A 71,607-nucleotide genomic window follows, 5' to 3' on the forward strand; every position below is an offset into this window, starting at 1 on the left:
ATAGTCCCTTCATTTCAAAATTGACTGATTTCTGCTTTCATGGCCAGTTGTTACCAGTTCCCTCATTATTTCATGACAAATGAAGCAGATATAAGGTCTGGAGTTGCTGCTGATAGCTGGGAACTCAATATGTGGTCCAAAGGGGTGTTGATGAAAGTGAAGGAGGCCGTCATTAGGCTAAATAAAAATAACAAAACAAATCTGGTGATCTCCAGATGTATACATTTGTGGAGACCCCTTCACACACACAGCTTGTCTAGTCCCTGTAGAGAAGTACTGTCAATAGAACAGGACTCTCTGGAGCAGATAAAAATGAACCTATTAGCACTATGTCTAATGCCAGGTAGAGGGGTAGAGGGGTATAAAGCCCCCCAACCAGCAGTGAGCTGAGGAGCAGTGGAACTGTGTCCAAAATGTATGCTCCAAAAGCTTCCATAGACAGTATCTCTACTACAGTTACCCCAAAAACAGCAGCATAGAGCCGTTTTTAAGTCTCTTGATGTTGGAAGAAACAATGAATGAGCAGGTGTACCAATAATTTGTGTGCTCTATAAAAACCACCTGGTATTTTACTTCCTCCATCAAATACTGGAATTACTGACATTACAGTCACAGCCAGTCTACTAGGTTACACACCCACATTTTATGAGTAGCGTTGAGAAAAGTACAAAAGTACAAAGCTTTCAGTTTGAAATAACAGCGGTAAGATAATTACGTATGAAACAGGTGAATTCGGTATAACTGAGCCTAAATCTATTACCTTGCCTAACCTGGTTGTTTCACAAAGGTTACCATCCATTTTGCTTTTGTTTTGCTTGAAAGAAAAACTAAAAAAACTAATCCAGAGAACATACAGAAATATTCCTATCTTTCCTTCATGTATTCTCTTATCTGTGACATTCATACTTCCTTATACACCAATTCTACATGTGCAAAACCTGATAACGTTCTGATTCTCAGTATTACAAACATGTTTTAATTGCTTGTAGACCTGATACTATTGTCACTGTAATCAAATCATTATTTGTATTTGTATTGTTGACTGAGTGCAAGTCATTGTAACAGTGTAAATATAGATTAGACAGAACCACTGGGGGCTTAGAGAGGGTTCATAACTACAGGCCATGGAGAGAGAGGATGGGAGGAATATACATAGACATCCATTATCAGTCTTCTATTATAGTATTACTCTTCAACAGGCACAACATGCTACATTTTGTGTCTGTTGTAAATGGCACAACCTAAAGCTATAGGTCCAAAGTCCATAGGTTCTAGAAATGGTATGAGGGCTTGTTTTCTTTCCACATTAAAAAAAGTTATTCAGTTGTTTCAGGTGTGTCCTATAATTCCTAACTTTGACAGTCAACAATAAATTAACTTTGACAGTCAAACAAAACACATACAAATGCAGTATATACTTATAAACCAATAACTAAGTATTAGTTGTAATGAATAAAAATGCATTTTAACATTTTTATGACATAGTCTGATCTGATCTGGTCTACCTGATTACCTGATGTAATTTTTTGTCGTTTTACCCTCTGATGAACAGCTAACTATTTTCATTTTTCAGATTTTTTCTGATTTTCATTTTTCTGATTTTATGTCATATTTTATCAAGAATCAAATTTGTATTTCTTTTTCATTCTTTCTCAGTAAATCTCATATGATCAATACGCTGAATTTAATGTGATAAAGTTTTTTTTTGTAAAATGACTTTCAGAAACTGCAGAAGACCAAATCCAGACACATGATAAAGACATTAAATGGGTCGAAAGATAAGCTACTTCATCCTTTCCACCTTTCAGTGTCGGTGTTTACCGTCTGTGCAGAGTTACTGACTGACTAGGCGTTGTCTAATGACATCAGATCAGCATCTGATAGTGTTCACTTCCCTGTCAGGGAGAATGGCTCTGTTCAGTTTCTGTTCCGACCAGCAGCCCCGGCGAGTTTCTGTTTGGACAGACAGGTTTCTCAGATGTCACCTCTGCGCATGCGTACTCGTGCGATACTGGCTGTGTTACTGTGTGCGTGCGTTGCCGTGCAAACAGGCAATACGCGGATTTTTACACGGAACCCTGCAGCACACTACTTCACTAAGGGTGTGTGTGTGTGTGTGTGTGTCTAAGCAGGCGACAGTATGGCAGTATGTTGGGCTAGGTGTGCTCAGTGTGGAGTAACAATGATCATTATTCTCCCCTCAGTGTAAGAGCTCTGTTTTCACCTCAGCCGAGTTGATCGCTGTGGCAGAGAGGCGCACTGGGCTGTCAGTGGTCATCTGTGAACACACGTTGGCGCTCCAGTGCAGAAAATGTGAAGATTTCTCCTTCCTCTCCTTGTTTACAGACTCCTCATTATTAATATTTCTTACAACAACTCGGATATACAATATATATATATATTTATATATATATATATATATATATATATATATATATATATATATATGTGTGTGTGTGTGTGTGTGTGTGTGTGTGTTTTGTTTTATTAAGATACAATATAGGACAATATTGAAAACAACTGGCAACATCTAACTATATACAGACATTTACATATTATGATATTTATGGATATCAGAAAGAGTAATGTACTTTTATAAAATGTTTTTATTCATAAAATTGGAAAACTATTAAATATACAGTATACAGAGTTTTAGAGTGAAGTAACAGTGCTCAGATGTCTTAGGTATCTAAAAATGAAAATGATATGTGAACAATTTTATCTGTTAAAAAATATGACATATAAGTATAATAAATTTTATTAAATACAAATAATACCATATATTTTGATTGTATATGTATGAGTGTGTCACCAGTTCCTCTCTGAGCTCTCCTCGATAAAGACCTTTATTTATTGTTGCTTTCCAATATCTAGTTTAATCAGTCCTTCATTACAGTAAATCCCATTTATTTTTATGGGGAATTAAATGACAGCAAACTTGATTTAAGATACTGTAATATCACACTATTAGAGCACAGCAATATTCTCCAATAGCTTCTGAAAACAATAGCTTCTAAAACATAAGTTTGGGTGGTTAAATCACATGTATTGTTGATGTTCTAAGTGGAAATAAGTTGACATAAGTTGATATCCTTTACAGAGACGCATGGTTGTGCATTTGATTAAACAATTTACTGAATAATTAATGTGTTACATTTAAAGATTAAATAGAAAGTGTGAAAAATGGCTTATTTGAGCACTTCCTGTAAAATGGTTTAGAGTTGGGCGTCACACAGCACCACCCTCCCTTCTCCCAATAATCACTGGAACTGCAAAGGACCACTGAATTGTCTTGTATGTGTTTGCACTAATACTCACTACAGCGGTGTTACTCACTTTATCACTCCTTGTTCACTGTTTTCTCTCTTCTAACACACCTGATTCAATGTGTTAATAATTAATATATTTGGATTGGAAATCCTATCAGATTTAGTCCTGAATTTAGAGCATAATGATAAAGTTTATTAATGCTTGTCCTGGTAATTATATGAGTACAGTGTACACTTTAATAATACCTGTCTATTGGTCACCTGTCATTTTTCTGCTTTGTAAGAAATTAGAAGGGTGTGCAAACAAAAAAGTTAATAGACTAAAAAGCAATTACTGAGCACTATAAATGCTATCGAACAATGGAAAAATGGGAGGTAGTGAGTGATTTGTCACAGTCTAATATGTTTCTGTGCAGTAACAAAAAATGGCTCCACTTGAAGATAGGTTTGCATACAAGTGCCAGTTAAGACATGTAAACTAAACTGTTGCTGCTGGCTTGCGCACAAAATATGACAGCACACCATTATATTACCTGCACAAGGATACGCCTAGCTGATGACTCGATGTTGCCAGTTTGATACACCAGCTCCTACATCCTCTTCTAAAATGCGGATTTTGGCACCATGACCTTCATGTTAAATGCAGTTCTCTTAAAGTGCCTAAGGGAACTCAAAGTCCCCCCCAATACAATTGACAAATGAGAGAGCTGTTCTGGTTATTCATCAATGTTCCCAAACAAACAGCGGCTCTAATTGAGGAAAGGAAACTAAGGAAATAATAGAGGAAAATCCCCAATAATCCCCAAATAAATGAATAGCATAGATTATTTTTTTATGTTGGTGCCTGTCAAAGGGGTGGCATATACACTACTGGTCAAAAGTTTTAGGACACTCACAATTTTCCATAGTTTTATTTCACATTTAAGTCCATTGAATAACTTGCAATGGTACAACGTCCTGCAGCCTCAAATAGTACAAAGTTAGGCAGCAAACTGCCAGGGGATTTTAAGTAGAATTAACTAAAAACTGAAAAGTTGTTTTTAAGAAACCATTTTAGGGAAATCATTAGTTAATAACTTACAGCCAGTTTGTTGCAATATTTGTAAATTATTCATTGCGCATTCAGATTCCTATTATAATGACTCGAAGAAGACACTTAGGAAGACATTTTGACCTCCTAAAAGTGTTGCTCTGTCCTTTGAGAAACTACAAATGAAGATGAAATGTTGTGAGGACAGTTTCCAGAAAACTAAAGGTCTGGAATAGGAAGAGGTCTGACAGACTCACATCCACATCAGAGGACAAGTTTCTGAGAGTCAACACTTTGTGTGATGGGCAGCTCACATGACAACACCTGGTAGCACATCTTAACACTGGACCAAGTCTCAGACTTGCAGATTTGACAGGTGGAGTGGCAGTAAGAAAGTCAATGCTAAGATTGCAAAACAAGCAAAGCAGCTTGTGTGGGTCATGCAACACTGACAGCCGACTACTGAAAGAATGGAGAGAGTTCTAAAACTTTTTGGCAGTGTATAAATCAGTGGTCAGTACCTCCCACAATTTGGCCTCTCAATCCAATTAAGGCCCAACCTCACGACTTACACGATCTGCTGCATTTGGTTCAAAACTTTTAGAAGTCTTGTGAAGTCCATGCCTCGATGGGTCAGAGTTGTTAGGTGTGAATGTTATGGCTGATTAGTGTGTGTTTACTTAATTTACAATATTATGGACATTTCTGTCATTAGAAGTTTGGACCATTTAGCTCAGGAGTCTGTATGAAGTCGAGCTCTGTTCATATCTGGGTACTGAAGAGCAACGTAGATATGGAGGCACTTTGAAACTTTAGCTGCTGGTTCAGAAAGGCTGTCTTTTGTAAGTCTCAAGCAACACAGGCAAATAGGTCATTCACTGACATATTAACCTCTGAAAAGTGTTTCGTTCCAGCATCACATTAGGAAGCAGGTCTTGACCTGTGGTCAGGACAAAATGTAGTAAAAAAAAAAAAAAAAATTGTGAGCATTGTCAATAAAATAAACTGTAATTTACAAATCACGTGTTTTGGTGTAAACGACTTTTGAACAACAACAAAAATCAGCAGCAACACTAAATAACCACACCCACTACAGCACGATCATTTGCTGGTTGGCAATCAACTCAGAAACCTTGTTTAAAGGTTAGATGCTTAGTTATGATCACAGTGTGAGTCAACATTCACCTGTTGCACATTCACAAACTGGTTGAACCAGCTTAGGCGTGTACCATTTTTCGTCACCTGTCCATCCTCCCCACTAAAGTCCCCCACATGCTTGAACTAACACTAAGGAAATTGTTGCTGTTAATGTGAATGCTGGCTCTAGCTTTGGATTTATTTCCTGAGTGGGTTAAAATACTCCTCAAATTCCTCGCTGCTCTGTGAATCATTACACTATGACATCAGTGGGCTGTGTGGAGCGACAGAAACAGAACATTAGTCACAGGCTGAGAGTCTGATTGCCTAAATCTGTCACTTATTGGTTACTGAATAATTAAAATTAAATAAATTAAATCATTAATATTATCATTGTTGAATTATGGTAAATTATGAAAAACATTGTTTAAGATGCTGAGTCTCGTTTTTATTGACTTCTCAGATTCTCTAAAACCTCTCTGTTCTTTCGAGCTACTTTGGAAACATTTATTAACTTTATTAACTATATGAGAAGATCAGGAGAGCTCAACCTTCTGAAAAGATCTATGAATTTTGGTGTAACAGGGTGGTATCTTCGTACTGAAAGAGGAATGCTTGGATGTTGTTTTCAATAATGAATACTGATACCAACTCTTGTGTGTTGTGTATTTGACTCTTGATGCCAGTCTCACACTGTTTTGTCATATTCATTTCCTTCAACCACTTCCTGTTATGAACAGCACCTTGTGTGGCTTTTTTGCTGCTCATTAAGCCAAACAAAAGCAACACATTAAAAACACTTGCTAAAACCAGTGTGTGACGTATGTGCATATGAGCAATACTTCTGGACCTCTCATAGTCTCATACACTCAATGCAAAACCATCACTTATTAAGGAGGATGTGACTATACAGTGGGAAAAAAAAGTATTTAGTCAGTCACCAATTGTGCAAGTTCTCCCACTTAAAAAAATGAGAGAGGCCTGTAATTGACATCATAGGTAGACCTCAACTATGAGAGACAAAATGAGAAACAAATTCTGAAAATCACATTGTCTGACTTTTAAAGAATTTATTTGCAAATAATGGTGGAAAATAAGTGACTGACTAAATACTTTTTTCCCCACTGTATATGGCCAAGTTCTGTTGTTGTTTGGGAGGTAGGTAAGGTGTAGTCACACATGGTGAGTCACAAATTCACAGGGGACAGTTCCAAACCTTTTGGGAGGAACAAGGGCGAAACCAGCAGAGCCGGTTATGAGGTAGAGCCTGTGTCACAAACCCCACCCCCATCAGGTTCTCTTATAGTATCTGCTTTCAGCCTGGTGTGCCATATTTGCTCAAAGAGACCACAGGCTTCCATTTCAACGACAAGAGACCAAGCAAAGATCGTCAGAGAAACAAGATGGTGTCTGCTGGGATACAGATGCTGGGCGCCTTCCTGGGCATCATCGGGTGGATTGGCGTTATCATCACCTGCGCTCTTCCGATGTGGAGGGTCACTGCCTTCATCGGCAGCAACATTGTAACTTCGCAGATATCATGGGAAGGCATCTGGATGAGCTGTGTGGTGCAGAGCACTGGGCAGATGCAGTGTAAGGTCTATGACTCCATGCTGGCCCTCAGCTCGGACCTCCAGGCCGCAAGAGCTCTCACCATCATCTCCATCGTGGTTGGCATCTTGGGTATCTTCCTGGCCATGGCAGGAGGAAAGTGCACCAACTGTGTGGAGGACGAAACGTCCAAGGCGAAGGTTGCTGTGACTGCAGGTGTGATTTTCATCATTTCTGGAGTGCTGTGCTTGATCCCTGTGTGCTGGACTGCCCAAACCATCATCCAGGATTTCTACAACCCGATGCTGAACCAGGCACAGAAGAGAGAGCTGGGGGCCTCGCTGTTCATCGGCTGGGGCGCTGCTGCTCTGCTGATCATCGGAGGAGGTCTGCTGTGCTCCAGCTGCCCACACAAAGAGAAGGCACCATACACAGCCAAGTACAATGCTGCTCGCTCCAATGCCTCTGCCCCATCCAACAAGGACTACGTCTGAAAAGTTCTGAAGCTTCAAGGACTGATTCTATCCCCATGTTTACTTTCTTATGTCCAGCAGGTAGTGTCTCAATAATACTTTGAGCAGGATCCATAAGGACTTGATGGACAATTTCAAGAACCAATGTTACTGGTTTCTGATTTCTATATACATAATATACGGAGAATGACAAGGAACCACAGTGAAGCCTTTCTTCTTTTGCCTTAACTGGATTTTTTTTTCTGGTGTAAAAGTATGGTTACATATTATTGTTAAGTTTAGCAATTTAACATGCATTTTCTAATGGTTTTGTAAATAAATATTTTTTGTACGGTTTACCTCATTCTTATTTTTTGTGAAGTGTCAAAACACAAAGAAGAAAAAATAATAAATCAACAGCTGTTACATCTGACATGGCCTTTTGTTTTTACTGTTTTTTTTTTATAAGTGATGCCAATTTAATAGGTTCAGGAATTTGTTTGACTGGCGGTGTTGAAATGTTTTCAGTCTTGCATAATTCAACCTGGTGGCTGTAACAAAAACCTTTGCAAAAGATGTCGTTTCTTGACAATCCAGTTCAGGCGTGGCTCAAAAAGAAAAAAAAACTGCCACAGGTCACATAACATATCATTACATATGCATGAGAAAACCAACTTACATAAAAGCCTGTAAATTAACAGTTTAAAAGTATGTATTTAAACTATTACAACTAGGTGTTGTTTCTTTTTTAACCAACAACATTACCAGAAAATATGTAACTACCTCTTTTTTTCTCTCATTCCATAAACAGTAAAATAAGCTGTGACTTCAAGAATACAAGTTGGAAACCATACTTCACTTACTTCACTTGACTCTATTCAAAATAGTCATTACAGGTCCCACTGATACTACATTCATTAATAGGTATAACTTAAGGTGAGTTTACTTATATTGCACATTTCCTTCCCAAAGACAATTCACAAAGTGCTTTATGTGATTAAAACAAGAATAAAAACACATACAAAACAGAAACTTAAGGAATATAGGTATAGATATATATTTATATATTTAAAATGATTAATACTGATTAGGTTGAATGAAAGGTTAAAGATAAAACAAAAAGTACTATTCAATGAAAAAAGGTAGTTTAGAATGAATAAATAAAATCTACAGCCAGAAAACAGCATTTTGGCTTGTCCTCATTTTAAGTTGAAATATAATAATTAAAAACACTTCAAATTCTTTCAATTAGTGTAAACCTATTCAACAGCTCACATTTGAAACATTCTTCTTTATGAGTCATCCATGATGGGTAATAAAAATGTGGCTTATCTTTGTCCCTCTACACTCACTCACCCCCATTATCTGAAATATTTGAACTATTCTACTCACCTGTTTAACAGGACATTGCATCATCTGAATTTCCTAAAGAAGACATTACATTATGGAAAAGATTTGCTTTTATTCTTTTCCATGATACTATGATATTGACCAGTGAAGTTACATTGAAATGACAACACTTTTGCACAAATTATAAACTGAAACAACCCAACCACATTTTGTTTGCAAATTCCATGCTAAAACAATACGCAACTATGTTGCTAACTGATTATCGTTTTTCATTTTAATATCAAAAAACAAACCAGGTAAATCGTTCCTGAAGAAGGTTACCAATGTGTTTTTTGTGAAAAATTCTAATTCTAAAACGAAAAGAAACTTAGTGAAAAAACATACAGTTCAAATCTCTGAACAACTGTGTTACGCCTAATAGAACACCAAAACTCAGCACTTTACATAAAGGCGCTACAAAAGGTTCTTTGAGCGATGTCATAGAAGAACCATTTTTGTAATAGTGATGTGACCTTTAAATTGCAATACATATTTTGGGGGCATCACTCAAAGAACCATTTGTAGCACCTTTATTTGTAAGAGTGTACTGAAGTGTAAACATATCTTTGAGAGAGAAGACAAAACATCAAGCTCACTCTCACTTCAGATCTGAAAAAAATACACAGGGGTTTGTGTCCATTCCTCCACTGTGATAAACTACACAACAATGTGGGTCTGAAAGGATGTGGAGCTGATCAAGAAGCCAATTCTAAAAAAGGAACATATTTGCCAATCAAATAAAGAAGCTGCTGGTGTTCTCAGAACAATGGACTCACCACCCCAGAGTCTGGGGCCTCAACATCTTTGAATGTGTTTGGGTTAATGCAGAGTTTACTTTGGAGGTGTGGAAAAATATCCATGCAAATTGCTTTGAACAACTGAAAATATCATATTATGTGTAGTTGTTAAGGGTTGTGTGTAATATTTAGTTAAATATGTTTTTTTTCCTAATGCTGAAAATGAATCATTTCTCCTAAAAGGACATTTTGACTGGAAATTAAGGGTGGTCTCTGATTTTTGCACAGCATCGTATATGTGTCTTAAGATTCTGCTAGAGCTCGCTCAGGTTGTACACCTAATTTGGAGTCTCAGAACAATGGTTGGAACAGAGCTGCCCCAATATCAGATGACCAGCTTTTCTTTTTGCTCGAATGTGCAGAAGAACCCCACCCTTCAAGTGGAAGCTATAAAAAGTGTGTTCATACCACTCAGACACATTTCTTAAACTTTCCCATGAAGAACTGAAGGAAGTCTGCCGGACCACGAATAACAATGGCATCCCAAGGCCTCCAGATCCTGGGTGTTATGCTGGCTATAGCAGGTTGGCTGGGTACTATCATTACTTGCGCTATGCCTATGTGGAGGGTCACAGCTTTTGTTGGTGCTAACATTGTTACAGCCCAGATCATCTGGGAGGGCTTGTGGATGAACTGTGTGGTGCAGAGTACCGGACAAATGCAGTGCAAAGTCTACGATTCTATGTTGGCCCTTCCTCAAGATCTGCAGGCTGCCCGAGCCATGGTCATCATTTCTGTCATAGTGGGCATATTTGGTGTGCTGATGGCAGTGGTTGGAGGGAAGTGTACCAACTGCATGGAGGACGAAGGAGCGAAAGCCAAAGCATGCATTGTTTCGGGTGTGATCTTCATCATTGCTGCTGTCCTCATCCTCGTCCCTGTCAGCTGGTCTGCCAACACTGTAATCAGGGATTTTTACAACCCACTGGTTTACGAAGCCCAGCGCCGGGAGCTTGGAGCCTCGCTCTACATTGGTTGGGGATCTGCTGCTCTTCTGCTGTTGGGTGGTGGACTGCTATGCTGGAGTTGCCCACCCAAGGAGCCCCGGCCCTACATGGCAGCCAAGTTTGCCCCGGCCAGATCAACATCCCCACCAATGAATTATGTGTGAGCAACTGGACGCGTCTAGAAGAAGTGAGGCAGCAATTGACAAACTGAACTCTGAACACATTCATTGAAGCGTATGTCATCCCCTTTTAGTCATATACTTACTACACATAGTTTTCTATTACATGACTATTGAATTTTAATGTTAGTTATATGGACGTTTGATCTGCTGAATATCTGTGAATGAACAAAATCTTTACATTGACTGTTGATTAAAAACACTAAAATCATTAAAAGTCCATGAAACAGTAAATGTGGTTCAGTTTTTCCTATTGTAAATGATACATACTTTACAACAAAATATGCATAAAATTAAAATTAAACTAATACTTTACTAAAATAATTGTTTGTTTGTTTTTTTCAAAAGAAAAAAAATTGTCAGCAAAAAAAGCTTGATCCTGGACTTTGGAATGTATAAACTATGTTACTTAAGATAAAATCATTTGGTAGATTTGTATGTTTAAATAGGTTTTTAGCAATAGAAAATTATAGTTTACAGTGTATGAAGTGTTATTGTGAGTGTTACCATATAACACATACCGACCTGGTACAGTGTATAATATCACAAAGTTTCCAGAGCAACTTGTTGTGGGTGGAGCTTCGGTCCAGATTAAATTGAACCTGTAGGAAATATGAAGGAAGTATAATTCTGCGAACAAAAAAGAAAGAGCTGTTGTTGTGATGCTTTATCATTGATGATTATCATTCTATAACTTCAAGTTCGATTACACTTTGGTTAAGACAGAGAAAAAATGCACTTACATCTAGGATCAACATGCATGTAATGCTAAACAATATTATTTCACTATCGATGTTTACTACTACAAAGTACCACTCACATAAGTACTCATAAAATAAAAAGCCTTAAAAAGCCATACATCTGACAGTAAAACAACAAACAACATACAGCATACGGTTTGGTGTCGATGACCACCCTTGAGAAGGGCAATTGGAGCACAGCAGAAGCTAATAGTTAACCATAAGGAGTCACCAAAAGGAATTTTCCATTTAGATACATAACTGAGCGAAACTGCTTGCAAACAAGGGGAAACAGATTGAAACAGGTGATTTGCATGGATGTGTGTTGGTATACGTAGATGCTATACTTTAAAAGCTTCAAACTCATCAGATGATCTGCAGTTAATGCTGAAAATACTAAGGGTTCTAATTTTATTAAGAAACATTTTAAATGAATAAAACTATCCCCTGATGAAATTAGGCTGGATGTTACAGCAAGATCAACCCAGAACAGCCATCAGGCCAATATCTATAGATTGCTAACTTCCTCTTTATATGAAGAGGATCTCTGATCTATTTCATGAACATGCTGTGCACCAATAAACTGCTACTAACAAACTGTGCATGGCAAGGAAATGTTCAATGAAACAACTGTAATCGCCTCTTTTTCGTTTATGCTAGTCCATCAGGCTTGGCTGTTTAATATATATCCCTCATAGCTCCAGTAAAAAACTAAAGAAGCACACTTCAGACACCAAACATCTTGAATTCTTGCTAATGTTTAGGGGAAGGAGAAAATAGCACTGCATAACTGTAAAGTACAGTAAAAGACATTAAATGTGTATCAGTGCATGTATTTAATCTGGAAGCTGGGAATATAAGGCTCATTGTTTCTAGACGTTAACAGCTATACACATGCACCTGGAGACTGTTGAGGTAAAATGTCACACTGATTTCACGCCAACATTCACTTTTACAGTTGTCACACATTTTTATATTTTTACAATATTCTAAAAGGCCCAAAACCACTGAGTTTCAAATGTAAAAATGGCAAAAACAATTTGGCAACTGATATTATTTAATTGATGTATTTATTTTATTAATTTATTTAATTTGATGTAGTTATTTTTTATATTGTCATGACAATTAAAAATGAGGGGAGAAGATTTCGCCATGTAGGCTAGGATAAAGCTATTTACAGGTCTTGGTAAAAAGGGTTATGTATTAATGTTCATTAACATAGCTGTATGGTTTTAGAGGCATGCGACTGTCCTAGAACAACATCCTTACCACAGCAAATGCTGTGTGCTCCAGTGTCCTCATTTTTGAAAATACTATATAGTACATATAGAAAATAGCCCCTAAAGAACAAGTTACATGCAAGTAGCTCAGGACTCAAACTGGGAAGAGCAATTTCATAGCTACACTGTTAGCATGGTTACTCATTCACCAGAAGAAAGTATAGTGCACATTCATTCATGAACGGCTATTATTCTCAACAAATTGCCTGTGCATGTGAACGTCAGGGCAAGGGCAAACTCTGGTTGCACCTGAAGAGGTGAATTAGTTTTCCTTTTTCATCTATTTGGATGAAACATTGTTGTTTCCCATCTGTTTTGATTCCTTTCTAATTTACAATGCCTGTACATACAGGAACACATCCTAGACCATCACACCTTCTCTGAGAAGCTGTATGATTGCAGGCCCCAATCGGAAAACTATTTTCCCACTAAACACAGAGCAGAGCGGCTGAGCATGTGGCTCCACCCTGATCACTAGATCAAACGAGAGTTTCAGCTTTTCAAACACAGATTTAAAAAAAACACAAAAAAAAACAATATTTGACCCACACCTTGCACCTTACACTGTACAAACATCCTTCTTTTCAGGTCAGCAATCTAGCCTAAAAGGCCAAAGCTGCTCCATTCTTGTGGAGATGCCCTGCAGTGGTTACTGTATGTATTCAAGACAACATTACTACTGATTTAGCTGTTTGTAGGCTACAGTACAGTACAGTTTTTTGCTTGTAGTAGAGATGAGTAAATGTGAAGAACCTTTTAAAGATCATTAGATTAACACTAGATGTATGATTTTTTTTTTTTTTTTTTTTTTTTTTTTTTACAGTTTAAGTAAAGGTTCTTCACACTCACATATCTCTGTTACAAACATGGTTCTTCTATGGCATCACTCAGAGACCCCTTTATCACATCTTTAAAGGCATACAGTTAAAAGTAAGAATAATTTCTTGTTTTAAAGAAAGTAGCTAAACTTTCTGAACTAGTTTAAAAATTCTGGTTATAGGTTTCTTCTGGATGCCTCCGGCCAGTGCATGCGTTTGTGATTGCGCTTTATGTAGTATATATGTCTTCCTCAAATAAGCCAATACAACTATGTGTGAACACAAGCTGTGATCAAAATCACATGACGTCTCAAAAATGTCCAATGTTTTCCGAGCTCAGGGTCGAGCAATCTAGGTAGAAGTGCCCCTAATGCAGGCTACTACCTTGGGCTAATTCACCCTAGTGTTTCCTGAGCCAATAAACTCTTACTGCCCAGATAAAGAGTTTTGCAATTCTTACGTTTCACAGGTGCCAAAACTTTTGCACAGTACTGCACTTTTTAACAGAGAGCCAGACTTCAAGGTCATTAAATTGAGATATTTTTAGCTTAAACCTACAGAGTTCCAATACATGTAAGGGGCTGAGGCCTTCACCTAATTGGTGATAATTGAAGACTGCACGTGCACGGTGCAATTAGCCCTAATGATCAGCGAGCAGGTGCGACTGCATGTGACGCGTATAAAAATGGCCAGTGGATGTTAGGGCCTCAGGCATCTGAACGGTTCTGATCTGTACGCAGCAACCAGCAGTTTACTGAAGACGATATGGCAGGTTCAGGGATGCAGATCCTCGGTTTGGCTCTCGCGCTGCTCGGCTGGATCGGCGTAATCACGACGTGCGCGCTGCCCATGTGGAAGGTGACTGCCTTCATCGGTCAGAACATCGTGACCGCGCAGACCTTCTGGGAGGGCCTGTGGATGAACTGCGTGCTGCAGAGCACGGGCCAGGCGCAATGCAAGGTCTACGACTCCATGCTGGCGCTCCCGCGTGACCTGCAGGCCGCGCGCGCTCTCGTAGTCATCGCCATCCTGGTTGCGCTGGTGGGGCTCGTGCTCGCGGTGGCCGGCGGCGAGTGCACAAACTGCGTGGAAGACGACGCGGCCAAGTCGAGGGTGTCCGTGACGGCCGGCGTGTGCCTGGTGGTGGCGGGCGTGCTCATCCTCATCCCGGTGTCCTGGTCGGCCAACACTGTCATCACCGACTTCTACAATCCGCAGGTGGCGGACGCTCAGAGGCGCGAGCTGGGGGCGTCTCTTTTCATCGGCTGGGGGGCTGCAGCCCTGCTGCTCCTCGGGGGCGCGATGCACTGCTGTCGCTGCCCGCAGAGTGAGTACCGCGGATACACTGCCAAATACACCGCGCCGAGATCAGCTGCACACAGCACTGGAGCCTACGTGTAGGCCCTAAAGACTTTCCTGACCGTGCTGAAATGTTCAGACTCTGTTTAGCTGTAGGTAGACCTACTTGAATTTCACTTTTAATGTTATTTGACTTGTTTAATAAATGATGGTTCTTTTTAAAACATCTGGTCTTGTTTTTGGTGTTTAGCTTTAATTAAATGATTTGTGGTAATGTGACTGCTATACTGGTAAGCATTTGTAAAACCAAAGAGGAAAGGGGTATTTTGCAAACTTCAGTCATCCAGCTTATTGGTTTAAAGTTGGTCCTCAAACTCTAGTCAGACTGAAATTGACCTGGTAGCAAATCCCAATTTTTTTTTTTTATTTTTTTTTTTTTTCCCTTCTCAAGCAGATGGTACAAATGCTTTGGAAGTTGAGCTTGTGTTCAAATGCCCATGGTGTTCAGTTCTGGGATCATGATTTTTCAAGTTAATTACCAGTTCAGTCATGCAGGCTTTTGAACTGGTTCCCTTACTTGCTGTACAGGGAACTGACAAGTAGTTTTTAATCATGGTTTTGTAATGCAGTGGTCGCCAAAGATCCTTTTTCAGACAATTATGGCCTTCAGCTTGCAATGGTGGTAGACTGATTCAGCCTGGAATTAAATGTTCCGACTCTCCTGTTTGGTGTAAACACTTGGGTCTTGGTAATGGTTTGGTTTTGTAAATTGTGGCCCTTTCAATCTATGTGGACTTCTTGGTCTTAAAGTTCAGTTCATGGAGTTTGAGCAAAATTGATTGTTTTAAATGGGCCATTTAGACTCAATGCTTGGCTTTGTATGTATTCTCCCCCCCACCACCACACACGTAAGCATTAGTGTAAACTGTTATAGTGCAGGTTTTGGCCCATGTTAAGCTCTAGTCTGTTCCAATCAAATTGACAGGATAATGTACATCAGTCTATAGCAGTTACAAGATCTTCACAAATAGGTGCTCCAGTCATTTTGAACCAGACTACATAACCTGCTTGGATAGTGTTTAGGTGTGATGTTCAGGTTTTTTTTTTTTTTTTTTTTTTTTCATAGCTGTAGTAATTATCTAAACATACCTTAACTTGCAGAGTACACCTGATGTGTCAGATCAAGATTGGAGCACATTCTCACCACAAACATGAGTTTGTTTGGTCCTGTAGAAAGCCCAGATCTGGCATTAGGCATACTGCTAATGGATTCATATTTATCTGCTCCAGAGTGTCCTATTAAAATAGCTGAGTGCAATTATTACAAGGGGTGTCCACAATCATTGGACATCTGCTGGGTGGAAATATAGCATGGATGTACTCAAGGAATATGTCTGAACCACTGGACTAGGGCGTCACACACAAGGAATCTGAACATAGCGCTGCTGTACATGCAAAAAAAAAAAGGAAGGTGCTTTAAATATTTAGGCAATGCTATAAATGCATCCTCAGGACAAAATTCAGTGTTTGGATGTTTTCAAAGAACGTTCTAAGCAAGCCTGATGCATTTAGGAAACTGGTCCTGTGGACTGAGGTTAAAATGGAACATTCTGGCTGCAATGATACAAAGGTATATCTGTGGGGAAAAGTGCAGAATTTTGAGAACATCTCTCCAACTGTTAAAGGCATGGATGGATTGATCATGCTTTGGTCTTGTGTTGCAGGGGGAAAATTTCACTGGTGGAGAGAAGAATGGGTTTGTTTAAACTCCAGCAAATTCTGAAGGCAAAAAAGGTGAGAAGAGAGTGGCTTCTACAGCAGGATAATGATACTAAATACTTCAGAATGCAGAATAGACTACTTTAAGAGGTGCAAGCTGAAGGTTTTGCCATGGCCTTCATTGTTCCCTGACCTAAAGATCATTGAAAATATGTTTATATACCTCAAAAGAGCACGGCACGCTAGATGGACCATGAATCTCCCAGGAAAAGGAGAAAATCTCCCAAACAAGAACAAAGACACTGGCTACAAAAAGTGTTTACAAGCTGTCAAAACTGACAAAGGGGGTACGACTAAGTACTGACCATATAGGGTTATCCAAACTTTTGCTTAGGGCCTCCATTTTATAAAAAAAAAAAAAAAAAAAGCTTGCTTCAGTATTTAAAAAAATGTCATCTTTAATTGAAGGCCTTGTGGAAATCAGGCATAAAACCTGACCAGGGGCTTAAAGTGTTCCTTTAAAATTAACAGTTCCATCCCTAATGGTAAAAGCACTTGTTAATATAAAGGTTCTCTCACACTAGTGAGCATTCAAACATGTGCTCATAAATGAAAGTCCATGTTTGTTTGAGCTAATTGTATCAGTCACCAGGAAATAGCTTACTGTCTGTGCTGGGACACCACATGTCTGTAGAATTAAATATAGGTTAAAGTATTAGTATTTGAATTTGTTTGCTTTCATACAAAATGTATGGTCTGAATAGTCCCCGCTATTGTACTGGCGTTGTGGAGGCTACTCCTAACCCGCTTGCGTGTCCTTAATAACATTGAGAGAAGAATTTTGATACCTGTGCTACCGCAGAACAATGAAGTCTTTTCTTTCTGCTCTATTCCCACCCTCTCAGTGCTGCACTTGTGTTCTCTCTTTCTAGTGCACACATACTTGCTTGCCCACTATCTCTCTCTCTCTCCTCCACTCTCAGTCATTTGCGCTCTCCCTCCTTCTCAGAGAAAACAAAGAATCAAGCCAAGCAGGAAACCTGAGCCCTAAAAAAGATAATCCCCACCCCTTCCTTCTCTATCGCTCTTCAGAACATCTGTGCAGCTCAACGAAGCTACTTTTCTGATGAATTTTCCAGCGACCTGCTTGCGCTGCTGCTTGCATTGATCTGGTATGGTGAAGGATTTGGCTGAGGTCTTTTGTGAAGCATGGGAAGGCAACTCTTGGCAGTCTTCCTGGCCGTTATCGGCTTCCTGGGCACCATCCTGATATGCGCTCTGCCCATGTGGAAGGTGTCAGCGTTCATAGGAGCCAACATCGTAACAGCCCAGGTGTTCTGGGAGGGCTTGTGGATGAACTGTGTGATGCAGAGCACCGGGCAGATGCAGTGCAAGGTGTACGACTCTGTTTTGGCTCTGCCTCAGAATCTCCAAGGAGCTCGAGCCTTGACCTGTGTCTCCATCGCTGTTGCTGTGGTGAGCATTGGTTTAACAGTTGTTGGAGCCAGATGTACTAACTTTTATCGTGAGGACCAGCATTCCAAAGCCAAGATCGGAATATTAGCTGGGGTGGGCTACATTATTGCAGGGACAGTGTGCCTGATAGCTGTCAGCTGGTCAGCTTACACCATCATCGTGGGCTTCTACAACCCTCTAGCAATAGCAGCCAGTAAAGGAGAGCTAGGAGCCTCTATCTATGTGGGATGGGCAGCTGGCTTCCTCTTGGTCATGGGTGGCAGCATATTCATCAGCTCATATTCAAACAGCTGCTGATCATTAGAACAGAGGGATATTCTTGGAGCTGAGGACAGAGTGGATGGAGAGGAATCCACAACTTCTTTGGAGGCCAGGATGGTTTATGGAAGTGGTATCAGAAATTTGAAGCTTTTGCAGCTTCAGCATGTTGATATGCTATTGAAAGGAACTTGAATATGTTGATGTATATACTGAAGATTTGCCAGGAACTGAAAGTTTACTTAAAAAAAACCCAAACCTGATGACCTGTTATATCTTCAGCAGACCTTTGATGACTTACATTGGAGCAGTTATATTTCTTTATATGGACTAAATGTCTCTTTGGTATTTCGTGGTAACACATGAATGTCAGTGTTTAAAAGTAAAAGTGGTCAGTGGCTAAATCCTAGTGTTTATAGGATAAAAAAAGGCAAAACATTAGAGGAATATTATATTAAGAACATATCTAAACGGCAGGGATGCTGCTAGGGATTTTGTGCCCCATGAAAAGAAATTACACTGGGCCCCACAGCTCTACCAATTCTGTAAAAAATACCCTATTACTTAATACATTTAGGGCTCCTGTCAGTTAGGCCCATAGAATCCCCTCTATACAGCAGCCCTGCTAAACAGTACACTAGCTAGCTAAACATTTGAATAAATGAAGTGATTCAAATATATATTTTAGTGTAACCAAACATTTTGCGTAATATGCGTGACCATCTCAGAGAGGCACTGTATTTTGCCAAATGCTAATTATGCATTATGCAATTACCATTTTCTAAACAATGAGAGGTTGAGTAAACTGTTGTCTGTAAACAACAAAACCTGTTTAGTCTGATCAGTACTTTTATGTAAATGTATCTGAATATGTTCTTTATACCTGGAATAGAGTGTAAATGTTGTAAATGTTTGGGTAGCTTGTCATTTTTTTACTGTACAATAAAAACAAAATATTTACAAAGAGTAACCGTTCAAGTCAATATCTGATGTTTACCAATTCCTTTTAGTTGTCAACACAATATATGAGAAGAACCATAGCTAATAAATCCCTGGGCGGGTGGACTACATTTTCCTAGTGAAACATCTCCATTCATAATGCAGGACCAGGCTAAAACACTGCCTAGAAAGCCAACTCACCGACAGCTGAGTTTCTGTTCATTACAGATAAATGGTGGTTATGTGCGTATAATCAACAGCAAGTCTTGTTCAGAACATGGCCCTCACATGTCCACTTCTTATCCAGAGCTTTTGAAAAATGTAGAAGAGCGTCAGAGCGGCAGCACCATCTGCTGAACAAATATTCTACTAGTCGGATTCGAGCTGCCTCTGCAAAACCAGTTTTCAAAAAACTTCACACCAAATTCTGAGCATGATTACAGGTAGAATTTAATACGCCACATTTACGCTACTTCCAAAAGGATGTGATTGTTTTAAAAAGACATGCCTGATGATGTGTTTTCCATGAAGAACAGTTGCTACAGTGCTACACAGTGCTACCAACCGCTACATTTGCGTGTTTACATCAGAATCTTCCTAGCCATGCTGACATAATACAAAACATGCATGAGTGCATGAGTGTGGGTGCAATGACATATCTTTGAGTTTTGCTTTGACCTGACAATGCTCCCAAACCAGCTTTGCAAGACTAAGATGAAATGATCCTCATGAGTTTCTCGAAACAGGTGTTCAATTGTCTTCATGCATTCAACTACAATTAGACAAGGAGTACCTTGACAGCTGTGATACATTGATAGTTTATATAAGGCCCCAAAAGGGTTCTGTTGATGTTGTGAGTCAAAGAAGCCTTTTTGCTTAGTGTGTACACTGACATGATTCAAATGTATGTAACATTTGCACATCAACATAAAATAATTGGTAATGTTACTTTAAAAATTGGCTCTTTAACTCATAACATGAACGGAACCCTTGGGATTCTATGTAGACACTTCTAAATATATATATAATATTTTTATAAATATATTGTTGTGTTTGAAGAACAATTTATTAAGCATTCCAAGCGTTCTTTTAGTTTAGCAATTATAAACTGCATTCTGCCCTCCTGCTCTATCTAACCCCCCATGTCAAAGGGCGTGTTCACTCAGGGGTTGTAAAATGTGGGCACTTTGGATTGGCTGGTTAGACCACTGCTTATGTAAAAATAATGTAAGAACTCAGAAAGTGAATCCCAGAGAGGTAGGTCACATGGGGCTCCTCACACGAGACCTTGGACTCTCTCCCTGACTCTCTCTCTGTCTCTCGCTCTCTCTCTATCTCTCGCTCTCTTATTTGCTATACTCACTCTGATCTTTCCTTTCATATTGTACTGTATTGTATGAATAACACTACAGGTAGTGTTATTCATAGGTGATCTTTTATGTGGGTTATAACTTCATTGCTTTATTCATTATCCAGCTGTATCAGGTAACTCAGGTTATTGTGTATCATTAATAAATCCATCTGTCCTTACATCACAACGAGGTTAGGAGCATAATGCCATGTTAACTCTTAATAATGTTCTTTTTTATATTCATGTTTGAAGTTATTTAGACATAACTCATATAATTGAATATTTAGGGAGTCCATTTAATATTAGGGAGATTAAATTAATAATAAAATGTACGCATTTAACATTCACTGGTCGTTGGTCTGGGTTTCCGGTGTAGGCATATAGAGTAATAAAAAAAACCTACAGTTCTATTTAGAACCACTACCTATACTAAATAGCCCTATACTAAGAGATTTTTTAAGCATGTACTTTAGGCAATGGTTATGCTGATGTAATATATTGTATTTATTTGGAAAGTATATAGACATTTTAATCATTACACTTTAAAATGAAGTAAAATTAATGCATTAATGCAATTTTTTTTTTCTGTAAGAACTGCATCTTCTATATTCTATGTAAAAAGAAACTAGCAGCTTTCAAAGTCAACTGGAATGTAGTCTGTTGCTGAAACTATGCAGCAGCATCTGTGTACAGGGTAAAGGTTAAAGGATGTGTTTTTTCTTCATAGACTTGTTTGGAGTTTCCGGTGAGTCTTTCCAAAACTGGTTTGAATTAGAAAGTCTCTTGGTCAGTACTAACAGGAATCAAGTCTGACTGGAAAAGCATAAAACGGGTTTCAGAGTTTCAGACGAGGATGAATGCACAAGACTCCTCCCTATTGTTTTTTTAACTAGAGCATATAAGTTAAGGTCAGTACCTAAAGAACTGCTACACTTTCACTGACAGAGGGACAGAGCAATACAGCTTTGGTTTCTGCCTAAACTCACCATCTTAAAGCAAAGCTGAAAATGTTGTCAACAAGATGCCAGATCCTGGGCATCATTGTGGCACTGATTGGGTTTGTTGGAACCATTCTTATCTGCGGTTTGCCAGCCTGGAAGGTGTCAGCTTTCATTGGCTCCAACATTGTGACTTCACAGATCTTTTGGGAAGGCTTATGGATGAACTGTGTGGTTGAAAGCACAGGACAGATGCAGTGTAAGGTCTACGACTCCCTCCTTGCCCTTCCTCAGGATCTCCAAGCGGCTCGTGCCTTGGTGGTTGTAGCGTTGGCTGTCGGAATCTTTGGAATTATCCTTACAATCATTGGAGGGAAGTGCACCAACTTCATAGCGGACGAGGACTCTAAGGCCAAGGTTGTCATTGCTGGCGGCATCGTTTTCATCATCTCAGGCCTTCTGGTCATGATTCCAGTATGCTGGACCACGAATGTCATCGTCAGGGACTTTTACAACCCGATCCTCCTCGATGCCCAAAAAAGGGAACTGGGAGCTTCTATCTATGTTGGCTGGGGATGTGCTGCCATGCTCTTTCTGGGTGGAGGTCTTCTCTGTAGTTCATGCCCACCAAAAGAAGACACTCCTGACAGAGACTATAATGTGAGATATTCTCCAGCCAAGTCTGCCCGGTCTGTGCAAAGCAGCAAAGCTTATGTATAAAAGAGCTGCTTAATGTTTGGTCACTGTGTTTGGTTGATGTGGTATATTGGTATAAGCAATTGACAGTTTAATCAAAGAAGATTTTATGACTGTCTTGTGTCAGCTGATATTTAAGTCTATCACTTGTGAGTAAACTTGTATTAGATGGGCATTTTGCTGGCCGAGAAGGAACAGACTCAGAATACTTTCTTTTTAAATATAGAAATGTATCATTTGTATTTATATATATGTACTACTTTTATGCAATGTTTACTCATATGAAAATGCTTGGCCACCCCTGGTCAGCTTTATTGATTTTAAAATTTTCTGCATAACTTTGGGAAAGAAAAAAATTTAATTGAAAGACAAACATTGAATATGGAATATTTAAAGGTTATGTTTGCCCCCAATATGATCACTCAAATGTACAAAAAGGCCTCCTGTTATGTTGCAGGTCAAATTGACCTGTTTTAGTGTTTAAAAAAAGCAGGCAAACATTTGTGATCATTTTTCAAGCATGAAACATTTTCTGCTGGGCTAAATTAGTGTAATGAACATGGAAATTACTCATTTACTGTATTTATATTATGTTTATATTACACACATACTCTTCTTAAATGGCATGGACATTTTGCTAGCCAAGAAGAAACAGACTCTGAATATGGAGGAAGCATTTACTGTAGCTGCTGAAAATAGAAATGTCTAATTTGTCATATGTATATTACAAGTATGTACTACTTTTATGCAATGCTTAGTCATGAAAACATTTGTGCATCCCTGTTCAGTTTTATTGACTTGCAAAGTAACACACATGCCTAACATATTGAAAACCAACAACAAAAAAGATGTCATTTTTAAAGATTATGGTTTTAATTATGGGCTTAATTAGTGTAATGAACATGTAAATGGCCATTTATTAATTTAATGTGTTTATATTATGTATGCTAATATGTTATTTATACAATGTGTAATTTGAACAGGACTGTCTAAAATGGTTTGCATAAGATTGTATTAGTATGTCTCAAGATTGTAAGTACTGTATGTATTAAACAACTAACTGTGCACGTAAATGCTTTTTGTCAGATTGAATAATTCACAATTTACAATTTTGGTTTAGGCAGTTGGTCCTCAATACTGCACTGAAAAGTAGAGTTCAGATGTGTACACACAAACTATCAACACAATGTATCTCTAATTTATGCAGTTTTCACTTTTTGACATGATGTGAATCTGGCAGTTCAAAATTCTGTAAAAATTTAACGTATGTTCCAAAATTACTTTTTACTATGACTTCCATGGAACTCTAAGACAGCGTATTTCTCCTTTTGTAGAGTCACCATTAAAGGACAATATATAAAAATATATATAAAAAAATGCATTCTGCTCTGCTCTGCATCTCAACTAGACATTGGGTTTATATCCCTGTTCTGCCCTCTTCCCCACCTCAAATGGGTTTACAGCCTGGCCTGAGGGGGGAGGGTCAGTCAGGGGATGTTAACATATGGGCACTTCGGATTGGCCGGTTAGACCAGTTCTTGTGTATAAGATAACAGTTTGGTCAAGATAAAAGGACAGAATCTCTGAGTTGAACTTAGAGAGAGAATCCTAAGGGTGGGAAATAACAAGGGGATCCATGAGGCACCTTGCTCTCTCTCCTTGGCTCTTTCTCATTCTGTAATTTTTCAGGTGCTATATAGGTAGTATTCCAGTGTTACTCCTATACAGGATTTGCCTCATTACTTGGCATGTTCATTATCCAACTGTAACAAAGGTTAGTATGCTTCCTTAATAAATTCATCTGTGGGAACTTAATGACCCTAACCACCATGAGAATTAACCACCTGAATTAAACCACTTATACACCACTTGCTAACTCTTACTAGCGTGCTTTGGGTACCATAAGTATTCAAACACATTCATTACACAAACATATGATTTTATTTCTATGGAGTCAGATTAAATTAATAAATGTCATGTAACATTCGTCAGTCCTGGTAGCCGTCGTCGGGCCGGGCTGCAGGAATAGGGATATACAAAAAGTAAAAACCCTACGCTATTTGGAGATACAAGACTTTTGACCACATTCTGTTTGAATATTCTGTTGGTGTGGAACCGAAAGCAGTTTTGAATCATGTAAATTCAACATTGTTGAAAAACCACTCAAGAATATCTCAAGAACAAGTGAAAAAGCTAGATATGTTCTTACTAGTACTTCAAAGTAATTCTCATAGATGATAAAAGTCCAATTCATGTGATACCTAGCTAAAGGGTGGGGACTGGCAACAACTAAATGTAGAGAAAAAAGATGACACAACACAAACACATACACAAGCAGCATAAATACTCTATTCAACACCCTCCACCAGTAGCCTCCATAAACACCCTTCCCCCAAGTCTACAAGACCCACTTGTATTGTCCACGGCTGGAACAAAAATCTGGTTTGGCTGGTAATGTGTAAGTTTAGACTGATGGAGGCATGGTTTGTTTAGGAGCATGCACCTCCTCTCTCTCATTCTTTTTCTCTTTAGTTCAGTGTAAGTGCTTAATCAGCTAGAACCCAGATGGACACTCTGCTGATGACAGGAAGGGTGTGTATTAGAGAGCACTGACGGAACTAAAGTTACCCAGTAAAGAAGATGCACAGTTTCAGTAAGAGTGTGTGTCTGTGACAGGGAGTGATAGAGAGAGGAAGGGAAAGAATGGTGTAGCAGAAAGGCGTCACTGTACAAGGAAGGTATATAAGGCTTTAGGTAACTGCAGCTCAGCACAGCAGATAGGCAAAGCGGAGTGCAAATTACTCTGAGGACTGCCTCTGCCATAGTTTGCATAGAGTGATCCAGGGAGAAATGGCTTCATTGCGCTTGCAGATGTTGGGCAGTGCCCTTGCTCTGTTGGGCTGGGCTGGTGTTCTTCTGACCTGCATCATGCCAATGTGGCGGGTAACTGCCTTCGTGGGCATGACCATCGTCACCTCCGAGATCATGTGGGAGGGCATCTGGATGACCTGCGTTTTACAGAGCACAGGTTATATCCAGTGCAAACCTTATGAATCCATGCTGGCACTCGGCACTGACCTGAAGGCTGCTCAGGTCCTCACGGTGGGATCCATCCTGACTGGTGCGCTAGGCCTCACCCTGGCCTTCATCGGAGGAAAGTGCACTCGTTTCCTGGACCACAGCGGAGAAGCAAGAAAAGCCAGGGTTGCTACTGCTGCTGGTGTTGTATTGATCATTACGGGCCTGCTATGCTTGATTCCGGTAACTTGGTCTGCTATTGCTGTGGTCCAGGCGTTCTACAACCCACTGATGACGGACTCCCAGCGCAGGGAGATTGGAGCGGCTATCTACATCGGCTGCGGTGCGTCCATCCTTCTGTTCTTGGGTGGAGGCATGCTCTGTAGCACTTCCTGCGATCAAAAGGGAGAGCATGAGAGTCCATCAGTCAAATACATGATTGTACAATCATCCCGTGCTGGATCTAGCAATAGAAGCTCCCAGCGAGTCTGGATCACCAAGCCGGCGCAGAATGGAGCACCATTAATGATGCCTCAGTGGAGTAACGGAGAATCAGCCAATCAGCAGCAGGACAGACCAGCTTCTGCAGGATCCAAGCCCAGCAAGCCATCAACAATCAAATCACAGCTTGCTTTACTAAATTCCACAGTGGAGTCTAAGCAGAGTGAGAGGCAATCCCCAACAACACAGTCCCAGATTCATATAGACTCGGACCAAAGCCTGGAAACTTCTGAAGCAAATGAGTCCACTTCTGCAAATCCTGAAAAGACCTATATCTGAGTGTATTTAAGGTCAAAAGACTTCTTAAGATGCATCTTGGACATATTTGATTCCAGTATGAGGGAATAATCATGCACTTGGACGTTCATCCTAAACAGCACTGCGAACTGATTCCACAACTTGTGTCATGAAATGGCAACACTCTGAAAGAACATCTCTATGATTTAGTGATTATACTAGAAGAACGCAAAGGTGATTTTCTGGTCCCAGTGGAACAGTTATTTAGACCACATTTCAGTCCATAGCACTGTGACAGTAACATGTTCCTTCAAGCATAACATATGTAGTTTTATAGTTAGTGTTAGGATATAGTTAATGCTGTCTGTGCTACCAAACCTTATCATCTGTTTTACTGTAGAGCTATAAGGGTAGATTTAACTCCATTTGTAGAATTAATTCAAAAAGTGAGGGTGATGTTTTTTTCCTGATAAAGCATCTTCAATTTCTTAACTTAAATGATAAAACTCATTTTTATGTGTTTGAAATGTTTTTTGAATAAAGTTCAAATATATTAACCTCATAAATGACTTAATTTCTGCTTTTACAGACCATAATTGCTTCTCTGAAAAGAAAAGAATGTGCTCACTGGCCACTGGGGCTGCTTCCAAAGTTAAGATGGACAATATTTGGACTGAAAAGCCCCTTTGTTTTCATCCTCTTCTATTACCCTTTCATGATAAGTTGGGCCTCAGGAGTGAAAGAGAGTCCTAGGCCAAACCGGTTCAACAGAGACTGAACTTACGGAAGTGGTTTACGTTTCGTGCAGACGTTGATTATTCAAAACATTTCAGAGTTTCACTGCATTGTATGGGAGTTTAAAACATGACCATGGACATAAAGCTCAAAGATCCTCTGCAGCTCAGATAAATAACATATGAACGTGGAAATCTTTCTTGTCCTAACATTCAACAAATAAAATACTGTTCCGTCATTTAAAACAGTACTTCTCTTGGATTCAGAATTCGATTCAATAAGAATGCGTTATTTATCAAAGATCATATTCTTTAATTATTTTAAACTATTTAGGCAGTAAGAGTATACAGAATATAGGCAAAGACTTTTCCGGGTGCACTACACGTCCAAATGTTTGTGGACACCCCTTCTAATGAATGCATTCAGCTATTTTAAGTTGCACCCACTGCTGACACAGATGTGCAAATCCACACACACAGCTTGTCTACTGCCTGTTGAGAAGTATAGCCAATAGCATATGAATCCCTGTAGCAAAAAAAACATGAACCTATTGGCACCATGTTTAAGGGTGTTTAATAATGTTTCTTTTATAATGTTAAAAAGCGTCCCAGCATTGAGCTGTGGAGCAGTGAAACTGTGTTCTCTGAAATGGTGATGCTACATTCAATGCTTCTGAGATGAGGTTGGGTGGTGATTATTCAACATCCGGACCTCAGTTACAATCTTGTTGCTGAATGGGATCAAACCCTCACAGCAATGCTCTAAAATCTAGAAGCCTTCCCTGGACAGTAGAGACAGTTTCTCCAACAAAAGCAGGATAAACTCTTTTTTAGTACTTTTGCTTTTAGAAGAAACAATGAATGAGCAGGTGTCCAAATACTTTTGTCCATACAGTGTTGAAGCCTGTTTAGGCTTATAAAGACCAGCATGAATTAAGCATTATGAGCAACATGCATTCTGCTGTGTACTTCCTCAAAACCTGTTTGATATTTAAGCACAATCATTATTATGCCTCTTACAGTACATATACCTGATAGTACAGTACATATAAACTGAACGCCAATGGCTAGCAAAAGCCCTGGAAACTTTATTTGTAACAATGCTTCCATCTAGTGGTGACTTCTCAATTTACAGTTATTTCTTTGTCAATGCAGATATACAGTCTCCACCACAACATGCTTAGTCTTAGTCAGATATACACATACAGTACATCCTAGACACATTAACATTCAATCAGCGATTGAAAATAAGAACACTAAAAAGTAACACTACAAAGTAAAACACTACATCTACAAAGTAATGGAAACAAGAATCACACTTCTGGTTATTTAGAGAAGGCATTACATTTTTGGAATGCTGTTATACAGGCTTTCAAGGATTTCTAGTGGGCAGTTGGACCATTTGATAAGAACTGTCTGCTGCTGGTAGTAAGCAATGTGGGCTGAAGGCTTTCTTCTGACTCCTTAGATGAAAAGTTCTCCCAGATGTAGAAGATATAAAAAGAAACCATAAAAGATGGCTTATACAGCTACATTGGTTCCTTTATGTGGTAGACATTGAATACTATTAGTACATATAGCATTGTGTCTCTGTTGTTATTAAAAAAGGTCCTGAAGCTACAAGTGTACAATATGTGTCTTCTACCTTTAAACCAATTCTAACCAGTCCTTAATTTCGCTGATACAGATAGACAGCTCCGGGAATATACCCGCTCTCATTCTCAGCCACAGCCCTTTCCCACTGCTCTACCTCAGTGACCGTTACACAACTCCACCTCTTTTCTTCTTCCATAGTACTCATCATGTGTTCCAGCTCTGTCTTGTATTCTTGGTTATCAGCATTGCCCCTTGTAGTCATACACATATAGCCCCCTGTAACAAGGAGCAACACAGTTAAAGACGAAACTTGTATACTATCTGAATATAGGTTTATTGTGGATTAGTATGTATTATCAAATGATCAGAGTGTGCAAGGAAGACTTACCTGGTTTTGTGACTTGCCAGAGCTCTCTGACGACTGCCACTGGCACCTGACCAACACTTAGAGCTCCAACAATTACAACAACGTCATATGTCTCTAAAAATATGACAGAATTGTGAGGCTAATTGACCCTTATATAGTATATAATCTTATATAATCTTTTACAGTATGCTGTGCTCAGAAACGTCTGCCTCGTGAATATCACGGTTGTGACGAGGTTGTAGGCATGAGCCGAAGGCAAGTATACTTCTGCAGCAACAAATGAGCTACAGTCTGTATTTGTAAACCTACAACATGCACCTATATGGTGGGTGTACCTGATAAAAGGCCAATGAGTGTATTAAAGATCTTTACAGTTTGAGTGTTGTTTTTTCAGCAATTTTGATTTAGGAAGTGAAACAAATCAGGGAACTGCATTATCAGGGTGACTTTATGTAAATAGAGGCCATGCAAAAATTATGTAAGGGTTAAAAAAAAGGGTCATTTACATGGGTTATTATTTCAAGATCTTTAAGGTCACTTTTTAGTTCAAGCGCTTAAACCTGAAAACAGTATTACAGTCATCCATCAGTGATCATTTTATGTACTGTACACTGGCTTAAAACATTGTAATATGGCAAACATTGCTTTTAAAGCTCCAAAGCTAGTCTAGAAACTACCTACCTCTAGATTTATATGTTTATTACCATTTTGCACTGGAAGAGACTCCTGTCCCAGCATGCACTGCTTTAGCTCCAAATAGAGTCCAGTTTCTCTGGCCAGATCCAACATCCCCTCACTTCCATCCACTCCGACAAACTGACAGAACCCCATCCTCCTCAGCTTCAGCAAAGACAGCAATCAAACCACATATCTGTTAGCCTGGTGAGTGTGTATGTGACATTACAGAAAATAATCATATTGAATAGTTAAATGTGATCTAAAATGTTACACTTACATGTGCAGAGACCAATCCTGTCCCACATGCCACATCCAGAATAATGGCTCTTTCTTTATCACCCTTGAAGTGCGTAGTGATGCATTCTGCAGCTAAAAGAGGGGCACGGTAGTCCAACAGTGCCACATCCTTTAAAAACAATTCCAAATACATCCATAAGCTCCATGATATTTCTGTAATCAACAAGCTTTGAGTTTGCTGTAATGATGAACATCCCAAATCTGGTGCTAGTGTTGCCCCTTCATCTTGGTTACCTGTTCATAATTCTCAGCCCAGGTGTTGTAGAAGCTGACCTTATCCTGGGGTCCAGTGTTTTTGTGGGCTGAAAGGATTTCATTCCTTATGTCTGCAAAGCTTCTGGTGTTTGCCATTCCTGTGAGGGAAAAAACAAGAATGTTACTGGTTTGCCTGCAAACAGAAAGGGATGAGAACCAACACTGAGGTCAGATCATCTCAGACCTAGAAGGAAATGGTAGATTACCTCAAGCAAAGCTAAGCAATCTCCAATAGCTTTGGTATTAAATATTCTTGGTCTTGGTGACTGAATCTGATGATGTCTATACCTTCTTAAAAATAAAGATGCTATAAATGGTTATTTGATTGCTGCTAAAGAAGGACCACTGCTGGTCACATGAACCCCCTGTTTGGAACAGAAAGGTGGGAGTGTGAAGACGCTTTACATGAAGTGAAGGCTCTTTAGACCTAGAAGGGTTCTGAACACTCACTCATTTCTATGAAATATAAAGATTGTAGCTTGTTCTCTGTTCCTCCACCAGTTAGAAAATGTATTTTCAGAGCTTGTAGGAGGTTGTTTGTGAGCACAAGGAGAGGAGAAACTTTACCGAGCTATTACAGACATGGTTCTTTATGGAACCACTGGTGCTTCTTCTATATCTAGCATCGTCCAAAGGACCGTGGGCCAGCAGAATGTAAAATTATGGATATTATACTAGTAAATCAGTAACAGAGTAATTTTTATATCTGATATTACCGTCGATTCGGACACAGGCTGTTATTGTGTTATTCTCCATTTCTCCTGTGGAGCGCTGCTGGACCTCTTTTAGCGCTAGCTAACTGCTTGGCTACGTTAGCTAGCATTTTAGCCAAACACTTTAGCCAAATCACGGCGCCATTTAAACCAGCCACAATGTCTTATTTTTATCGATTTGATGCCAGCAGGCACAGTTTCTGACACATATCTTTACTTGCTATTTATTTACGTGATTCGATGTTGAGGAAACGCTGAAGCCACACAGCTGGTTGAGTAACGTCAGGAGCAGAATCCAACTTTCATTGTTGTCTGTCTGAGGGCAAGTTGGAAACTTTTCTCCGGTGATTCGGCCTGGTTACACTATCCACTGGAGGACGGAGGTAGCTATCTTGTTTGTTCGGTCTTTTTCCCTTAATCTGGCATATGTTTAGTGTTATTTGGTAAATGGTGAAAAAACAGACATAAATGGCTAGCGCGTATGGTTATCGATTAGCTTATGTTGTTGATCTGCTGCAGTTGTGGCGAATTCCGGTCCAGTAAAGTTCAACTCCGCCCCGGGATTTTGTTCCAACTGCCTGGATGCCGATGCCGTTGCCAAGCTGCAGCAGAGCCATCCAGGCAGTTGGAACAAAATCCCGGGGCGGAATTCTACTTTTCTGGACCTGAATTTCCCTTCTATAAGATCTAGCCAGCTAAGATAGCTAGGTAGCTAGTGCGAGCTAGAAACCTAGAAAACCAGAGCTTTTACTGTGGAGATGGGGATGAACAACTGGGTCTTCTAGCTACGTGAGTTACTGGGATACTTTCTGTAATATTGTCAAAATTAGCGCTAGCTAGGTTAGCTAGCTAACTGTGTGCTCAGTACTGAGTAGTAGCTAGCATAAGCTAAATGGTCTGTGCTGAGCCAGCACGTCTGTTAACGCGGAGTTTACGGGTCTTTACTGACTTAAACCAGTAGTTTATTGATGAACTAATAGTAACTGCAGATGTCGTTAGCTAGAAAAGTCCTGTATTAAGAGGGTGCAGGACGCATATAGCTGGATAGCTAACGTTAATGAGCTAAAATGTACTGTATGTGGTCTGACAGTACGCTGGGACGTGTAGCTACCTACCTGTGGTTGTCCTTTACTGTGAAGCTCGTTTAACTTCTCTTCTGAAGCTGGAGAAGTTGGCCAGAAATCTAACGCAGATATTTTACCAGTTATCTAACGTTAATCTCATGTACCTTTCACACTGAGAGTGAGATTGTGCACATACTGTAATCGAAATTCTCGTTGATCTATATAGTTAAAAAAGTTAGTAGCATTTGCTTTGGAGGTGTGTTTATTTCTTATAAGAGAGGTTCACTGTTTTATTCCTAGGTAATTCAGAGGTGAAGATGTCTATATTGGGGCTTAAGAAGAAACAACCGAAGACTTTCAAAGTCAAAGTCATCACCATGGATGCTGAAATGGAGTTCAGTTGTGAGGTTGCTATTATTTTTGTTGTTGTTGTTGTTATTGTTGTCATGCAGATCCATGTCATATCATCTCAGTCTTTTCATGCAGTCTTTTACAAAAACAAAAAAAAATCAAAGATATATTGAACTGTCTATCTTATAGTCAGTTGTTGTTAACAGGTGAAATGGAAAGGCAAGGACTTGTTTGATTTGGTGTGCCGGACTATTGGTCTAAGGGAAACCTGGTTCTTTGGCCTCAGGTACACTGTGAAAGACACTCATGCTTGGCTTAAGCATGAGAAACAGGTAAGTGTAGCATTGATCTGTTTGTTGAGATTAGTGCCGTACAATATATCGCTTCAGCATCGCCATCGCAGTGTGTGTCACTGCAGGATTTGCCTAATAAAGGATTATCTTATTTATATATATATATATATATATATATATATATATATATATATATATATATATATATATATATAAATGTATATATAAATGTATATAATTCCAATATTGGACAGCCAAATTAAAATGCACTTCATTTTAGGCTTTCTTTAGACAGAAGATGTGTGTATGTGTTTTTTATATTTGATTGTGTTTTGAGGAAAAAATTATCAATTTCAAACCATTAATTAGTTTGCTTGCTCTTTCCATTTGCCTAGGTTTTAGACCAAGAAGTTCCAAAGGACTCTCCCATAACATTTCATTTTCTTGCCAAATTCTTCCCTGAGAAAGTTGAGGAGGAGCTGGTTCAGGAAATCACTCAGCACCTATTCTTCTTACAAGTGAGGGGGAGTTGGATGACTATTATTCAGCTGTTTTTGTATTTAAGCTCTTGTTATAAATCTGAGCTGCATAGTTTTTAGCTTTCTGACTCCTCACTCATAAATGTTGTTGCCTCAGACTGCTGCCCTCTGTGCATATGAATAATGCTCCACAATTTTCTTTGTCTTGCCAAGGTAAAGAAACAGATACTAGATGAAGAGATATTTTGCTCTCCAGAAGCCTCAGTCCTTCTGGCATCATATGCCGTGCAAGCCAAGGTCAGTTTTCATAACACAGTGCTAAAAATATCTCCGCTGTGACTGACTGTCACTTAATGTCACACTGTGAATCAATCCCACTGTTGTACAGCTCATCCAGCTTCAGTGTGTGACCTGTACTATGTGTTTGTCTTTTTATGCAGTATGGGGACTATGACCCAAATTTCCACAAACCGGGCTTCTTGTCCCAAGATGAACTCTTGCCTAAAAGAGTAAGTAGTGATTCGCTGCATGGACTCATTTACATCAGTGGACTCGCATATGTCTTGTATTCACTGCTAACCTGTGTTCCCTCTCTCTAGGTTCTGATGCAGTACCAGATGACACCAGAGATGTGGGAAGAGAAGATCACGGCTTGGTATGCTGAACACAGAAACATAGCAAGGTAAACCTATGTGGATTACTAGCCTATATCATAATGACCCATACATTCAACGTCTCCACTCCAAATCACAGTTGGAGGCACGGTAGTTTCATGTGGAATGTTTTTTTTCCATCAGGGATGAGGCTGAGATGGAGTATCTGAAAATAGCACAGGATCTTGACATGTATGGGGTTAGCTACTTCTCCATCACAGTAAGTCATCTTTCTATCTGAATGCTGCCATCTTGCCATATTTACCATGGTAGGCTCAATATAATTCAAAGATAATGTTGAATTTGCTGTGGTGTTTCACAGCAAAATAAGAGAGACAAAGAGCTCCTGCTTGGCGTCGATGCACAGGGACTTCATATCTACAGCCCCAGTAGCAAGCTCAACCCCAACAAATCGTTTCCCTGGAGTGGCATCCGCAACATCTCCTACAGTGAGAAAGAGGTACCCAAAACACCACATGTCAGAGATTTAAACTTTTACTTCCTGCAGTCCAGCGTCCTGATTTACTGATGAACTGATTGACTTGTGTTTAAAGATCATGATTACACTGATATTTAGAAAGGATACAGTGGAAACAGCCTGTGTCTAGTACAGCTGTGGAACAGTGGTGAAGATATGAATTGTAGAGTAGATGGTCTAGCAAAGGCTAATGACAGAGCTTGCCTTTTATTTCCATAGGCTACAGACATTTAATAAAACCTTCAGTATCAAAACAAACAGGAAGTCCAGTGATCTTACAGGAGAAGCCTGAGCTGTTATGCAAGAGAAATAGACCCATATCACCACTGTGTTGTCACGTCTGGCTCTGAAAAGTAGCATTAAAGTACTTCTTCCTGCACTAATAAGATTTTAAACCAAACCTAGCTGATAACAATTTGAATGAATGTTAAATTAGCATGTTTTGCATTATTCTAAGCCAAATTTTCTCCCCAATTTGGACCGTTAATTACCCAACCTGTACATACTCCCTGCCCCGTGTTCCCTCCGGTTTAGTTTAACTCGTTTTTAATTTGTTGCCTCGTAAAAAAAAAAAAGTGTCATTTTCTGCTGGAGTTAAATATTCTTATACTGGATGGAGTGGAGTATGTTTGGTTGAATTATGGGTGTATTTAGAAAAGGGCAGTATCCTCAGCTGGAGAACTAACTATAGTATGTTTCTGTTAACAGTTTACTATTAAGCCTTTGGACAAAAAGAAGGATGTTTTCAAATTCTATTCCTCACAACTCAGAGTGAATAAGCTGGTAAGTTAGTTTTCTTATAAAATGTACTGTGTACCAGAATTTTAGAGTAGTTTTACAGTGTGTTGAGTCATCAATCCTTTGGTGTTCATTAGATCTTACAGCTATGCATTGGAAACCATGACCTTTTCATGAGGCGGAGGAAAGTGGACTCCATCGAGGTGCAGCAAATGAAGGCTCAGGCCAAAGAGGAGAAGGCCAGGAAAAAGGTATGCTTTTAAAATATTTTTCAGATGCCAGACTTGAACTCCTCTCTCCTTTTTCACTTTTTCTTGGTAACAGTCATGTTGGTGTTGGTGGGGTTTTTACATTTTTTTTTTCATTTTACAAGTTGCTGGTTGTGTGTGGTTTTTCAGATGGAGCGTCAGATTCTGGCACGGGAGAAGCAGATGAGGGAGGACGCAGAAAGGGCTAAAGAGGAGATGGAGCGGCGGCTTTTTCAGCTGCAGGACGAGGCTCGCATGGCTAATGAAGCGCTGGTGAGAAACCTTGCAGCAAGGAAAAAGAAAAATACTTGATTAATTTCTTTTAAACTGTAAATCATCTCTCCATATACAGCTCTAAGACTTCTATGTAGCTTCTTCAAAAACATCTCTTCTACTCAGTAAAACTCTATATCTGTGTACATGAGAATATTGAGGTAGCTCATAGTCTGTATCTCCAGCTGCGATCTGAAGAGACCGCTGACTTGCTGGCTGAGAAGGCCCAGATTGCAGAGGAAGAAGCCAAGCTGCTGGCGCACAAAGCAGCCGAAGCCGAACAGGAGAGACAGAGGCTAGAGGTTACTGCCCTTAAGACCAAAGAGGAGCACAGACTGATGGAGCAGAAAATGAGGGAGGCAGAGCAGCTTGCCGTTAAACTGGTGGAACAGTCAGAGCGAAGGTTTGAATTCCGGACTTCTTCGGAAATTTGTCTCTTTCTGATATAGGGGGTGCATTGTTGTGAATGACAGTGTGTCCTTGGCTGATTATTACAATTTTTTTTTTTTTTTTTTTGGGGGGGGGGTGCCCTCCAGGTCAAAGGAAGCAGATCATCTAAAACAGGACCTGAATGAGGCCAAAGACGCCGAACGCAGAGCCAAGCAGAAGCTCCTTGAGATCACCAAAACAACATACCCGGTAAGATTGACCTTAACATTAAGGTCAAGACTTTTCTGTTTACGGTGGTATAAGTACAAATCTCTGACTTCAGAACACTTTTAAATGTGGTTCCTTGAGGGCACACTTGGAGTAGTGTTATGGTTTATTATAGGATATTCTAAACCCCCAAAACCATGATCATGATTTATCAGGGTAATAACTATTGCTTATAACTATTGCTTACCAAATGCACCCTAAATTAATGCTAGATTGTGTTCAGTTAATAGCTGCATACTCCAACCCCCCTCCACCTCCTGGCCCTGAAAATGTGGATATGCAGATGGAGATGCCCACCACTCATCGACTAGACTTCAAAGATCCTGATATGAAGAGATTGTCCATGGAGATAGAACGTGAACGGTAGGGATGTAATGTTACAAAAAAGCAAAATTTTATTCTGTACAGTACCTTTTTTTTTTAATACACTGGAGATCAAGAGCACCAGCATATGTTATGAATTCACTGACACTAGGGCTGAGTATTTGCAGGAAACTGGAGATATGAGATATTATGATATAGAAGTTACAATTCAATATATTGTGATACATTTTGATAAGTGAGCAATTATTGTTTTTAAATAAAATTTTACAGTAATAGTATATATTTATAGTAGAAACTGCCATATGCATAAAGTCTGACAAAAGGACAAGTTTACTTTATATGCAGTTGGAACAGTGACATCTGAAGGCAGAATGAACCACTGTTCGCCACCAATTTTTACATGTAAACTATTACATAAAAATTGATACTGTGTTTTTGAGACTTGCAAAACATGATATTGTGAAATTTCAATATATCAATATTGTTTTGAACCCCTACCAAATAATATTTAAATTGATTGATACTTTGTTTGTTAAAGGGGATTGTACAGAGCTTTAATTATATACTTGACAGACTGGTTTGTGTCCGGTCAAAAAGGCATATTTACCTGATACCAACCAGTCTCTCTAGTGTATAATTACATGTAATTATATACTAGACATATAAAATTAGTTGATCCACCTTGTAACAAAACAAACCTAAAAATTGCAGCTCCTGGAATTTAGTATTTATTAAAAGCCAAGCCGTATGAGAGTTGATGTACATTTTTGTATCCGGATAGTCTCTGGGTATATTTTCATTAGATTTTGTGTACATTTGTCACTAAAGTGTGTCCCCAGTGTGACTACATGGCATCTAATAATACTTCACCATATAATTTTATTTTTTATTATTATTATTTTTTGTGGGTTTTTTTTTTCATGCATACTGGTACAGCAGTAATGAATGGTGAACAGTGGGGTGCGGGTTCCACAACACAGTGAAACAATAGATGGTTCTCACACCGTAGTAGGGAATTTAAAGAAAAGCACTTGTATTAAATGTGGATGAGCTCCATCTCTAACCAAAGCCCAATGTAGCTTTTCATGTGTTCAAGTAAAATCTGAACATGATCTGATTTTGATCACCAAAAATGCATGTTGATACCCGATGTGGACAGGCTTTTCGAAATGACTAAAATGTGCAACAGTGATTCACTTTAGTTTCAAATTAGATTTTTTGATGCATATTAAAATGATTACACTCTTAGTAAATGGTATGTTTGCTGTTGTAACCATGACTTACAAGTTGCTGAAGCTTTTATTTTCATTTATCAGGATTTTCACAACCCATTTTACTACATGTCCTTGCTTTTGGCGAAGGCTTGAAATGAGATCATTGTGGATGGTGGTGCTATCATTTATTTCTGATAAATGACATAGCTGGGGGGTAAAGGATTCCCTAATAATGTATTGTCACATCGCCATATCTGTGTGTGTGTGTTTGTATGTGTGTGTGTGGGCGGGTGTGCTTTTGTGTATGCCTCAGGCTGGAGTACATGGAGAAGAGCAAGCACCTGCAGGATCAGTTAAAGGAGCTGAAGTCTGAGATTGAGTCTCTGAAGCTGGAGGAGCAGCAGCAGTCCGGCACCTACAACCTGAGAGGCTATCCTGAGCCCCCCTACGTAGCCCCCCACAGCAATGTAAGGCACACATAAACCCTCTGAACCATCAACAACTTTCACTGCAAACGCTGCCTCAGAGTATTTAGTGTAATGTTATTTAACTCTTTATTTGCTCTACACCATGTACTGTAATTTGCTGTTAAGTGGCTGGTATAAATTTAGTACTTAAGAAGTCTGTTATGTTTTACTATGCTAATAATACTAGTATACGAGTAATTACTAAGGAGAGCAGTGAGGCGTGTTTTCAGAAGTTATATAAATGTCCGCAGCGTGATACTGTTTTACTCTGGAAAAAGAAAACGTATTGGACCACTGCAATTGTAGTGTTTTGCCATCAAAGTCATGTGGAAAATACACTACTACATATACACCCTCTTAAATCACAGCTGGTTTAATTGCTGAAGTATAGCATAAATGTGCTTTACCAAGTGCAAGTAACATGCGCCTTTTCTGCTTTTGCTGAAAACCCAGATAGAGAGAAGCAGGCTAATGCACACATTAAAGAAAATATTCTCTCTGGGTGGGTAGATGGCACTCCTCACTCCTAATCAGTGTTGGCTGGCACAGGCATCTGTTAGCTGTTGCGGTGAAGCTGGGGACCCGGCGCTTGTACCCATCTTGCATAGTGTCCACTGTACAAGCCTCACTTGTTCAAGTATAGGCTGACAGTAACCTTTTTGAAAGTTCTTGGGATGTGCTGGAGAGAACTTTATGGAGTAGTTCAACCTTCCCGCTGTCAATATAAGCTGTCAAACAAAAATGAGTGCAACCCAGGACTGAAGGAAATGTTGTAATATGGCTAAAGGTTGTCGAAACAGTGCCACAGTGAATGCACATTATATAAAACCCAAAGGTGGTCCTACAAAATATTTGAATGTTGGACAGTGTTATATATTCTTGGACTAATATATAACTCTGACTGTCTAAATGCCCGTTTTCACATTTAATAGTACAGTTTAGGAACCGAGGAAACTAGAGGTTAAAGGAAGTGTTTCCTGTTCTCCTCATTATGAAATACCACAAAAGACTGTAACAGTGTTCTGATTGTGTGTTGGTCTTTTGCAGCGGAACTCTGCCTACATGGCTCAGATGGCCTTCTTTGAGGAGGTGTGAATAGACAGAATAACTACTGTTAAAGGAGCAGGAGGGAGCGGGACTCTTCACTACAGAGTACCGCCATTACCAGGGCACGAAACTCAACAATATGGAGAACACACCCTTGCACAAAAAGCTTTGGAAATAAGTGGCAAGTGCTATTAATAATACGTTGCTGGCAGGTTTAACAATAGAAGCAAATCTAATGCACGGATGAAAACAGGTTTTACTGTAGCCTTCAGTGGCTTGTGCCTTCAAACAGTAATCTCATTTTTGCTTTGCCAAATGTTATATCTGTAATGCTGTTGAGAAAAGGGATGGTTTGAAATGCATAAAAATAGCAGGAGAACCTGCTTCCATATTAGACTTAAGGCTCCTTATATCCATTCAATTACACACTTTTATTTCTGGACTGTTACTTAATAGTGTCTAATCCAACACTGGGTACATTTCAGGTCATTTATCACAACAAGCATTTTTTGTATGTTAATTTCTTGAAATAGTTCTCCTGACATCCGTCTTTGGAGCCTTTTTAACGTTCATGCCTAAGGAACGATGCTATACGCGACGTACGCCTAGGGAACTTTTGTGACAAAGTTCTAAGAAGTTCCATAAGAAATTCACTACAGGTTGTTTAAAGTGCTTATTGTGTGCTTGATGTAACCCTGCCCAGCGAGTGTAACAGTCCTAATGCAGTACCATTTGGGCAGCTTGGATCCTGCTTTACTTTTCATATACCTTGCCCAGAGGGCATGTAAACTGGCAGTCTATGCTTTTTGGGAAAACACAATACACTAAACAACTATTTCAGACTTGTGAACAGTGTTTCAAACATTCGGACATTTTAGACCCATGAGTTTTTTGTTTTTTTTTTCTTTCTCTTTTTGCTGTTGTAGATAATACTGCTCTGACATAGCCGAGCCGTCTGACCCAGTTCTGAGCTTGTGTTTATAGACCGGCTGTCTTTGATACTCTGGCTGCCAACCATGTTCATATTTCAGCTTTCTGCTCAGTGTAAGAAACAAAAAGAAGTTGTTTTCTGAGGTGCGCTGTACAGTACAACGAGAAGACTTATTTTTTTTGCAACATTTCAGACATTGTTTTTCCCCTTTACACTTACAGTGCCTCAGCATACCAAACATGAACTTCAGAAGAAAAGACATGTGCTTTTCCACTTGTTCAGACATTGTTTGTACTATTTTGTGACCTCTGGTTCGTTCAGTAAGGAGAATAGGCGCCGATGTACATATAAGTGTGAAGTGAGGTAATCCTTGTGTTACTGCATTTAATGGAATAGATAGAAGCAGGCCTGTGCCCAGTGAGGGTACAGTTTTAAGTTGCCATGGAAACAGCCCAAGTGATGGTAAAATCACATTTCCCGCAGATTAAAAAAGAAAAAAGTTTAATTTATTGATTTGTAGCAATGAGAACAAGACATTAGGATTCCCACATAACTTAAACATGTGATATTAGACATTTCGTTTAAATGAATAGAGTAGATTCAGCTGTTGAACTGTATCGGTTGAACCTGTTAAGTTCTACAGGTCGATTTCAAAAGCTCCCCATAAAACAGTCTAACAATTTCTGAAATAAAAATTATTATTATTGTTATTATTATTATTATTATTATTAATAATAATAATATTTAAGTTGTAGTAGTGGGATTGTTAATGATGGTAGAAGTACTATGATCAGTAATGAAGCATCAGCAGATATATCTTACAAAAATTAATAATAATAATAATAATAATAATAACTACTTCTGGTCAACAGTGTCTAACTCTGAAGCCACCCCTGTCCCAAACCCAGTTTTTTTAAGTTCCATCAGATGTTCTCAAAATGGTTATCAAAATAAGAGGATTCTGTTATAGACACAGGCAGAAGTTACATGTTCACTTGCGTATTCTTTTCTGAGTGATGATGTTTATTGTGGTTTAGACATAATTAACCTTTGAGTCCTTGAATTGGCTAAATCCATCACATAGCAAATCATCCACCTGCCTGCACAAATGGCCTCTATTTTGCACAGGTAAACAGCAATAATATTTAATGTATTTAAATTGGTGACACCTTTCAAATGTGCTATTCTTGGTGGCAAGATATTTACATTTCAGAACGTTAGAAACATTAAGCATTTCATTGTTGTTTGCTGGTTAACTGGGCAGTGTGGTACTGGAGGAATAATCATGGGCGTGTACATACGGTTATTGATCAGGGGAGTTTTGATCAGGGGAGATCCTCAGCAATTCCCTAAGTACTAAGAAACTGTTTTGAACTTTGGATTTTGACGGTTCTTCATTATTAACACTATCTTTGTTTGCAGAGTGGTAGTGAGAAACATTCCTGTGTTAGTTGTATATTCCTCTATGCACGCTATGCACTCCAGCTTTAGACGTCTTAAGAGTGTTTTTGTCCGGCAGAAGGTGACTTCATGTTTTAATGAAACCTGCCAAACTCTGACCTTGTACCAAATGCTAATATTACCCTTATGCATACTCTCAAGCTTCTTTGTTTGCTGCTCACTAAGTGCCTTGTTTCTGGGGAAATACGAACATCCTTTAACCTCTTGAACACTAAAAATGTATGTAGGGAATGTTGAGTGACACTCTGTGCAGGTCTTTATACCAGAAGTGAGTTACAGTATTATGGTCTTTTGTTTTTAATCCGTGCCATAGTTATGCGCACTGACATGGAGACCTCTGATGCATTGTGAATTCTACACCAATTTGCAAATAAACTGCAAATATGACTTTTTACTATTTCTGTGTACATGTCTTTAATGATGTGTAGTTGTCTATTGGTCAAAACAGGGTTGAGAAATCTTAAATCTTAAACCTAAAGAAAGCCATTTTAGGGTGCATCTATTGTTGACACGGATGTTTAGTTTAGACTGAGCACAGTTTGTTGTCTGGAGCAGCCACATATAAGCCTATAGTCAGAGTGCCATGGAGTTGGCTTCAGGGACATAAAGCCCCTAGCATTGGGTTGTGGAGCAGTTCTACCAGACTCCTGAGGCAAGTGTACAAGAAGAAAAAACATAAATTTTGACAAAATAAAACTATTTGAAAGGAAAGTATTTTTAAGTTAAAGTCTTTGGTGTTTCTCTGGAGTGTGGGAGCTCTTTCCTAAACCTTTGGGATGAATTGAAGTGGTGTTTGTGATCCAGAGCTCTTCATCTAATGTTTGTGCCTGACCTCAATAAGGCTCTTGTGACTAAATGCAAGGCAATCCTCACAGCACTGCAAACTTGGCCAAAACTCTGTTTGGTGTCCACAGGCTTTTGGACATAAACTGCACGTCTACCACCTTTTAGAGTTTATCCACATCTGTAGGTCAAAACTTTTCTGGGTAAATCTCCAGCTGCAGGTTCAGACACGGGGTGGAACATTTCCGCTTCGTACCTAAAGAGGGCAGGGTTTGGCCACTGATGTCAGCAGAGCATGTGAAAATTTCGTAGTGGCTGTGTTTTCCTTTTAACTACAGGAAAGTCCATTTAAGCAGTATTAATCAACAGGGACAAAATTATCTTGTGCGATTAAAAAAAAAAATAAAATAAATCTTGACAAATTATTATTTGCAGGATCTGTTTTGTCATCTTAAATTTCACACAGCGCTTGACTTCAAAAAGTGGAAGAAATCCATATCTCTAGGTGAATAATTACTCATCACAGTTCTTTTTAAATCACAGTAAAAATGATTTTAGATTAAAAATGTATTTGAAACAACCAGAAACTCTGACCTGTGTTAAAGAGCCCCCCCAAATCCAATTCAGTGCTTTAAATTAATGAAACAGCAAGACATCTCAAACAGCCAAAACACCAGTTCAATACGTTATTATTACGACAGTGTATCTGGATATAGTTTATATAGTAAAGTTAAACTGTAGGCATGGGTTCAGAAAATCCTTTTGATTTTGGAAATAATTGAATAATTCATGCTTGTGGTGTAGTGGTGCTTAGGGGTGTTGTACGTTTTTAAGAAGCATTGGGGGCTTCTTTATAGTTGGCCATTAAATAAATATGCAAATACAGCAATAATCTATCAAATAAGGCCTTTATAACTGCTTGTTATGTATTATTGTTATCATGCATTATTATGCATTATCCTTTCAGGGTCATCTGGTGAACTGCAAGCAATGAATGCTTGATTAGCTGCAGTTTTAAACTTTAAGATTTATTTAAAGTTCTTTTATTTTGGATCTGAGGTTCATCTACTAAGCTTAAACATGGAAATACAGAAAGTCTTAAACTCACATTTACTGCCAATTAGTGGAATTTTAGTGGTTTTCCTGTTGGTTGAAGAAGTTAAAGGACATGGCTGACCTACCTGTGCTTGATTTTTGTTGAAAGGAATGGGAAAACATTATAGAAAGATGGCGAAGAGTTTGACCTTTTAAGTCATTACAAAATAACTGTTTAATTCCAAAATCCATTACAGTATTTTACATACACTAAAAACAACATATTCAAAACAGTAAAAAACACCTGTTGCCCTTACAATTTCCTTAGGTTTCCTAGGTAAAAATGACTCCGGCAGCTTATTTAAAAAAAATGTGCTGAAAATGGCTTTGGATGCATTTTGAAAGACAATTAAAAATGAGATATGTAAACAAAACTCAGTTGTGCTACAATTCCAACTACATTTTCAGGATCAATAAAGTATCATTAAACCCAAAGAAGGGTGATGTATTAAATCAGAGAAAGCAGATAAATCAGTGAAACCACTAATGTGGGATCAAACTTAACATGGTTATTTTCTGTGGTTAAACAGATTCAAGTTAAGTAAGCTCTTGGCTATTTTTTCATATTTGCAACGTCATCTATGATTTTTCAACTGACATTTCTCAAAATTCACTCTAAAGACTGTTGTTGCATCATGTAACCTACCTCTGTCATTTGTACATGTATTGTGATTATGTATTGGTCGTGTGTTTTAAGTCACAGTATTTATACCTCATTGCGGTCACACAAAAACCTTGTACATCCAAAATTACATTACAAATCAATGAATGAAAAGATTTTATTCACTGTGGAGTGTTTCTATTGGTCCAATATTTATTACATTTGGCCAGATTCAAAATATGTCAAAAAGGGAAAAAATAAATCTTTTTGTGTGTAAAATCACTTGAAGTGAGAGCTAGCCAGGCTGAAGTACGGCCTCCACCCAGTGGGGTTAGTTGTAGCACAGTGTTACAACTTGGCCTCCCAGTGATAACCTTGTAGTGGTTGGTGTGGCGCAACAGATAACACCACTACCTGCCAATGAACTACCACACCATGTGGGAGACTGGGGTTTGATTCCCCGTCTGTGCTACACCAATGAGAGTCCTTGGGCAAGACTCCTAACACTAGGTTGGCCCATCTTTGTAATATGAGTAACCTTGTAAGTTGCTTTGGATAAGAGCGTCAGCTCTAAATGCCATAAATGTAAATGATGGTAATCAGAAAAGTTCAAATCCCCTCATGTAAATTAAAAACAGTTGATTTTATGCTCAGATTCCTCAAAACCGTACTAAAGAGCACTTCTGAAATTTGTTTGATACTTTTCACAAATTGTATTTATTTGAATGTATTTTATGTTTTATGTTTGTTAAGCTCATCAAACAATATGGAATTATATTGCATAATTTCTGTTTCGCATCAGTGGAAGTTGCTGTGCTGTTGTTTTGACTGACCCCTCTTTTCAGTTCTCTCCTAGTATCTCAGATAACTCTCAAAGTGTAGTTGAAGAGTGACTTCCTTTCTTTGCTAACCTTTCCTGGGACAGATGGTCACTGTGCCTTTTCTAGCTGTCTTGTGGCTTGTCAGGCTGAAGCGTATGCAGATCTTTGTCCTAGCTCCTGCATTGATGTGCCCCAGGTCGTTCCTCACCTCTGACAGCTTGTTAAACACTAGCAGCATTGCTGTCACTCCTGCAGTGTTACGAGGCCTTTTTAAATAGACCTGCCCCACCGGGGACTGTGCAATGATCATTTGTTGTTTTTGGGGAGCCGATGGAGATAGCAGCTTCTGAAGCAGCATGGGGAGAATGTGAGTGCAGGAATAAACTTGAGAGCGATGCACCTTCTTAATGCATATCCAGAAGACTGTGTTGTTGACACTGTTTTTATTACCTAGGGACTCTGATGAGAGCTGCTTCTGAATCAGCCCTGATTGATGCATGTTCTCTGTTTGAGGAGAATATCTGCAGGTGTCTGCAGAGAATGTAATGACATGTTAATTACCACCCTTAATTAACATAATTCGATCAAGTTAGAGAAAAGTTGTTCTGCATTACCGTAACTAACACTCTAAATTTAGCATCTTCTCAGTAGACACACATCTTATGTAACCAATCAGGGAGAGATTTGAGGTGAAGCACCTTGGGAGTTAAACCAATAAACCTTCATTAATATTCCCATTTCTCTCCTCCTGAAACCATCTGCTCTTTCCCTATCTCTATCTGCGATTAATTGAGGATCTCCTAGTCATCGATTTTGACTCTTTTTTTTTTTTTCTGAAAAGAGAGAACAGAGGCCACAGGACTATCCATGCATTTTAAAATATGTCACTGGTAATTGACTGGAGAAGTGCTAAGAGAGATATTATCAGTTATGTAGTTTTAGTTATTTGGGCCATCAGTCAGTCTTGGGTTTCCAGTAAAAGGCAACACTGAACTGCATGCACTTTGCTACTGCAGTAGAGAGAGGGTCACAAACCAACGAGGGGGAAATGTAAGCCAGTTTATACAGTCAAACAGGTCCAAGTACAGCATGCATTTGGTCATCTTATGTTCTCATAACAATGTGTAATGTAAATTTTGATCATACTTAACAGATTCAGGATTCGCCCTGAAAGTTGGCTTTATTTATTGAATTTTTGTTTTTGTATTATTGGAGGTTGTTTTTAATCATTGACCTGTGTTTAATATTATGTGAATCACTGTCTGTAATTTAGCACCACTCGCAGTGACCCAGCTAGTCTCCGCACTGCGGGGTACTGCTGTAACGCAGTAGCGCAGTAAGAAAAAAAAATTATAGGAGGTACATTTTTCCCCATGTCAGTTCAAAACTGTTGATTGTTTAGATGTTTGTATTCACAAATTAATCAGAAATGTACCAAAGTTTCCATGCAAATGCGCTATATGAGACACCTGCTCATTCATTGCTTCTTCCTAAATCAAAGGTAATAAAACAAGTTTATCCTGTATTTATTGGAGTAACCGCCCTACTGTCTGAGGAAGGCTTTCTACTAGATTTTGAAGCATTGCTGTGATTATTTAATTGCATTCAGCAACAGGAGCATTAGTAAGGTCAGGATGTTGGATGATCACCACTCCACATCATCCCCAACTCATTCTAAAAGAAATGAATGGAGCATCATCCCATGCCTGGCATTTGGTGCAAATAGGTTCATTGTAATGTGCTCCAGTGCATCCTATTTTGTTGGCAGTACTCTCTACAAGACCTAGTTAAGCTGTGTGTGTGCATTTGCACATGTGTGTCAGCAATGAGTGCAACATAAAGTAGCTGAATGAATTCATTAGAAGGAGTGTCTACAAACATTTGAACAGAATAGAGTATATTTCAGTTTCATGGTGTTGATTTTTTTTCTATGCTGTGTTGATGCATATAGGCTTTCAAATGGAAGTAATCCCAGTCCCAAAATTGCTGTAATATACAAGAGTAATGAAATATGCTCTGACATGTGCTGAAATATCAATATCAGAGTTTTGTTTATTATATATATATATATATATATATATATATATATATATATATATATATATATATATATATATATATATATATATTATTACATATTAAAATTGTATTTATTAGCCATAATATCTAGAATACTACTATTTTCTCCTTCTTTTGTATTCAGAGACATAAAAGCTCTCCCTGCTATTTGATGTAGTGGTTCTGAGCTAGGAGAAGACTAGAATCTCAGGCTCTCCCCCCACAGCCTTGGAGTCGCTCTAGGCATTCACACTGTGCAAGTTCCATCTTCCCATGAATGTAAGTGAAGGAGATTAGGCACAGGAGGAAGTAATGTGGATTCAGTTAAAGGTTCACATTGCTAGCCTTATGAAAACCTGCTTGTCTCGTTTGATGTCCTTAATGTTAACTGTCAAGGACAAACTTTATCTAGGCTACTTTTGTTGTCCTCTCTCCACTATTGCACATTTGTGTTTTTCGGGTGATACAGACACAGGAAATGCCCAAGAAAAAGAAGCATGTTGACTGTAGGGTTCCGTCACAACTGCTGCTGGTTCTTCCTGAGCTATGGTTCCCTGGAGAGTGAGAGAGTTTTGCATCATTTTCAGGCTGCTGTCAAAACCAAATGAGATATTTATCCACAAAATTAGATTTGAGAGCTAGGTAACTAAAGGCAGTAATGTTCAATTGTCAGTGTGTTTAGATGTTTTTTTTTGTCCAACATATATATATATATATATATATATATATATATATATATATATATATATATATATATATATATATATATATACAGTGAGTCCAAGAAGTATTTGATCCCTTGCTGATTTTCTTCGTTGGCCCACTAATAAAGACATGATCATTCTATACTTTTAATGGTAGATGTATTCTTACATGGAGAGACAGAATATTAAAAAGAAAATCCAGAAAATAAATCTAAGGAATATATATTAATTGATTTGTATTTCATGGAGTGAAATAAGTATTTGATCCCTTAGTATTCATTAGCAGTTCTGGCTTTTACAGACCAGTTAGACACTCCCAATCAACTTGTTACCTGACCTGAAGCCACCTGTTCTCACTAATCACTTGTGTGAAAAACACCTGTCCACAGAATCAGACAGATCACACAGATTTCAAGTCTCCAACATGGGTAAAACCAAAGAGCTGTCACAGGACCTCAGAGTCAGAATTGTTGACCTTCACAAAGCTGGAATGGGCTACAAAAAGATTAGTAAGGTGTTGGATGTGAAAGTAACAACTATTGGTGCAATTATCAGAAAGTTTAAAGAGTATAACATGACAATCAACAGACCTCGGCCCGGTGCTCCAAAGAAGATTTCGCCTCGTGGGGTGGCAATGATGCTGAGAACAGTCAGAAATCGTCCTGCAACCACTCGGCAGGAGTTAGCAAATGACCTGAAGGCAGCTGGGACCACAGTTTGCAAGGAAACAATTGGCAACACTTTGCGCAACAATGGATTCACATCCTGCAGTGCCCGAAAGGTACCCCTGCTGAAGAGAGCACATGTGGAGGCGCGCCTCAAGTATGCCAATGATCATTTGAAAGATGAACCAAGTTATTGGGAGAAGGTTTTGTGGTCAGACGAGACCAAAATTGAACTTTTTGGCCTCAACTCCACCCGCCATGTGTGGAGGAAGAAAAATGCTGCCTATGACCCCAAGAACACTGTGCCCACCGTCAAGCATGGAGGTGGAAGCATAATGTTTTGGGGGTGTTTCTCTGCCAAGGGTACAGGGCTACTTCACCGCATCACTGGGAAGATGGATGGAGCCATGTACCGCACAATCCTGAGGGACAACCTCCTCCCCTCTGCCAGGGATCTGAAAATGGGCCGTGGTTGGGTCTTCCAACATGATAACGACCCTAAACATACAGCAAAGGCAACAAAGGATTGGCTCAAGAAAAATCACATTAAGGTCATGGAGTGGCCCAGCCAGTCGCCAGACCTCAATCCGATCGAAAATCTATGGAGGGAGCTGAAGGTCAGAGTTGCCAAGCGACAGCCCACCAACCTTCATGATTTAGAGAGGATCTGCAAAGAAGAGTGGGCCAAAATTCCCCCTGGTGTGTGTGCTAAACTTGTGGTTAACTACAACAAACGTCTCACCGCTGTGCTTGCAAACAAAGGCTTTGCCACTAAGTATTGAGTGTGTTTGGCAAGAGGGATCAAATACTTATTTTCCTCATTGAAATACAAATTAATTAAAATATATTCTTTAAAATTATATTCTGGATTTTTGTCTTGATATTCTGTCTCTCCATGTTAGAATATATCTACCATTAAAAGTGCAGAAGGATAGTGTCTTTATTAGTGGGCAAACAAAGAAAATCAGCAAGGGATCAAATACTTCTTGGACTCACTGTATATATATATATATACACTTAATCCCTGTAGATGATCACATTTGCAAGGAAGTAGATTTAGAACAATGGCTCTCTCTTCAAGTGTGTTCACAGTAGTGTGAAATGTAATTGGAACTTATAATCAATTGAACTATACCTTAGTTATCCGTAGTGATTAGCATAACATCTGCCAGTGTTTTTGGTTAATTACCAGTCGTTTCTCACGGCTTGACTTTAAGTGTCTTGCGGCAGGGGGAGAAAAGACAAGAGGAAGAGTTATGGTTTTATGTTGTTTTGGAGGGAGAATAAAAAGACATTGTTTTTCTTTCTATATGATTGTTGATATACTAAAGCAGGATGATGAGACTTTCACATAGGTGTGTAACATCTTGTTTTCTAAAACAATGATATGTGTCATATCATATTCACAATACACAAATCTCTGTATTCAGTCTGTTTTAAAAAAGTGAAGACTACAGTAACTTTTCATATTTAGGATAATATTCTGAGAATACTTACTGTCTAAATAGAAAAAAAAATAGAAAATAGAAGTGAGAGAGAAAAAATTGTTCAATGAAAAAACGCCATCAATTTGTGTTTTTAACTTTTAAAAAATCACTTTTAATTAACTATATCTATCTAGAGTTTTTTTCTGAAATTAAGAGGAATAATAGCAAGTTTGCCCTCTTCTTTTTTTCCGCAGTACCAGCATAGACTCTGAGAAGGCTTTACATTAGATGCTGCAACATTGCTGTGAAAAAGAATTTGATTCATTTCAGTCACAGGAGCATTAGTGAGGTCAGGTACTGATGTTAAATGTAAAATTTCTGCAGCACAAACAACACTCCATCTCCTCTCAGAGGTATTCAGTGGTGCTCCATCACTCCATAGAAGGCAGTCCACAGCCCCCTAGATGATGCTTGGTATTGGGCATGATGACCTTAGGCTCATTGATGCATAGTGTGTGGCTATAGGTCTTAATACTGAGCTTTGAGGAACCTTGTGTACAGTCTTACTTGAAATGCTTTTTAAAATTTCAGTGAAATAATTCCACATAGAATTCTCACAAAATAAAAACATTCAACTCATCTCTCTTGAAACGTGTCAAAAACAATGAAAAACCAAAACTGAAAATGAGAACCGTCTTATAAAGCACAGAGGATCTGAGATCATGTCATGATGAACAGATATCACATTTCATTTATTAGACTTTTTTAGGGTTTTAGTTTGTATTAAAAATACAGAATATAAATGTTCAGGTTTCTACTACAGAAAGTTTTACTTGGTTCACTTATTCAAAACTGTCCTGAGAAGAGGATGGAATTTGTGGATAGCAGTGAGGAGAGCGTTCCCGGGATTAATAGTGAAGAACATCAAGAAATTTATAAAAACAAGTAACACATATGGTAAGAAAAATGGAACAAGACAGCGAAGCAGATAGCTTGGAAGATTGCTTGTGGAGGCTGTGTGACTGAGCTGTGATTGTAGGCCTGATTGCTGAATCATTCCAGCACACACAGTCATACGACAGCCCCAGCACCACTGTCGGTGAGTCATTTGCCATGCATCGCATCACAGAGAAGCCTCTATCATTACACTGAAAGACTTCTGATGCTTAGACCAGTTAATGTTTCTGCAGTGGGGTTTGCGAAAATGATCACATTTGAATTAAAGAAGGTTTACGAAAGCACCCTGCAACTACCTTGAGTTTATGATCAGTAAATTAACCTTAGGCCCAAATTAAATGGTTGTACATAAAGGTGCTAAAAATATTTTTAAGTAATTTTAGTGATGCCAAAGAAGGACCACCTTTCAGGGAATGGACCTTTTAAAGATGCGTTATTGTAAATGAGATGTGAGCGTGTGAAGAATCTCTGTGATGGTCCCCAATAGATTATCTACAAACGTTCACACTTTTGATTCTTAAATAGAGAAAAGTTAGGTTTAGGATTGGATTTGAAATTAAGGTCAGAATTAGGTTTAGCATTTGATTGAATAGAATATAACAACGTTAGGTGAAGGCAAGTTGATCATCTATGGTGATCATAAAAACCATAGTTTGGGGGACCATTTTTCCCCCCAAAACTGTACGTCCAAGCCAGTAACATTTGATTGATGATAGGTCTATGAGACATTATACGCTACATGTCCAAAAGTTTGTAGACACTTCAGTGTCACATCCAGTATTTCTTCTGTAATCAAAGGTTTTAATTAGGGATCCCGATCTGATCCAAGCATATTTGAATGGATCAGGTATCAGTTATTTTAATAGTAGTGCAGTTCCAATTTTTCCAACTTTGTTTTAACCACAGTGTTTAGAGCACCAACTGGCATCCTCAAAGCACTAATAACATTATTAGAGCATTATTCACATTCTCAGTAAGTAAATAAAAGAGATTAGAGTCTGCAGTGAGGGATTTTACAGTGGAACATAATATCTAAATCTTTATAAAACGTCTGTGGAAACACTCAGTGGAAGAACCACACAACTTTATTTGTTTTTAAATCAGCACTTTTAAAACCAGGTGGCGGCTAATACTAATGTTAATACACACACGCTATAGAAACCCAAATCGCAGAGCATTCACTCATTATAAAACAGTTATTTCACATCAGTAGGCCAACAACAACAGATATGAGTCAAGAGAGTACACCACTACACAAACACACACATACAAGGTGATTTGACTGCAGTGTGGTAAAGGATCTGGGAGCTGAATGGTCAGGGAGGAGAGTCGGATTATGGATTATGAGATTAAACACACTATAAAATCATTTTAGGAAAAGTCACTACTAAACTAAATCAATCAGTCCAGAATGTCTCATTATACAAACTGCTACTAAAAATAACGGGATTTTACCTCATTAATTAGCAGCACATCTTATCTGAACTGCAGTGCTGCATTATTCATACAAACACAAAGATCAGATTGGACTGGTATCTGCTGATATTCGGCAATTAGAGACTCTCATTCGACTGGGGGACCAAAACACTGGATCCGTCCCTAGTTTTGACAGCGAGTCTATTTGCCTCAGTTACAGAATTCAGCCACAGGAGCTTTAGTGAGGTCAGGTACTGATGTTAAATGGTCTGTTCTGGAGCACAAACACCACTCCAGTTCAACACAAAGGTATTTAGCGGTGCTTCATCACTCCAGAGAATGCAGTCTACTGTTCCACAGCCCAGTGCTGGGGGGTTTATTCTCCTCTAGCTGATGCTTGGCATTGGAGACGGTGACTTTCGTTCTCATTCTATGGAGATTATACAAGATTTGTGTGTGCAATTGAACACCCATGTCATTTGCATCTTAAAGCATCTGAATGAACTAGTTGAAATGGATGCTTTTACGTGCTGTGTGTATTAAAAAAACAGCACCTCTCACTAGCAGTACATCTAAACCACCCAGTATCATGTGGAGGAGAACAGAGACACTACAACAGGGAATAAAGTGGAATGCTTCATTCCCTTATTGTTCTACTGCTCTGAGTTGATAGGTGCTGGTGAACTTACCAAAAACCTCTGGCTACTACCTGAAGCCCTACCAGCATGCTGCAGTTAGACTCTAGCCCATGACCTTGTATAGTGTTGCTTCAGGTTGCACCGGACATTTTAAACTGAACAATGCACAGCGTGTCTTTGCTCATCATTCATTACACAACATGGTTGATGGGGGTTAAAGGGATCAGCATCAGTCAGTGAACATTTATAGACCTGATAAATTTGACACTTTTAAGGTGTTGGAAGCCACTGTTAACAGCAAAAACATTAGACCAGTACGAAGCATTCGCTGCCATGCAGATCAGGAGCATCTCAAAACAGTCCAGCACAAAAAATAAATGAAAAAAAAAACACTTAAAAAGCCAGAATGCCCACAAATCTTTAAGCCATATTTGTCAGCATGCTAAAGCAGCACTATTTACACCTGCACCACTTTCTATCAGTCACACATGAGAGATTTACAATATGGTGTATATTGTTGCAGCAGTGTAACGAGCCTGTTCAGGGCCTCTGTTGTGGGCTATTATGCTTTTGAAATGAAAGAAGGGGATGTATGCAAATTTTTGGGCACCCCTGGCCATATTACACGTTTAGTTGGTTTTTGAAGTGAAAATAAGTAAACAGAACCTCTGCTGCAAACGATTTAAACAATTTTCTGCAAATGTTAAAGCACAGTTACTTTGTATTTGATGAACCTGCAAATGAGAAAATAGCACGTGCAAGATGTGACCTGTGCAAAATTTTAGACACCATACTAATGAAGTCACTACCAGAGCCCTTAGGCAACAGTATCAACAGCTTGTAAATTAATTTTGAATTGCTTGAAATGCTTTCTATTGTTGTTTCAGACATTTTCAACCATTCTTCCTTTTAGAATGATCTCAAAATTATATTGTTGTTTAGGTGTTTTCCCCTTTCACCCTTAAAGCTAAACAGCCTGCAGTCACCATATATTCAGTCCCCTTAAATGATCACATTTGCATATATAATAAGAACACTGGCTCTTACTTCAAGTGTATTCACACCAGTGTGTAATGTAATTGGAACTTGTAATCAATTTAACTATACCTTAGTTATCCATAGTGATTAGCATAACATCTGCCAGAGCTGAATGTTTCTGTTAATTACCAGTCTTTTCTCATGCCTTGTCTTGGGGTGGGGAAGTGTGGATAAAGCAAGAGTTACAACTGTGTCCAATGTTGTTTTGGATGGAGAGTAAAAAACCTTTGTTTTTTCTATATGATTTGTGACATACCAAAGCAGAATGATAAGACTTTGACTTGATAAAAGTATAACATTTTGTTCACCAGAAGAATGTGATGGGACTTACCATAGAGTGTTGAGGTACCTCGCACAGCCTTCCTAATTTGCTTTCAGAATTCTATGTTATCAGTAGATAAACTCATAAACATAAAGTTTTAATGCAGTGGAATGAACAGAGTTGGAATGTAATGTAATACTGTGAATACTTCAGAATACCTAAATAAAGTATCTGGTCTCTGTATTCAGTCCATTAAAGTTTTTTTCATATTTAGGATAATATTTAAAAAAAAATACTTATAAACTAAAAAGAAAAAAAAAATATTTAAATGAAACATTGTTACGTTAGTAAACATGTTAGTTTATTAAAGCAGAGATATGTAAGAATCTGTATTTTATGCTCCTGGGCTCCCCCTACAGTATGCCACTGCCATAAATACAAATCACATTTTATTTGATTAATTGAAAAATTGAAAAATAGTATTTAAATGTTCTATTGTCTTACCATTGTTGCTTTAGGAATATATATATATATATATATATATATATATATATATATATATATATATATACATTTTAATACAGTTCATCAGTAGTTGGACCATTGCCCTTGAACTGTATAACTTGGGTCAAACATTTTGGATATCCTTCCACAAGCTTCTCACAATAGTTGGCAGGAATTTTGGCCCATTCATCCTGACATGTGTGTAGGCCGCCTTGCTTGCACATGCCTTTTCAGCTTTGCCCATAAGTTTTCAATAGGATTGAGATCAGGGCTTTGTGATGGCCGCTCTAAAACATTTACTTTGTTAACCTTAAGCCACTTTGTAACCAGTAACCAGTTTGGCAGTATGCTTTGGGTCATTGTACATTTGGAAAACCCATTTGTGCTCAAGCTTTAACTTCCTGGCTGATGTCTAGAGATGTTGCTTCAGTATTTCCACATAATATTCTTTCCTCATGATGCCATCTATTTTATGAAGTGCACCAGTCCCTCCTGCAGCAAAACAACCCCACAACATGATGCTGCTACCCTCGTGTTTCACAGTTTGGGATGGTGTTCTCAGGCTTGCAAGCTCCAAACGTAATGATGGTAATTATGGCCAAACAGTTCAATGTTGTCAGACCACAGGACATGTTTTTAAAAAATGAAGGTCTTTGTCCCTGTGTGCATTTGCAAACATTCATCTGGCTTTTTTCTGTTTCTTTTGGAGTAATGGCTTCTTCCTGGCAGAGAGGCCTTTCAGCCCATGTTGATACAGTACTTGTTTCTGTGAATAATAATCACACACTCTCATCAGCATCAGCCAGCATCTTTACAAGGTCTTTTGCTTTTGTTCTTGGGTTGATTTGGGCATACTTCGGACCAAAGCACGTTCGTCTCTGGGACACAGAACCTGTCTCCTTCCTGAGCGGTATGATGGCTGGACACTCCCATCTTGTTTGTACTTGCATATAATTGTTTGTACAGATGAACGAGGCACCTTCAGGCATCTGGAAATTGCACCCAAGGATGAGCCAGTCCACAATTCTCTTCCTGATATCTTGGCTGGTTTCTTTCGACTTTTGATGACAATGATGATGATGATGATGATGTTACACAAAAAAGCAGTGTGTTTCAGGTGTGCCCTAAAATACATCCACAGGTGTGTCTCTAATTAACTCAGATGTTAAAAGACATGACATCATCATATGGGCTGTCCCAAATCGTTTAAAGGCATTGTAATCTTAGTGTATTTAAACCTTTGACTTTGAGGAAAGTAATAAATTGTGTGTGTGTGTGTGTGTGTGTGTGTGTGTGTGTGTGTGTGTGTGTGTGTGTGTGTGTGTGTGTTGATGAGCTGTTTAAGATCCCCTTACTTCTTTTCAATAATTCTGAAGTCAGGGGGCTGTAAGGCCTATTCCAAAAGCTTCAGCTGTATTTTGAGGTGTTTTGGATCATGGTGGTAAAAGTCAAGCCCATTTCTTTACAGACTCTGTTACATCTACTTTTGAAGTGTCAGAGATGCTCTGCAACTGTCATCAGTTTGTGCTTCATAATGGCAATTCTTGATGTGCCTAATCAGCCCTAATAAGTTAATTGCATTCTAAGACTTTACAACCAGAAGGGTGTTCAAACTTTGGCAAATGCCAGAAGTACTATTATTTTTTTACCTGTTTTTAAACTCATCGAACATATGAGATCTGCACTGACATTTGCACAAAATTTATTTTTAAATAGTGTGCAGGTTGTGTTTACTTCTGTTCATTTATCTTCACAAAATATGTTATTCGATGTTAAATTGGTCTTTTTATGATTCACAGAAATGGCTACAATAAATCCATACCATAGTGTTAAGAATAAAGGTGCCAAAAGGGTTCTTTGGAGTGATGCCATTAAACAACCAGTTTTGGTTCCCCTAAAGATCCTTCCAATGAAAGGTCCTTTAAAGAAGCATTTCTGCAAATGAGACGTGAGCATAATTAAAAAAAGAAAAATCAATGATAGCCCTGCATGAACTAAAGGTCTTTTCTTGTACTGTATGGCTGAGCTGGGAACCATTTTGGAATCTTTATTTTTAAAGATATTCAGGATATATATTGTATACAGCATTTATCATTTGTTGACATTCAAGGTCTTTGCCATGTTCTGCCATATAGACTGGCATGATTATACAGAATGCTAGATTTCACATTAAGGCAGTTTTGTCTGGCTCTCTGTGGTCCAGGCAGGTTTATTTTAGGTCTCCTTAATTTTCTCTGCATCTCCGTCTGTGTAGAAATTTGGATCTGAATAATTCATGCTTTTGTGTTTTTGCCTGACAGCAACATGGCAAATGACTCATAGACCTCTAATACGTTAGTTTATAAGCTCAAAGATTTCTGCTTCTATTAAGTGGACGTTTTTTTCTGGGACTTATGACCAGACTTGAAAAAGGTTTTAGGGGATTATAGTTTGATTTGAATTCCAAAGTAGTTCATTTTAGTCAAATATTGAAAGGTTATTGTGGGTTTCACAGTGGTAATTACACTATTTAATGAATCCCAATATGTCTTTTAAAAGACCCATGGCAATCTAAATGTCTGTCGCGTGGAAGCATCTGTCTGATAAGAGTGAATAGTAAGTTGCTCTACCTTTCATGTGTCTGTTTAAATCAGACAGGGTAAGTCTGGGTCAGTCTGGTCCAGACAGGTTCAATTTGGGTCTCCTTGATCCTCCCTCTATGTCCTCCTGCTCTGGGATTTCAGAATTATTCATGTTTTTTAGCTTTATTTTTTGCCAGACAGCGGCAAGACTAAACAATAGCTTAAATGACTCATTAATCTTTGCTTTAGATGTCTGTGACTCACAGAGCATAAACTCTCGTTAAACTTTCCACTTAGCTTTAATCAATCTGACTACAGTGCAAAGTTATGTCCTTCACACAGAGATGTCTGCAACGTTCCTTGGCAAATTTAATGGACAGATCAGGAAATCATTCTTCACTTCAGTTACAGAGCTCTTCCCCTGTTCACCACAGTGCCAAATCGCAAGGAAATCATTTATATATAATCTTCCAGACAGTAACCACAAGAGTGGTTCTTTAAACCCTTTTAACTGTAAAGCCCTACCTTCTTGTGCTACAACTGGATCTTTGAGCAAAGCCATGGAAGAACCATGTATGGTTTAATAAAGAGCCATGTTTGTAACAGATATGTTTATAATATGGACTAAGCTAACACATTAATGTCCACCACTCACAGACTACATCCACCTTTCTTTGTGAAAAGTTGGGTGATATGCTGTTGCCCCTTCTTTCTCCTTTCTCTCTTTTTTTTTTTGCATTTCTGATAACCAGATTTATCATAAGTACAATTCATAACTGAGGACGAACTGAACCACTTCATGAAAGTAGAAGGGGGAAAATCAGACAATGTAGAGGCTCTGGCTGTTTATTTTTTAAATTAAGGAAAACATTTTCAGAACTTTTACAGTAAAATATGAAAAAAAAAATATATATATATGTGAACAATGAAAGTTAAATATTTAATGGTTTAATTAGTCAAAAATTGAATACAGTGTGTGCAGAATTATTAGGCAAGTTGTATTTGAGAGGATTCTTTTTATTATTGAACAACAACTATGTTCTTAATCAACCCAAAAGACTCATAATTTTTGGAAGTTGGAGTGGGTTTCTTTTAGATTTGGAGGATATCTGTTTGTGTAGGTAACTATTACTGTGCAGAATTATTAGGCAACTTAATAAAAAAATATATATATACCAATCTCACTTGTTCATTTTCACCATGTAAACCAATATAACACAAAATTTAGAAATAAATATTTCTGACATTCAAAAACAAAACCAAAAACAAATCAGTGACCAATATAGCCACCTTTCTTTACGATGACACTCAAAAGCCTTCCATCCAAAGATTCTGTCAGTTGCTTGATCTGTTTACAGTCAACATTGCGTGCAGCAGACACCACAGCCTCTCAGACACTGTTCAGAGAGGTGTACTGTTTTCCCTCCCTGTAGAGCTCGCATTTTATGAGGGACCACAGGTTCTCTATGGGGTTCAGATCAGATGAAAAAGGGGGCCATGTCATCATTTTTTCTTCTTTTAGACCCTTACTGGCCATCCACGCTGTGGAGTATTTGGACGCATGTGATGGAGCATTGTCCTGCATGAAAATTATGTTGTTTTTTTTAACAATACCGACTTCTTTCTGTACCACTGCTTGAAGAAGGTGTCTTCCAGAAACTGGCAGTAGGTCTGGGAGTTGAGCTTCACTCCATCCTCAACCCGAAAAGGTCCCACAAGTTCATCTTTGATGATACCAGCCCATAACAGTACCCCACCTCCACCATCCTGGCATCTGAGTCGGAGTGGAGTTCTCTGCCCTTTACTGATCCAGCCTCGGGCCCATCCATCTGGCCCATCAAGAGTCACTCGCATTTCATCAGTCCATAAAACCTTAGAAAAATCAGTCTTAAGATATTTCTTGGCCCAGTCTTGACATTTTATCTTATGTTTCTTGTTCAAAGGTGGTCGTTTTTCAGCCTTCCTTACCATGGCCATGTCACTGAGTATCACACACCTTGTGCTTTTTGATTCTCCAGTAACGTTGCAGCTCTGAAATATGGCAAAACTGGTGGCAAATGGCATCTTGGCAGCTTCACGCTTGATTTTCCTCAATTCATGGGCAGTTATTTTGCGCCTTTTTTTTTTCAACACGTTTTTTGCAACCCTGTTGCCTATTTGCCATGAAACGCTTGATTGTTCGGTGATCATGCTTCAAAAGTTTGGCAATTTCAAGACTGCTGTATCCCTCTGCAAGGCATCTCACAAATTTTGACTTTTCAGAGTCCGTCAAATCTCTCTTCTGACCCATTTTGCCAAATGAAAGGAAGTTGCCTAATAATTAAGCACACCCTATATAGGGTGTTGATGTCATTAGACCACACCCCTTCTCATTACAGAGATGCACATCACCTGATTTACTTGATTGGTAGTTGGCTTTCAAGCCTATAGAGCTTGGAGTAGGACAACATGTATAAAAAGGATGATGTGATCAAAATACTCATTTGCCTAATAATTCTGCACACAGTGTAATGTTCAAATACATTTTTGGGGCCCCATCATTCACATCCTAACCACCCCTCCCTCAAAAGCATTCCTGCACATAGAGTACATACTATATGCTTATCAAGGCCCTGGCCCTTTCATCTGGGTGCACAAATGTACTATTAGTGCTATAATTGAGGCTTTAGAGCAAGAGCATTAATGAGGAACTGTAAAACGCTAAATTAAGCACTATTTCTTTTGTATGTAGCAGTTTTGGGGTTTTTCTCTGTCAGTGAACCACACAAAACCTATGTGAGCGCTAATAGCTCTACATTATAGAGAGAGAAACCTCAGCTTGCTAAATGTGTTTGTGTGAAATGTGATATATATTACTATATTACAATATACAGGAATTCTCCTTAGATTTCCCCAGAGGTCAATGATCCAACATATCACAATGTAAATAATGAACTTTGTGTGTCCAAGATTGGAGTAAAATAAATGAGATATAGCAGATATCATTTGTGCCTGGGAGATATGTCATGACGAATAAGGCATTTTGTATCAGCAAAACAAAAGTGGTAGCATGACATGTTTGATATAATTTGGCGCTGTACGTTCTGTGATGCTTAAACAATATATTGTCCAGCCCTGGTTTAACATTTGTTTATTGCATACAGTTACCATATAAGTATATCTGTTTCTCTGTACCTCTGTACAGATATACCCTGTAGTTTGTTTGATTTAGTGGTTTATCTTTGTATTGCAGGTGTAAATGATTTAACCCCCTATTGACTTACTCACAGGAATGTCTATCACTTTGCACTTTGTGCTTTTCCTATTCACAGGGCAAGGACATTGTGTTTACCTATTATTAAATGATGTTGAATGAACAAAGCTTTTTTTTAGGCAAAATAGATTCTCTACAGTACTCTACAAAATGAGGTTCAGTAACTCTTCTGCTCAATGGTGTTATAAAGAATCATATTGATCATGTATTCCTTGTTTTTGAGTATTTACCATTTAACTAAACAAAGAACAAATGATGCAAAGAAATGTGTGGCTCAATTTCAGTGGAAAAAAAACCTATTTGGGAGTGCCTTTAGAAAATGTCTGCTTTCAATATTATTGCATGCGGTTGTAAAGTCATGTTTCCCTATGTTCAAGCTTGATACCCAGTGTGTATTTAGTTCCATGCAGTGCCTCCTACAGACTTTGCTTTAAAAAGTGAAAGGAAACAGAGGCCATGAGGTCCTCTCTGCTGCTGCTAGATACCAGCTTCCATCAGCGGGAGGACATTCATCACGCTGAAGCCTGCTGTCAGAGCACAGATTCACCCCTACATCCCTACAGCCAGCCTTGCAAGGGATGCAGGGAGAGATACCCAGCCTCCTTAGATGCACTTACCAGGATAAGAAGATGGTCAATGGATAAATCAGCGTCCTGATTAGGGGCAAGCCAGTAATGAATGGCACCTACAGGAACAGGAGGAGAATATGTATTGGAGTTGTATTTGGGATGTTTGACATGGGGCTTAAGGGTAAGGGCCATCATCAGGCCTTACACTGTTTTGGCAAATACCGTGAATGTTTCTGCTTGATCTCAGTTGAGGTAGTTGTAATTCAGTTTCACCTGCCTTGTTTTTACTTCAGCTGAAGTAGAAGAGAAGTAATATTCTGAATAAAGGGTGAAAATGCTGCTGTTTTTCTCTGGCCAGTGTTGTGACGGGTGTAATGTGGCGTTGCAAATGGTAGGTCAGCTGCAAAGTGTTTGTGTTTGCCTCCATGACCAGCATACAGAGTGTTTCTCGTTCACATACACCTACACACGCTTTTTCAAAAATGGAGGCAAAAAAAAGTTCTTCAGAGAATTACTGATGGGTTTCTCCAGAACTTTCAAGTTAATGGTTCTTAAAAACAACCAAACTGAAAGGGTCTTTATTTTACCATAGGTTGTATTTCTGTGGCATTGCCCTAAGGACTTTTCCTTTTAAGTGTTTAGAGTCTCAGCTATTTGTTAAATTAAAAGATTTAAAAGATCGAGTAGTAATAAGGGATTTTTAACAGTATTTTCATGGATATGTAATGTATACCATCCTTACTGAATGTATTCAGTCCACTGTGTTCAATCAAGTGACATTTCTTTCAAACAGACCATTCTGGGACTATAATTTTCTTTTTTCCCCCCAAAGTATTCTTTTAAAAGGCAGCTAGTGTATTTCTTTTCATTATCATTTTAGCTGATTCTTTGTCTTTGTACACTTCTATCATGATCCCATCAATGAACACCAGCAATACTGCCCAACTCTGTCATGTATAGTACCATTGGTACAGTCTGGTTAGAATTATTCTCTAGGCTGTCTCCAAGCAAAAAGTCTAGTATCAGTTTGATGATGAGCTAGATACTGTAAGTATGATGACTTAGTAGCTCCCTTAGCGCTGACAGCTTTTGTTTCTGACGGTTTTGCTGTTTCTCTGTATGCATGTTTCTAGATACACCTATCAGCCATAACATTACCAGCTTGTTTCTACACGCACTATATAACAGCTCCACGTACCATATAGGAGCACTGTGTAGTTATATAATTACATACTGTGGTCCATCTGTTTCTCTGCACACTTTGTTAGCCTCTTTTCACCCTGCTCTTCAATGGTCAGGACCACCACAGAGCAGGTAGTATTTGGGTGGATCATTCTTTGGACCGCAGTGACTCTGACATGGAGGTGGTGTGTTAGTATGTGTTGCTGTACGAGGGGATCAGACACAGCAGTGCTGCTGGAGTTTTTAAACACTATGTCCACTCACTGTCTACTTAATATAGTGTAGGTGGAGCTGACATAAGGACAATAAGTGTAGAAACATGGCGGTGGTGTTAGTGTTGCGGCTGATTGGTGTATATCTAAATAGCCGTCTGATTTTCTTCAGATATGACATTACAACAGGAAAAACACCAAAAATGCCAATCATCCAGACTGAGGCATAATGAACTAATTTACGCACCAATGTGAAACCCCATGAAACAACAGGAAGGACTGTGTTGTGTTGAGGAAAACAGAGGAAAGCATGCCTTTTCACAAAATGATATAAAGTTCCAATGAGAAAACAAATAACTATGGAGTGTTGGAGGGTGTGCGGGTGGATAGTGGAATGTAGCTGTCTAGGGGATGCCTGGTTTATCATATCAAGGAGCTAAATGCATTTTTGCCAAGATTGTGTTAGAAATTATTCAAATTTATGAAATTATGTTCACATCAACCCGAAGACGTTCTCAATGTGGAGTTCTCAGCAATGATGGAAATGTGATTAAAATCGTAAATGTAATTACACAACCTGACTGTGAAATCCAATACAAATCTGTTCACCTGAGACAGGCAGTATATAGACGTGTTTGATTAAATTACTTCAGTGGTGGCAATTTTATCTGGCTAGCAATCTGTACAGCAATGTGTTTTTGCACTTTTCCCGAATACACCCAGGGCCCTAAGTCCGGACCCATGGGCAGCCTCTTGTTTGCCTACAAGACGTTTTTCTCCTTTGCATTTTCTTGTTTTCATACTCGTCCTGGTGACACCAAGAGCAGATAGTTTCCACATCTGCAGTGGACCACACCAGAGTCTGCTTGAATTGAATCCCAGACAACTGATTTTAAGGGGACCAGAGACTGGCACTCTGGACCACTCCTGGTCTCAAAAACAGCTTTCACCTTTCACCTTTCACACTTGACCAATCGTACCGAACTTGCAAAACAAGCATTTCCAGGTCTAGTGTGAAAATGCCCTGAAATAAAAGTGCCCATTTGGATTGATGTCATTATGCCCTTGTCGACCACCTAAGGTTTAGCTTTCAATCCTGCAGTGCTTCAGTGGTTAGTTCTAGTTTGGTAGTCAGCTGAGGTAGTCCGGTTTGTTTTTGAGGGAGCGGAAGTTGACTAGGAGAGATGGGTCTAGCCTCTCGGCTGCTGTTAGCTTTTAGCCTAGCACCTGCTTCCCCGGCTGTGGTCAAAAAGGTGTGGGAATGAGGCATGATTGTGAAGAACTTTTTTAAAGACTAAAGAATAAAGATTCTTTACCAATTAAAGTTTATTTCCTTGAGTCAAAGTTAAATTAACATGTAAGACTATGAATTATAATTATATGATACTGGCTCCATTACACTTACAGAACAGTAACACTAGTTTGCATTACTCTTCTCTTTTCATGACCAGGGTCTTTCATATGCCTTCGGATTTGTGGTGGTTGAGCTGTCATGCTAAAGCAGATGGAGGTGATTAGTGGTTGACGTGAAGCACCTCTGATGATGTGATGCAGCGATTCGTATTTGGCAATCATCCACCCAACACATCCATTAATTTCTCCAGCAGTTGTTTGATTATGATGTGGTCCTCATGGCTGGGACACACACATTAGTCTACAGTATCACAGGGGATTGTATTGAGTGGGAAATGCCCACTAAATTAGCTTCCTGTAGCAGCTGCTGAAGGTGGATTGTCAGCTTGCTGATGTGTGAAGCAATTACCTAATGATGCTAGCTGGGACTACTGAGTCGAGCCTTAGTGAGCCTTTAAAGTGGACCCTCATTAGTGGCAGTGCTGGAATGTGAAGATCCAGGTCCAGCCTGGGAAAGTTTCCTGCACAATTGACAAGCTGCAAACAACCAAATTAATGCACAATGCTTCTATCAAAGGATTCATATTATGGAAAATTGGATTTCCTGCATGTTTTGGACGGGAAAGGAGAGTTGCATATAGTATGCTAACATTGTTAACTTTGCAAAACATTCTGTTCTTTTCCCAGTCCATACAATCCAGAAACTAGCTTGCAAACAGTCTGCTTTGACAGGATTTCATGCATATTTCTGCATGTACACATGTGCCTAGTGCTGTAAAACAACGACTCATGGTCACTTGTGACAACAGCCTAGTCACTCTATGTGAGTAGTATTTGGATCTTGTATAATTGTATTGTATCTTGATAAGATTTTAGCCACATGCATTTACACTGGGTTGGAAAATGCATCTCAGGTTAGTCAGACTGAAATCTGTTTGGAATGTGAGACAGAATATGGGTATTCGCTGCAATGGTGTTTTAGTTATACCGGGAGGGGTTTTGGTTGTCGAGAGACGGATGTGTTTACTCTTCTATAACATGTGGCTCAAATGCATCCCAAACCACCTCCTAAAATGGTCTGAGTGATCTAATGGTATCTGGCTTAAATGCATCTTGGGGGTGTTTACACTTGCATTTTTATGTGTCTTGGCCTTATCCAGATATACTCCTATGAGATATAAACTCAAGACTCATGACGTGACCAGGTGTAAACAGAGTCTTACATTTATGAATGTGTTCATGTATGTGTATGAATGAACTGTCAAGATTCAAAAATCTGATCTATGCACAAAATCGGACCTGATTAATGAGGCTTGTAATGTGAATGTAGCCTTACTATATATATCAGCCCCAAAGGCACAGTTACAAAAACAGCCTGTGTAATTCTTGAAAAACAAAGAGCGGTTGGAAAATGGCAGTTCATAAAACCACACAAATGTTATAAGTGTACCTCAAGGGGAATGTATTGTATGGGCTCTTTAAAATTTATTAAGCTGCTCGCTGTTAGTCTGCTCCAGGGTTGTGGGCTGAATCCCTTTGCCATAGATTTTCAGACAAAATATATTGCTTTAATGGCATACAGAGTAAATACTTTCAGAAGTCATTTTGCAGGAATCTAAAAGAACAGACTAATTCAATTACACTATTGAAGAGAATTATAACCAAATTTAGATTAACATCAAACAAGTGTTTTTGTTTGACTGATGTGAATCTGATATACACATCTGATATTTACCTATATATATATATATATATATAGAGAGAGAGAGAGAGAGAGAGAGAGAAAGAGAGACAGAGACAGACACAGACAGACAGAGTATATAAAGTAGTACATTGTACAGGGTACAGGGTTGCACAACTCCAGAGGGCCAGTTTCCAGCAGAATTCAGTAATTACTGAACGTAGTTCGGTAGTTAGCCCTACGCAAATACACCTGATTCAACTCATCAGTTCATTGCCAGACAAAATAGATGTTTTCAAAAAGGCAACTACCAAACTTTACTAAAGACTGGCCCTCTAGGGCTGGGATTGTGGTATATTATGTAAGCATAATGAGATTTAAATGAGAGTAATTGGGGGAATTTACAGCACCAACAGTGAGGCCAAGATTATTCAAAAAAATAAATGCAAAACGAAGGCATAACCAAAGCAGAACCCCAGAAGAATCTGAAAAAATACATACAAAAATTGCCTTCCACCCTGAAAGAAGTCCCAAGCCCAACCACTGCACCTACCTCTTTCACACATTTCAGTAAAATCAGATGTATCTATTTATTTTCAATCAGAAACAATCCCTTCAACAACATCCAAATGGAATCCAGTTCCACGTTCCAGATGGATTTTTTGTTGGAGTGTGCATTTGCAGACTCTGCTGTTTTATTAAATAAAAAATGTGCTTCAGCACAACAGATGTCACTTCATATTCAATAATACATTTCCTAGTTACAATATATTAGAATTGTTTTCCAGATTTCAAACAGGATAAAAAAATGACCACATGTCTTTCCTGCCATCCTGCTGTGTCTGCATCTTTATAATTTCTCGTCCTCATCCTCTTATCATTCTTTGGTTGAACTTGCTTTGTGTTGTTTCTGAGGGTTTCTCTGTGCCTGTGCTTTTGTTTTTGTGCACAATCCTTTCAAATCCTCACACAGCTGAGGGCTTAGCATATCATCTCGGCTTTGGTTGCTTCGTCATGTTTGCCGATTAGAGAATACAACATGGAGCCAGATGCTGCTGCTCTCATTGTCCTTATGGTGAGAATCCATCAGAGGCTGGCCTATGACGTTTGCAAGGGCAGAAAGAGACCCCTTTTTAGAAGTCTGCTCCTTAACAAACATGCCACAAGACATTCTCTGAAGTTGTGATCTTTTGCTTTCTTAAGGAACCTTTCTTTTTGGTAAGTGGGATTTGTGAGTGTAAAGAATGTTCTTTGTTTCTATATCAAAAGTTGATGTACATTTATTTCTTAAACCATACATCCCAGCCAAGTTTAGAGACCTTCATTTAGTGTTTAGTGTAGTGTACACACACACACACACACACACACACACACACACACACACACACACACACACACAATATATGTTATTTAACAAGTGACACAGAAAAGTGCAAACTGGGATATCCTTAGCTCTATCCGGATGAGATTTGTTTTAAATCGGGAGGTGGAGTAATGTAATTTTACTACAGGGCGGCTGTAAAATGTACATACCGATTCACATGGATTCACATAACAAATCTCTGCATAAATGACTGAGATTGGAAAGGCTAATTGATTTAATCTTAAAACTTTATATTATATAGTAATAATGAAATTTTAGTTGATTTTAGTTGAAAATATACAGCTACATATTCATAACACGTAAGTAGGCTATAGGCATTGTGCCTTGGAACAACGCCTATAGCCTAGTTGGAATGTCTCTTTGTGCGCCTCCATACTTAAGAAAACTTCTATCCACAGGAAATGATGGAATATTTACCCACATCCCGATTCCCACTGGATTCATATTACTTTTTGCCAAGCTCACAGTCCGTAAACTTGACTGACAATGCGCATTCGAATGGAACTAAAATCACTGAGAAACTCATTAATAACTAGTAATAATCACTTCACCCCACCTCCCCGTGTACAACTAGTCCCGTCCAAATAGGGCTTTACACAACCTTCACACTCACCTATTGAGTAGGACCTCCTTCTGCTCTCCAAACAAATCTTCATGCCATGGATTCCAGCCTGTGCAACTGCAGCCTCAGCTTTCTGGTTTTGACTGACAGAAGTAGATATAGCCCATCCACCTCAAGGTTTTGTTCACCACAACTATACAGAGTGGTCATCTGAGATGCTGTTGTCTTTTTGCCAGCTTCAACCAGTCTGATCATTCTTTTCTTGACCTCTTTTACCAGCAAAGCATTTTCCATCTGCCATTTTTTCTAATAGTTGATGCAAACATTACCTGCAGTCGCTACACCTCTTTTTCCATTGTGGGAAGGCTGTATTTAGTGCTGACCTCTGTGTTGACCCTCTCTACCTGTGGCCTATTTCCAGGCAACCCACGTGAGGCAGCAGGTAGCACCGATCTGATTAAAGCTGGAGACCCATAGATCCTCCAGAGCCTCAGGCTAGCTCTCTGTTTTCACTTCCTACCAAACCTTTCGTCCCTGTAATTAGTGAACGTAGCTGCCGGGAGAAAAAGTGAGTGTGTGTGTGTGTGTGTGTGTGAGAGAGAGATGAGCGAGAGAGATGACCAAAAAAGTAGCACCTAAAGGCTTTCACTGACTTTAAATATGTCAGCAAATATTTGAATTCAGGAAAAAACTATCAAATCTGTGTCAGGCATACTCTATCAAACTTCCTTTGATATGCAGTCTCAAGCAAAGCTGCCAACTTCTAGTTGTCTAAAGAGCCTTTCAATAAAATGGTCCAGTAAATTAGCATGCTTGTAAACGAGATGTGCGAGTGGGAACCTTTTAAAAATGTTAAGAACCTTACTACTGTTAGATTAGGTTCTTGTAATGTTACAGATAAGGAACAGTGGCCTTGTGTATGTTTAATTGTTAGGTAAAAAGAGAGCGCCTATATTAAGAATATCTTTGATTTCACAGCATCTACAGCATCTCGCTCTCTCTCAGTATCTTTCTCTGTGTAGTTCTGCTGATTGTCCAATTTGTGTTTCTGATCAGTTTTACCCACCAGTCCAACCCCCCTATGCACCCCTATCACCTTACTAAGAGTCACTCTTCTACACTGTCACCTGTACCACCCTGTGACACGACCCTGGGGAAAGGGGCGTGACCACTGTGACCTGATTGGCAGCGGGGCTCAGAGACGAGGCTCAAGTGACTCACATACCTTTATTTTATGCACTTTCCACCACATCCACATGAAAACTTAAAGAAACATACCAGGCCCAAGTGGGGCTCTAAAAGGTCTTCACATATGTGTACAGTCTAATGAGTCTTTGGCAGCTCAGCCGTCTCGTGCTCTCTGTGTTTGCGCCCCCGTGTGTGCCTGAGCATGCCCTTTAATGCCGTTCAGCTGGCTCGTTAGCCTGCACAGACGCAGGTGAATGGCATTAGGACAGTGTAAGGTGGCACTGTGGGCGTGTCCCCTTGACTCACTCCCGCCTCCTCACAGCCACAACCCCCACACACTGTATGCAAATGAACTATATTTCCGCATATTGTTACATATATATCTATACATATACACCTATGTACAGTGTCAGTCAAAAGTTTGGACACACCTGGTTGAATGTGTGCTGATCATCTTCTTAAAAATCTTTGTTCCAAATGTTAGGGTGACCGTTGTACTGGGTGGTATGACGGTACATGGTACATACAGCTTCAAATTCATCCTACAGTCTTGTTTTCTACATAACGCATCACATTCAGCCAGTACACTTAGCGCTGATGTGTTGCTAGCTAGAGTAGGCTAGCACTAAAGAGCACACACACACCTACTGCACAAGGGCCGCAAGGCTGTTTTCACATCTGTGTTAAATAAACCCACCAGTACTTCACGATTACGAGATTAGAGGAGAGGTCGTTAACCTGCGGATCAGAGAGACAATGAAAAGAGCTTTGTTCAGCCACAACGAGCATAATAGAGCTACTTGAACCCCCACCTAGCCATGACATCCTAACTGAGGTGGCCACCCGTGTCCTCTTTTTTTTTTTTTTTTAAGATGATCAGCACGCATTCAACCAGGTGTGTCCGAACTTTTGACCAGTACTGTATGTACATATATATACATACATACACATTTTAATATATTTATAAAATATTGAAAAATATGTACATATTTTACATGTAATATGTAAATATTACACATAAACCACATTTAATATGTGCATATATTTAAATATATTAGCATATGCATGACTTTATTGGCATATCTTTACATATTTTCAAAAATGACAGTAAAATACTTTTTTCTCATTCACATTGCTCTCATAAAGCCTCAGTTCTTAATGGCCTGGATCCCACAAGTTGCGTGAAACGTTTTTTTTGAGAAATGGTTTTTCTCTGGTGACTGGGATGCCACTGAAGGAAATGCTGAACTTACTGCCGTGTTTATGAAACAGGTTTGAGGTGACTTTTGCTTTGTGACATGTTGCATTATTATGCTGTTACTGAGGAGAGGCACATGGTCAGCAACAATACTCAAGTAGGTTTGTGAAATTCAAGCAATGCTTGATTGATAGTAGGGGCAGGAAAACATCCCCCACACCATTACACCCCCTTCACCAACATAAACCTATTGGCACCATGCTTAATGCCAGACGTGGGCTAGAGGGGTATAAAGCCCCCCAGAATTGAGCTGTGGAGCAGTGGAACTGTGTCTCCCTCCAGTTTTTTGTGTGTAAATCACTGGTAATACTTGTCACATAAGGACATGTCATCCTGTTAATATGATTAGTCAGAATGGCATTAAATGGATCTGTAGATCTGATATTCTTAATCACTTATTAATCATTAATTGTGGAATAAAAAAAAAGCATTATGGATATTATGAATTTGAGTTTTTACACTAGTAAAAGCCCCTTTGGGATGTGGTATATCAGAAGGTTCACAGCATAAAAGTGTGGTTTGATCGTCAACATCAACATGGACCAGAATTTCAAAGAAACATTTCAAACATCTTGTAAAACAGATGCCTCAAGGAATGGATGTTATTTTAAGAGGCAAAGAATGCCCTACCCAGTATAAGTGTTCATATTGTGTGTTTAGTGAGAGTATTTTATGTGTAAGGGTGCTTTCTCCCTCTGTCTGCCACTGGTTGTGTTTGTTTTGTCTGATCATCTTTGTCCTGTCTCACCGTTGTTACATAAAGAAGATGTGTGCTCAGAGTTTCTTAGCCCACTCCTGCCAAAACCATGCTCCAGTCCTCCCAGAGCTTTGATCCCACTCAGTCTTGCTTCATTGTTCTAAAAATCAAAGCCTCTTGCCCCTCTCTGTTCTCCCTCTAAACAGAATAAAAGAAAGACTGGCTAGATAAAAGGGCTGAGGTGAAGTGCTCGGGCTAACTGCTCCAATTAATGAGAGTTTAATTTCACCCCCTTTGCCTTTCGTCATCCAGGGACTGCACAAACATTTACTCTACACTCAATAGTCAATACTCCAGTCCTTCAGCCTGATTTATGTAGTCTGTAATTGGTCTTCCACGGTTAAGATCATGCCTGGGGCTGATTGCTGTGAGAAGCTGACCTAATAATCGGAGTAAAGGTGAATTGAACGGCTGCCTTTAATCCCCTGGGTGCTCATTCAATTGCAGTGTGGTTCTGCCCAGGGCAAAAGGCCAGCCAGAGCACCGCTGTTCTCTAGTGGCAAGCCCACTGAATGCTTCTTTAAAAATAGAGCGGTAAGACAAAAACTCATCCAGAATAGATATCGACATCAGATTGTTTAATCTGATTGAGTGATTTGGGCTTGTACACAGCTTTGGGATCGGATGCAGATTCCACATAGCAACTGATTTGTATGGAATTGTTTCCCAGATGAATGAGTAAGGTGAAAACACTTGTGTACCCTACTATGCCACAATGTTACAAATACACTAGTAACACCCAACCAATCACATGGTGTACCACAGCAACCACTTGGCAGCACTGCCTGGGCAACCACCTGAGACACCATAGCATCTGGGATACCATATCAACTGCCTAGCACCTAAAATACCATAGCAGTCACCTTCCAATACTACAGCACCCATCTAGCAAGAATTTAGCAACATCATAGCAACCACCTAGCAATACTGTGGCAACCATTTAGCAACTTCATCACAATTACAAAGCAACCATCTAGAATACCATCACAGCCACATTTCAATACCATAGAAACCACCTAGCAACTCCATAGCAATCACATATAATACCATAGCAACCACCTTGCAATACTATTGCACTCATATAGCAATCACTTACCAATACCACAGCAACCCTTGCTATATCATAGCAACCACCTAGCAACCACTTAGCAATTCCAAAGCAACCATGTGGGATACCATCACAGCTACAAGAAATGCTATTGCAATCACCTGGGATTCAATAGCAACCACGTAGTAGCCCCTTAGAAGCAATGTAGCATCCAGCTAGCAACACTATAGAAACCACCTGGAATACTGTAGCAGCCTTGTAGCAACAGCCTAGCAACTATCTAGCAACTTA

At 39.0% G+C, this 71,607-nt stretch overlaps 6 protein-coding genes across 9 annotated transcripts; 5 read left to right on the top strand and 1 right to left on the bottom strand.

The window, feature by feature from the left end:
• The first annotated feature begins 6,790 nt into the window (after nucleotides 1-6,790).
• On the top strand, nucleotides 6,791-10,736 carry LOC140538835 (claudin-4-like). Its single transcript, XM_072661338.1, has 2 exons — nucleotides 6,791-7,338; nucleotides 10,114-10,736. Exons 1-2 carry the CDS (start codon nucleotides 6,840-6,842, stop codon nucleotides 10,734-10,736), a joined length of 1,122 nt encoding a protein of 373 aa, XP_072517439.1. The 5' UTR covers nucleotides 6,791-6,839.
• Nucleotides 10,737-14,354: 3,618 nt separating this feature from the next.
• LOC140538832 (claudin-like protein ZF-A89) lies at nucleotides 14,355-14,990 on the top strand. The gene has a single exon (XM_072661336.1). The coding sequence runs from the start codon at nucleotides 14,355-14,357 to the stop codon at nucleotides 14,988-14,990; it is 636 nt and encodes a 211-aa protein (XP_072517437.1).
• A 2,657-nt stretch (nucleotides 14,991-17,647) lies between these two features.
• cldn28 (claudin 28) lies at nucleotides 17,648-19,307 on the top strand. Its single transcript, XM_072661337.1, has one exon. The coding sequence runs from the start codon at nucleotides 17,817-17,819 to the stop codon at nucleotides 18,378-18,380; it is 564 nt and encodes a 187-aa protein (XP_072517438.1). The 5' UTR covers nucleotides 17,648-17,816; the 3' UTR covers nucleotides 18,381-19,307.
• Nucleotides 19,308-21,638: 2,331 nt separating this feature from the next.
• LOC140539185 (uncharacterized) lies at nucleotides 21,639-26,063 on the top strand. Its single transcript, XM_072661830.1, has 2 exons — nucleotides 21,639-22,133; nucleotides 25,110-26,063. Exons 1-2 carry the CDS (start codon nucleotides 21,639-21,641, stop codon nucleotides 26,061-26,063), a joined length of 1,449 nt encoding a protein of 482 aa, XP_072517931.1.
• A 1,760-nt stretch (nucleotides 26,064-27,823) lies between these two features.
• Nucleotides 27,824-31,910, bottom strand: mettl27 (methyltransferase like 27). 4 transcript variants are annotated; one of them, XM_072661833.1, is made up of 6 exons: nucleotides 31,777-31,910; nucleotides 29,928-30,046; nucleotides 29,674-29,802; nucleotides 29,400-29,558; nucleotides 28,740-28,857; nucleotides 27,824-28,627 (listed from the first exon to the last, which is right to left on the bottom strand). In XM_072661833.1, exons 2-6 carry the CDS (start codon nucleotides 30,042-30,044, stop codon nucleotides 28,425-28,427), a joined length of 726 nt encoding a protein of 241 aa, XP_072517934.1. In that variant the 5' UTR covers nucleotides 30,045-30,046; nucleotides 31,777-31,910; the 3' UTR covers nucleotides 27,824-28,424. The 4 variants fall into 4 exon arrangements, with proteins under 4 accessions (XP_072517934.1, XP_072517932.1, XP_072517933.1 ...); XM_072661831.1 differs by lacking the exon at nucleotides 31,777-31,910 and adding an exon at nucleotides 30,665-31,161; XM_072661832.1 differs by lacking the exon at nucleotides 31,777-31,910 and adding an exon at nucleotides 30,894-31,159.
• On the top strand, nucleotides 30,720-41,736 carry nf2b (NF2, moesin-ezrin-radixin like (MERLIN) tumor suppressor b). Its single transcript, XM_072661829.1, has 17 exons — nucleotides 30,720-31,044; nucleotides 32,026-32,132; nucleotides 32,283-32,408; nucleotides 32,765-32,887; nucleotides 33,062-33,145; nucleotides 33,289-33,357; nucleotides 33,448-33,530; nucleotides 33,646-33,721; nucleotides 33,824-33,961; nucleotides 34,688-34,762; nucleotides 34,855-34,968; nucleotides 35,116-35,238; nucleotides 35,424-35,641; nucleotides 35,775-35,877; nucleotides 36,119-36,258; nucleotides 37,747-37,900; nucleotides 38,948-41,736. Exons 2-17 carry the CDS (start codon nucleotides 32,043-32,045, stop codon nucleotides 38,993-38,995), a joined length of 1,764 nt encoding a protein of 587 aa, XP_072517930.1. The 5' UTR covers nucleotides 30,720-31,044; nucleotides 32,026-32,042; the 3' UTR covers nucleotides 38,996-41,736.
• The last annotated feature ends 29,871 nt before the right edge of the window (nucleotides 41,737-71,607 follow it).

This window comes from Salminus brasiliensis, chromosome 18 (genome assembly GCF_030463535.1).
Source record: "Salminus brasiliensis chromosome 18, fSalBra1.hap2, whole genome shotgun sequence".
Lineage (NCBI taxonomy): Eukaryota > Metazoa > Chordata > Actinopteri > Characiformes > Bryconidae > Salminus > Salminus brasiliensis.

Coding starts and splice junctions, on each gene's coding strand:
- LOC140538835 (XM_072661338.1), top strand. CDS start 6,840: ATGGTGTCTGCTGGGATACAGATGCTGGGCGCCTTCCTGGGCATCATC. Junction 7,339..10,113: donor GGGGGCCTCGCTGTTCATCG/GCTGGGGCGCTG, acceptor TGGCATCCCAAG/GCCTCCAGATCCTGGGTGTT.
- cldn28 (XM_072661337.1), top strand. CDS start 17,817: ATGGGAAGGCAACTCTTGGCAGTCTTCCTGGCCGTTATCGGCTTCCTG.
- LOC140538832 (XM_072661336.1), top strand. CDS start 14,355: ATGGCAGGTTCAGGGATGCAGATCCTCGGTTTGGCTCTCGCGCTGCTC.
- LOC140539185 (XM_072661830.1), top strand. CDS start 21,639: ATGTTGTCAACAAGATGCCAGATCCTGGGCATCATTGTGGCACTGATT. Junction 22,134..25,109: donor AACTGGGAGCTTCTATCTAT/GTTGGCTGGGGA, acceptor AGAGTGATCCAG/GGAGAAATGGCTTCATTGCG.
- nf2b (XM_072661829.1), top strand. CDS start 32,043: ATGTCTATATTGGGGCTTAAGAAGAAACAACCGAAGACTTTCAAAGTC. Junction 34,763..34,854: donor AACTCAGAGTGAATAAGCTG/GTAAGTTAGTTT, acceptor GGTGTTCATTAG/ATCTTACAGCTATGCATTGG. Junction 35,239..35,423: donor GCATGGCTAATGAAGCGCTG/GTGAGAAACCTT, acceptor CTGTATCTCCAG/CTGCGATCTGAAGAGACCGC.
- mettl27 (XM_072661831.1), bottom strand. CDS start 30,704: ATGGAGAATAACACAATAACAGCCTGTGTCCGAATCGACG. Junction 30,047..30,664: donor AGCCTGTGTCCGAATCGACG/GTAATATCAGAT, acceptor TTTCCCTCACAG/GAATGGCAAACACCAGAAGC. Junction 29,559..29,673: donor CAGGATTGGTCTCTGCACAT/GTAAGTGTAACA, acceptor TCTTTGCTGAAG/CTGAGGAGGATGGGGTTCTG.